The sequence below is a fragment of the Pseudorasbora parva genome, chromosome 16, assembly GCF_024679245.1.
Source record: "Pseudorasbora parva isolate DD20220531a chromosome 16, ASM2467924v1, whole genome shotgun sequence".
Classification (NCBI taxonomy): Eukaryota; Metazoa; Chordata; class Actinopteri; order Cypriniformes; family Gobionidae; genus Pseudorasbora; species Pseudorasbora parva.
Genome location: NC_090187.1, coordinates 3,442,567 through 3,514,655, shown reverse-complemented (window position 1 = coordinate 3,514,655; position 72,089 = coordinate 3,442,567). Strand labels below are relative to the sequence as shown.

At 38.6% G+C, this 72,089-nt stretch overlaps 2 protein-coding genes across 5 annotated transcripts; one reads left to right on the top strand and one right to left on the bottom strand.

Annotated features, from left to right (window-relative positions):
* The first annotated feature begins 21,645 nt into the window (after positions 1-21,645).
* fli1 (Fli-1 proto-oncogene, ETS transcription factor) lies at positions 21,646-59,369 on the top strand. Of its 3 annotated transcripts, none has more exons than XM_067419288.1 (10): positions 21,646-21,800; positions 23,971-24,058; positions 33,421-33,632; positions 33,845-33,996; positions 34,492-34,695; positions 47,263-47,331; positions 55,672-55,731; positions 56,111-56,173; positions 56,414-56,461; positions 57,084-59,369. In XM_067419288.1, exons 2-10 carry the CDS (start codon positions 24,014-24,016, stop codon positions 57,611-57,613), a joined length of 1,383 nt encoding a protein of 460 aa, XP_067275389.1. In that variant the 5' UTR covers positions 21,646-21,800; positions 23,971-24,013; the 3' UTR covers positions 57,614-59,369. The 3 variants fall into 3 exon arrangements, with proteins under 3 accessions (XP_067275389.1, XP_067275388.1, XP_067275390.1); XM_067419287.1 differs by having other exon boundaries at positions 23,971-24,085; XM_067419289.1 differs by lacking the exons at positions 21,646-21,800; positions 23,971-24,058 and adding an exon at positions 27,836-28,138.
* A 1,483-nt stretch (positions 59,370-60,852) lies between these two features.
* Positions 60,853-69,773, bottom strand: LOC137043269 (ATP-sensitive inward rectifier potassium channel 1-like). Of its 2 annotated transcripts, XM_067419464.1 has the most exons (3): positions 69,652-69,773; positions 64,303-64,392; positions 60,853-62,487 (listed from the first exon to the last, which is right to left on the bottom strand). In XM_067419464.1, exon 3 carries the CDS (start codon positions 62,476-62,478, stop codon positions 61,357-61,359), a length of 1,122 nt encoding a protein of 373 aa, XP_067275565.1. In that variant the 5' UTR covers positions 62,479-62,487; positions 64,303-64,392; positions 69,652-69,773; the 3' UTR covers positions 60,853-61,356. The 2 variants fall into 2 exon arrangements, with proteins under 2 accessions (XP_067275565.1, XP_067275564.1); XM_067419463.1 differs by lacking the exon at positions 69,652-69,773 and having other exon boundaries at positions 64,303-64,499.
* Positions 69,774-72,089: the final 2,316 nt, after the last annotated feature.

The following is a 72,089-nucleotide window of genomic DNA, read 5'->3' as shown; positions in this document are numbered from 1 at the left end:
CCTCCTACTTCTTATGTAAATTTCGAGAATCAAAAACACCACAGAAAAAAAGTGCTTCTCAACATAAACCCAACCGTGACGCAAGCGTTGTTTTTAATTAGTTTAGTAAGTGTTTAATATATATATATTTTTTATTTGGTTATCTGATAGTAGGATCTTTAGTTGTTCAAGCTTTTAAGTAATCAGATGAGGCATGGACGGACGGACGGACAGATGATAGATAGATAGATAGATAGATAGATATATAGATAGATAGATAGATAGATAGATAGATAGATAGATAGATAGATAGATAGATAGATAGATAGATAGATAGATAGATAGATAGATAGATAGATAGATAGATAGATAGATAGATAGATAGATAGATAGATAGATAGATAGATAGATAGATAGAGATATAGATAGATAGATAGATAGATAGATAGATAGATAGATACATAGATAGATAGATAGAAAAGATAGATAGATAGATAGATGATAGATAGATAGATAGATAGATAGATAGATAGATAGATAGATAGATAGATAGATAGATAGATAGATAGATAGATAGATAGATAGATAGATAGATAGATAGATAGATAGATAGATAGATAGATAGATAGATAGATAGATAGATAGATAGTTTTTGTGAGGACCATGGAAATCATTTCAGGAAATTGTTAAGGCCGCTTTTTTTTTTTTCTCATGCCTTTATCACTTTTTTCCCATTCCATTGTTGCCATTCTCACGCTCTCTCTGTACGTCTCTCGCTCTCGTTCTCTTTCTCTCCGGTCACGCTATACATTAAACAGAGCACTTTTCCCTCGCCACCAGCTCTAAACGTTCATCACTCACTGCGTCTGACTGCTTTACTGCTCGTGTCCGTTCTGCTGTCGTCACGGAGCATGCAAAGCTCTGTTTAAAACCCAGACTCACAGATCTGTGACCCAGCGTCCTGCACACTGAATCACCCCTCGCGCTAAACTGCTGGATAATTGGGTTTTAAAGTGTTACAAAAGAAGGGAAAGCTGGTGTACGCTGTCATGAAAGCTCATCAATCAGAGTCTATTTATCCATCCTGACTGGGGATTCATAATCATTTTTGCTTGCACACCTCACAGGTGATATTAATGAGCTTTTATTACGATCATCCCGATTACTGCAGGTTCCTTCCAGCGATTGGAGAGGGGGAAGAGAGAAAGTCATCCCACTCATCTCTCGCAGGAGATCTCTCCTCTCTTTGATTCACTGCCCGGCTCTTTTCCTAAAGAAACTGTCCCACAGATGTTGCTCCAGCGACTACAAAGAAGGAGGTCTTTATGAAGACCAAATCTATTTTAGGCAACTCTGTTTCCGAGAGGTACGGGATATCTTTTCTGCTGAAGCCTTGTTTTTATTACTTTCTGAGGTATTTTTAGATAAAAGCCATGGATATGATGACAAAAGAGAGCGCATAATGCTTCATGACAGTATCATCTCTTGATCACCCAAACCCAAGGATAGAGCGCAAAACAAAAAAAGCTCTACAACTGGAGCTCATGAGAAATGCTAGTAAAGACAATGCATGTTTGGACCGAATGTGGATCTTTACTAATGCTGACAGGAAGTTGAGAGCAATGGTGCCAATAATGGAGCCGCGTTCTTAAAAAGTATCTTTAGCCCTTAATATTATCTTTAATTTAGTCCCTAATCTTTTTTTTACGAGGCCTGCTAAGTCATACAAACATCCCCAGTATTCAATGCCTTGGAAAATGTAGCTTTCTCCAGATGTTTCAAGTTTCTCGAAGGTTCTAGTGTTGAAGGTTCAACACAAAGGCCAAAGGACTTCTGCCCCTATAGCTGGGCTTCTCAATGGGCCACGCTCACCTCCGCCACGCTCCCTGCTCAGGACACTTGTGCCGGAACTCATTCTAAGGAGCTTTGTTTGTCCGAGGCAACCTGGGAGCAGGGAGTGTCACTCGGCCGCTCTTGACCACAATCGGATACAGTTTTGCTCCATGGAGGTGTGAACCTTGGCCAACAGTGAGGAAAGGTCATAGTGAATGAAGAACCATACATGAGCTGTGTACAGTGTTAAGGACACATGTGTTGCTGCATTTCATTAAAGTGCGTAGTCTTATATTTACAGAGATAACTTTTTTGTGTGAGTGTTATAAGTATCATTTGTAGTTACTTTTCTATGTATAAATGTAACAGTTATGTGAAGAAGGAGGCAGAAGCCTCATCAAACTTTAATAAATGTTTAACACATAATGTTTAATAAATTAGCATTAATTTATTAAATGAACAAACTGAAAGTAAAAAGCACACACATTCTAAAACAACATAGAGCCAAAAAAAAAAGTATATATATATATATATATATATATATATATATATATATATATATATATATATATATATATATATATATATATATATATATATATATATATATATATATATATATATATATATATAATTTACATACTTAAAGTCCCTGTAAAGGCAATTCTATGAATAAATTCTAAACACATTATAAATGTTAGAAATATATTGCTAAAACACATTGCAAAGACTGTGGACTGTGTAGCACTGAATTGTGGAGTTAGACCGTTAAACAGTTTTTCACCATTGCTGTGCTCCGGATTTTCTAGGCGGGCCTAAAACGGTGGCTCAATGACGCACTGGAGCCTCCGAGCCTATCTCCCACTTTCATCCTCCCGTCCCGCCGACAGCTGGTGCAGACATCATCTGCAATAACGTTACGTGCCCACCAATGAGTGTAAGTTTCCTTGTGTGCGTGTGTTATAATTACAGCAGGTAACGTTATATTAGTCCACAGTAACTAAATCCTACAACGCTCTAACGTGATTTTGTTTTGTTTACATCAATATGATTCCTTAGACAAGTGATTTCAACTATTATATCTGTAAACCTGTATATATTATATCTGTAATATCTGTATTATATCTTTTAGTTTGATATGTAACTATAAAAGGGTATTCTCACAAAAATGCGTATAAATAGTACAAGTGTGCAATGTCATGGAATGTATACGCCAAAACTCATTTTGGCGTGTCTATGGCACGCTGTTTTTCGCGTGCATATGATACGCATTTTATGGCGTATTATACATACGAGCCCCCCACCCCACCACCCTAAACCTACCCAAGCGCGTGTCATATATACGCCATAAAGTGCGTATCATATGCACAGCAAAATGAGTTTTGGCGTATACATTCCACGACATTGCACACTCGTACTATTTATACGCATTTATGTGTGATCGGGTTGGACTATAAAGTGGCAAAATGCACTTTATTCTATGTTATTTATCGCTAGCCTAACTTTATTTGGCTACGTTTATGCTAGTTACATAACTAGCTAAATTGCATAAAATGGAGAGGAAAAAAGCACGAACCATTCTGTTGCAGATCGAGGGGGACGATGTTGGTTATCGAATATGTCAATGTCCTCTAACGCCGGTTTCACACTCCACGCGCAAGCAGTGCGTTGGCAGGGCAGAAGCAGAGCGGGAGCCACGCACTGTTGTGCATTCACACCGGCATCGTTCGTCTCGTGCAGATGAACCATGGCTCGTTCTCCTCCGACACTGTCATTCTCGTGCTTTGATTTATGATGGGAAGGATATGTTGTAAAATGCGACCGTTTTCCCCTCTGTCCCAAAAACGCATGCATATAACATGATGTATAGGTAGTTTACATGATAAAAGTAACCTTAATATGCCTCTGGGTTAAATAATTTGTGTGATTATTAATGGTGAGTATTATTAGTAAACGGTGTAAATGCTCTAATCTGTTAACATGGGCGCCGGAAAAACACGCTATGCTTACGCCCTGCTAACGCGTGCAGTGTGAAACCGGCCTTAGTTTGTTTCTGGCTCTGGAGCATAGACCGTAAAAAAATACAGGAGGCTCAAACATGTATGGCATTTGAGTGAGGCGGAGGTAGCTTTCCCGCGAGTGCGCGTGGTTTCGGCGCGGCTAGCGGACACGCCCCCAGCGTTTGAGAGCAGTGACAGAGGTGTGACAAACTCAGATCACATACTTAATTTTGACTTTACAGGGTCTTTAAATGCTTTTAAACCGCTTAAGCGAAATAAGATAGAAAAGAGCACTCAACCCCCCGGGTTTCGCGGACAAGTCCCAGACTAAAATACATGTTTGAGCTGTTTTAACTGAAAGTAACTTGCTCTGGCATGTCTTAAAGTATGTCATTGTAACTAAGGCAATGTGCCATTGTTTAGTTTAAAGGTGCAAAGCAGTAATGTTTTTTTGTTTTTTTTTAAGGGACATTTTTTAACCCTTGTGTGTAAAAAAAAAAAAAGTTACACATAGTCCAAAAACGGTCATAAAAATGTTAAGCTGCACACACTTAAGTTTGGTCTCATTTTAACAAAGAAGACCTTTGGCAGATTGTTAAACAACGAAAAAGTTTTAGGGCCCAATCATACACTCACCAGGCACGACACAAATGTTTTCTGCTATTTCAGCCCAACGCAGTTCTCATGTTCATGTCCAGCTCGTTGTGTTTAAATATCAAATGCACTGACGCATCTGTTCCCCCATCAGAGAGTGTGTGTGTGTGTGTGTGTGTGTGTGTGTGTGTGTGTGTGTGTGTGTGTGTGTGTGTGTGTGTGTGTGTGTGTGTGTGTGTGTGTGTGTGTAGCAGCATTGTTGAAGTGTTGGTATTAACTGAAAACGACTGCCCATTGACCAACACAAACCTGCTCTAAAGTCAATAGTGCAGTATTGTTTGTGTTATTTAAAGGGCACTTTATTAATATGAACCTATCGATGGGTGCAAAATGTGTGTACACTGTTTGTGTGCATAAATATAAAAATGCCTATATGTCATAATTTATGGTCATTGCATGTATCAGAATTAGCCTATACCTCACTTTGAGGTTGAGGTTGAGGTTGAGGTTGTATATGTATGTCTATTTTGTGAATGTATATTCTGTGTACAGCGAACTTGAGCATGGGAAAGGCGCTATATAAATAAAACCTATTATGACTATTATTATTATTATTATTATTATTATTATTTTTATTATTATTATTATTATTATTAGTAGTAGTAGTAGTAGTAGTAGTAGTAGTAGTAGTAGTAGTAGTAGTAGTAGTAGAAGTAGTAGTAGTAGTAGTAGTAGTAGTAGTAGTATTACCTATTTGCAGTAATGACGAGCAACCAGGTGTCACTGGATGAGCAGACCCATTTCCTCACTAGCCAGAGAAGTGTTCAGTTTTTCCACTTGCACATTCCACCATGTAAATAGTGAATCCGCCAGCGAGCGGATGATTGGTTTATTGTACATTACGCCCTCATGACTCATTAAGAGACTAGGGACAACCCTTTTGGAGCATGCGCTGGTGCTTTTTTCTGTCATTAAGCTAGCAAAAGTGGATTCAGACAAGCCCTAAGTGCACCTGTGTCATGCCCTTAGGATCATGAGCTTAGACCAGTAAAATAGGCCTCATAGAGGTTTAAGTTTATGAAAATTATTTTATATAAAATATATAGTGTATGCATTATTATTCACATTAATTATGAAACCTAGTAGGTCTTAGTAGTTCTCTTGGAGGTATGAGGAAAAAGTCTAGAAGAATTACTGATTACCACATTCAACTGAGCTCTCCTAATTTCTTTTTCTTCAGAGTTACCTGTTAGATTGCTTGAGTGTTAATAGTGTGTTAATCATTGTTCCTGTGTAGTTATTCATTAATGACAGAACAGTATTCTAAAGTGTTACAAATAATCCTTATTTCTATGGAAAGTCCCCATAAAACATAAAAATCCAACACGTGTGTGTGTGTGTGTGTGTGTGTGTGTGTGTGTGTGTGTGTGTGTGTGTGTGTGTGTGTGTGTGTGTGTGTGTGTGTGTGTGTGTGTGTGTGTGTGCACAGGTGTTTCACCTCAGAGCGTCTCTTTGTGGAGATGGATCACAGCAGAGTTTACTGTGTGCCAGTGGAGCAGATTGTCTGTTGGAAAGGAAAAATAAAAGACTAAAAATAAGGGCAATCCAAACGATGGAGCAAAAAATAATTCTCAGTCTTGATAAGATATTGGGATCAGTCCAAAACAAACAAGCCTCGACATCCAACAGTACAGAACTTCTCTTCATTAGAGGCCCAAAATCTGACATTTAAAACACACACACACACACACACACACACACACACACACACACACACACACACACACACACACACACACACACACACACACACACACACACACACACACACACACACACACACACACACACACACACACACACACACACACACACACACACACACATGCTGTAATTAGGAGGGAAAAGTTGTGTGGATCACAGTTTTCTGCTGTTACTCCTCTTTTCACAAGAAGAGGTGCCAAACACAGATTAATATCTGTGTGTGTTTGTGCAGCTTTTGGGAGAAATGTCCTTACAATGGCCTGTTTCGTGTGTGTACTGATGGGCTATGGTAAGAGTTGAGTGACTCCAGCTGTCATGGTCTCTGTTTATAGCACAGCTTTTACGGCAAATTAGAAAGCCACCAAAAGGATAAGAGACAAACTGTTCCAAAGAGTCCAAAACAGATTTACACTGGTTTTAACCATTAACTCAGCTTCACAACAAAGTTTATTAAATGGTCCGATTTTGGATTGGATATCACAATTGGCATAATATATATATCCTCACAAATACAATTTTCGGGGAACTTTCCTCTTGTTATTGCGTTAATTCTATCCTGTCCTGAATGTGTCATTAGTTTCGTCCCTCAAATCTGATTGGTCAAGCATCAGTGTTCCAAGCATGAGACCGAACGACAAGCGTCATAATCTGAAAACCCCGCCCAAAAACAAACCAACCATTGACTTTGTATTGCGTGAAGCGGCCGCCATGCCATTTCTGACTTAATAACAAAAAAACTGAACAATGTCTAAAAGCTGCTGTCTGACAAGGTGTACAACCCCCCATAAAAATAAAAAAAAGCAATTAAGAACACAGAAGTGGATACAGGCAATTGCACAACATATTACACTGAGAACTACACTCACTGGAGGGGAACATAATCAGAGAAAGGAAATAATAATATATAAAACCAACATTGTTTACTACACATGTAGGCATAATGAGTGTCAGGATCCAACAATCGACCCATTCTCTACTGATGCTTCACGTCTTATTACCTGCATCCACGTTTGTGTCCTTAAACGCTTGTTTTGGGGGGGTTGACAGCTTATAAAAACTGAGGTCTGTGTTTTTTAGCTTGTTTGTTGTACACTTTGTCACATTGCTGCTTTTAGACATTGTTCTGTTTTGTTTTTGTAAGTCAGAAATGACAAGGAGGCCACTTCACGCAATACAAAGTCAGTGTAGTGTTGGATCTAGTTTTGCGTTCAAGACAGACTGTTATGTTGTTCTTGAACATGAAAACTATAATGATAGCCATGCTGAATGATCACTCCAAGCTGAATTTTTAATAAAAATGACTGTTTCGATTGACGGATACCTTGAGCCCTAGCTTACACCTTTCTATGGAAGCCCGTTTCCGCCACAGTTGACTTAAAAAAATGTGATTCTTTAAAATGTGATTCTTTAAAATTTGATTCTTCAAAATTTGATTCTTTAAGTCAAAATAATGAGAAACTTTCTCGAAATATTGACTTAACATCTCAAAATATTGAAGTCATTATTACAAGAAAGTTTCTCATTATTTCGACTTAAAGAATCATATTTCTTTTTTTTACTTAACTGTGGTGGAAACGGGCTTCCATACCTTTCAGCCCTCCAAAACTCTTACACAAAACGTTTTTGCAGGTTCTGCAGGTTAGTGTTATGCCAGTAGGTGGTGACAATTTACTGACTTCATTATTGAATCGTTGACTCATTTGTTCAAACGATTTGTCCCAATTTGTCCACTATTCCCTGAAAATATGTCCTCTTTTTGTCAAGACAAAGTACATACATTTTAGTGTGTAGCAGAAGAGTAGACAAACTTTGGGACATACCAAATTATGTCATAAAATAGCATCTTTAACGGTTGAATTTTATTTACTGTTTGTTAGTTCTGAAACCAATCCTCCTCCAAAACAATACGGGGTGGGCAATATAACCATTATAGTGTGCACAGATCAACACTTTGAAGTCTAAAAGAAATAATAGACCATCCTGGGACTTCTTTTCAACGTACTATGCTTTGGGACACACATATTTTAATCTTCTGAGGATGGATTGTAGGGACAATTTAAGATGACTTATAAGAGTGAGTCTTTGAATAAATCAATTGATTTGCTCAAAAACATTCACAAATAAAACACCACTACTGTATGTTTCTACCTAAGTAAGTCATCGTTGATGTAGTCAGTGAATCTTTTCGAATTACTGATGGAGATTTGGATTGCCTACATATTTTGAACTAGAAATTGCAGATCTTAACAGTAATAGTAATAAAGTAGTTCCATGAATACACAACAGTGTATGGACATTAATTGTGTACATCGGTTTAATTATTGTATACAGTGGCGTAACTTTGTTTTAAAAAGTGGGTGGGACAGTCTCACCAAAATGCATATAAATAGTACGAGTGTGCAATCTCATGGAATGTATACATCAAAATGAGCTTTGGCATGCAAATGGTACGCAGTTTTTCGCGTGCATATGGTACGCACTTTATTGCGGGGTGGGGTAGCACTGCTAATACAACGTTATAACAGATGTAAAATATGTACAATAACAATTGCAGAATTTTTTTTATTAAGATGTCCAAAAAATCAATTAAATAGTTCATTTATTGATAGAGATCTCATTTAATCTAAACATAATATATTGCCAAGATTTTTCACGTGAATAAAGGCATAGATTTGCACACTTTTAATCCCTGGTCTATTATCTTTAACGTTTGTATTTTATCAAGTTAGTCTGGTACAAGTTAGTCTGGTAAACTTGTCAGAAGTTCTCGTTTCTAATCTGCCCTCGTGTTTTTTTTCTCATCAAAACCGAATATCAACAGTGATTGTACCTCAAGAGCAGGGACAGTTTTAGTGCGTTTTGTTTCGTGATTTCACCGGAACAAAAAGAAAGTCTTTGTATCTGCGTTAAGCGTTAGATTAAAGCGCTCGTCATTGTGAGGACTGCACGAGCCACGAGAGAAATCTGCTCCACTGATAACAGCGGATACGATTATTAGGAACACCATACTAATATTGTGTTTGACCCCCTTTGGCCTTCAGAACGCCAGTTTCACCTTAATTCTACGTGGCATTGATTCCATAAGGTGCTGAAAGCATTCTTTAGAAATGTTGGCCCATAATGATAGGATAGTATCTTGCAGTTGATGGAGATTTGTGGGATGCACATCCAGGGCACGAAGCTCCCGTTCCACCACATCCCAAAGATGCTCTATTGGGTTGAGATCTGGTGACTGTGGGGCCATTTTAGTACAGTCAACTCGTTGTCATGTTCAAGAAACCAATTTGAAATGATTGGAGCTTTCTGACATGGTGCATTATCCTGCTGGTAGTAGCCATCAGAGGATGGGTACATGGTGGTCATAAAGGGATGGACATGGTCAGAAACAATGCTCAGGCCGTGGCATTTAAACGATGCTCAAGTGGCACTAACGGGCCTAACGTGTGCCAAGGAAACATCCCCCACACCATTACACCACGCATGATGGATCCATGTTCTCATTCTGTGTACACCACATTCTGACTACCATCTAAATGTCTCAACAGAAATCGAGAATTTTTAAATTCAACAGAAATTCTGTCCAATTTTGGTGAGCTTGTGCAAATTGTAGCCTCTTTTTCCTATTTGTAGTGGAGATGAGTGGTACCCGGTGGGGTCTTCTGCTGCTGTAGCCCATCCGCCTCAAGGTTGTGTGTGTTGTGGCTTCACAAATGCTTTGCTGCATACCTCGGTTGTAACGAGTGGTTATTTCAGTCAAAGTTGCTCTTCTATCAGCTTGAATCAGTCGGCCCATTCTCCTCTGACCTCGAACATCAACAAGGCATTTTCTCCCACAGGACTGCTGCATACTGGATGTTTTTCCCTTTTCACACCGTTCTCTGTAAACCCCAGAAATGGTTGTGCGTGAAAATCCCAGTAACTGAGCAGATTGTGAAATACTCAGACCGGCCCGTCTGGCACTAACAACCATGCCACGCTCAAAATTGCTTAAATCACCTTTCTTTCCCATTCTGACATTCAGTTTGGAGTTCAGGAGATTCTCTTGACCAGCACCACACCCCTAAATGCATTGAAGCAACTGCCATGTGATTGGTTGATTAGATAATTGCATTAATGAGAAATGAAACAGGTGCTCCTAATAATCCTGTAGGTGAGTGTATATATATAGTTAGGATATAACCTTGTTTAATAATCATCTTAGTCCTAAATTTGGTACCTGGTCCATTTAGTACATCCATCAAGACAGTTCCCACAATGCCTTTCAGGTGTTCCAGCTTATGTGAGGATGTAAGCAGGACGTCATAACCTGCAGACCATCTTGAGGCTGTATTTGCCGTTTCCTGATAGAAATTGATGGCTGACCGTGGGGAGATGGAGAAGATCTGGGTGCAGCTGAAGGGGGTTAGATTACAGCCACATAAATAATCAGCCCACGTTCCCATCAAACTTCACTCGAAAATGGAAGAACTCCCAGATTCTCACAACACACACACACACACACACACACACACACACACACACACACACACACACACACACACACACACACACACTAATGCTACAGCCACCCAGACAACATTATGACCACACACACACATAAACTAGACTACCCCAACCACAAAACAATAGGAGTATTTTTAGACGTGGCTTAAGGAAGTAGCGTCTATCCTGTAGTCTGATACTCAGTGAGGAAACGAATCGAGCTCTACTTCTTTTTCTCTCCCTCTCTCTTTTTTCTTCACTGGTGATTAAAACCCTTCTTTGCTCTTATCAGCGTTCTTGTGAATGTGGTGTGTTCCTGTCCTATATTTAATCTGGGCTCAGATCAGCGCCCACACAGTCAAAATATGCAGGACAAGCCTTTCGTCCCAAAGACTCGATCCTTCACCTCTGCCCACATGATCTGCCTCTGCCCGCCTGCGTACGCTCATTTATTTTAAACTAATAGGATGAAATTACATGATAATTGTAGAAGATTGCAGCAGGGACGTCATGCATAGAGGTTTTAGTAAACTGTAACTAAATCTGAAAGCCATTGATCGCTGTGTATTGTTGTTCAGCTGTGACATTTTGTCATTCATTTTTTCAGTTTAAAGAATGTTATTTTTGTTGTCATTATGTTCAAATACTCCCCGTTTAATATGCAGAAACAATGAGACTGATGCTAACAGACACATTTTATTGCAGAGGATTAAAGTTCTCTCAGTCTATATTGTAGCGTAACAAACTTAAGATGTAGGAATGAAGATACAGGTGTGTATGTGAGGGAATGTGTGTCAGTGCGGAGACACGTTTGCATGTGTTTGTGTGGGTGCAGAGTGCTTGTCTTTGCCTCTAGATGTATTTTTGTGAATTTTGCATGTACATGTCTGTGTGTTTGTGCTTATGAGTTCCACTCCCTCAATTGCAGAGCTTGTCAAGTGTGTGAGTCAGAGCTCGTGAAAAACACAGCAGGCAACTAAATGTAACAGTGTCAAACGTGACCTAGTACATGGCATCTCTATGAGCAGACTTTTAAATAACAATCAGAAAAAAGGTCAGTATTGTGTCTTTTATTATTATTTCTAATGGATGTTACAATAAAGTGTTTAATATAGGTTTAAGAAATTAATTGTATCAGAGCCACAACAATTTCACAATTTGGTCAAAAACATCTCACATTTTAATTCACGGTGAGTCTAAGAAAATGTTCAGTTTTAGAAAAGCAAATGTTGCCATGTGTATAAAATCAATACATCCAGCTCGAATGAAGAGTAAGACATTAGACGTTGGTCTCGTCCATAGCTCAACTCTGCCCTCTATCAGTAAATGGGGAGTATTACATTCCCTAATGTCTTCTGGAGACTCTAGCTTTGAGATACACATGGAAGACAAAGAATAGCTCAAGCTTAATACTGAACAATATTTCAAACCCGGTAAGGGTTAAGAATATGTACATATGTTTAACAGACATGCAGCACCATTCATGTTCAGATATTAATCTGGTGTGTGTGTGTGGGGGGGGGGGGGGGGGGGGCACGACGACATGGGGACAAAATGTCCCGCTGATGGCAATATATCCCAAATCCTTGTCTTTTTTGAGGGTGTTTTTTGGTCCCCATTAGGAAATTAGCATAGAAATCAGACTAAATTATGTTTTTTTAAGATTTAAAAGTGCAGAAAGTTTTTATGATGCATAAGTTTAGGGAAAAAATACAGCTTGCACAGTATAAAAATCATTATGTCTATAGAATGTCCCCGTATGAAAACAAAACGTTTGTGTGTGTGTGTGTGTGTGTGTGTGCGTGCGTGCGTGCGTGCGTGCGTGCGTGCGTGCGTGCGTGCGTGTGTGTGTGTGTGTGTGTGTGTGTGTGTGTGTGTGTGTGTGTGTGTGTATGTGTGTGTGTGTGTGTGTGTGTGTGTGTCTTTGGCACTTAACCACAGCAAATGTTCTGTCTCTTTAAGGATGAGGAAGAATGTTGTGGTTTTTGCCAGGGCGTTCAGAGCAGTGCCCCTGCAGTCAGTCACACATGCACAATTTTAGGCTAACTCCCTGTCTCTCCCTTGGAAGTTTGCTTTCCAACTTCATCCTTGGAGACAATGGCATCCAATGTCATGGTGTTCTTCTGATCATTTAGTTTTTATGGTATTTCTCAAACTAAATAATCAGCAAACACCCTTATTTAATGGAACATTTTGTGTGTGGCTAGGTCTGTTTCCCGTTTCATACGTTTGTTTGTTGCCCCAGGACACATGAGAGAAGGAGGGGTTCACTTTGTGCCTCCCAAGAAGGCCTATTTGGGTATACAAACACATTAGGCTTACAAAGTGCCTTGCAAAATTGATAGTAGATTATTGAAGTGAAAGCTGAAAGTCTAGCAGCTAGAAGGATATGGACAATTGTAAGCAGTTGCAGTGTCCTGATGTATAATTGCATCCATCCCTGACATTGTTGATTAAGTAAATTCACTATATATATATATATATGCAAAATTTGTGTGAAAAGTAGATTTGAATGTCTAAGTATGTCCTCCTGATGACAGCAGTAGAATCACATTTGGTTAGTGACTTAAATGGTGCCGAATGTTTTTTCTTTTTCTTTTTCATTTTTCAATTTCTTGCCTCAAAACTAGCTCAAAGAACCCCCTAGTGGACAAAAACCACCACAGCACGTTTCACTGAGACAAGGGATCAATAGTATCCTGCTTTATTGGATCCAGATTTGACCGTCGGAGCCACAGATGAATGAGTTTTGTAGTCTGGTGAGCGGCTCATGTCGAGTTCAGGCTGTCAGACACGTCTGGTGGGGGTTTTGGGGAGCGGAGGGGGGCCCTCGAGCAAATGCCTGAGAAAAAGAGCATGGCACGGTAAACCTGAGAGTCCTGTCCCACTTCCCCGGGAACAACACGCTCTCTCACAGGGCAGGGCTGTGGACAGAAATGAGAGGTGACAGCGTATTCATTTCAGTTGCTGCTTTCTTTAAGGGCCCGCTAAAAGCCTGTTGAATGATGAGTGGTCAGAGGATTTATTGAAGAGAGATGACTTTAAATTTTCTTAGACGAGGTGTGCAGTCATATGCGTTGACTTGCTGTATTTTTTATTTTTTTCATCCACATGGGCTCAGTTTCACCCGGATTGTATTTAAGATTAATGCCCTAGAGTTTCATAGATGGTCAATGAATTAAATGAGAACACATATAATTAATATTTGTGACTTGGTGCTGGGTCTGGGTAAAAAAAAAAAAAAAAAAAAAGGGTTTCAGGTGAATACAATCATTATTTGAACAAACTTTATGTTGAGTGGCTGCATGAAAACCTTCACAGCGCATCTCGTCCTGCTGAACTGAATCCCGCAGGTTATTTCGTTTTTTTACGTGCGGTAAAGCAGGGTCCTCAGACTTTGGGGGCCAGGGGCCCCATTCATTTGGGTGCGAGTAAGTCTGATTTATTGGCATAAATGTCCCCATCTGTAAATATGCACTTTTCAATAATACAGCATTTTCCAGAAAATATGTTTACAAACATTATAAGCATGTATGTATGCCCCACTTGGGAACAAAACAAGAGTGAAAAATATAGGTTGTCTATAAAAGAAACAAAAAAAGATCCTAATAGTGCCATTAATTACAAACAACATTTATTTTACAGCCTAAACTAATTTATTTTAAGCGAAACTGAAACTGGCGTTGGGCTCCTCTCTTATTCTGCAACAATCCAAGTGTTTCCATATTCACATGTATTTGGATGCTAAACTATTATTTATTATGTAAATAAGGGTTTATACTTCACTCTTGTCGTAATATCCATTAATTGTCTAATTGCATCCTTCACATGCGTAAAAATGTGAATCAGCAACAGATCATTTAAACTGAGCCGAATAGCTTTTTTACTATATTTGAATGACTGCATTTTTAGTTTGATGATGAATAGGCTGTGATATCAATTTAGAGATGCGGACTTATACGGTATTTGTGCGAATGTGAGCCGCTGGCACGATCATTTTGAGTTTTTGCTTATAGCAGCCGAAACAACTTAAAATATTATTCCGCATAAACAGACATATACATAAGACAAAGTAAGTAAGTAAGTAACCTTTATTTATATAGCACCTTTCACAGATACAATCACAAAGTGCTTTACAAAGTATATAAAGTTTAACAGTTTAAAACACCACAAAAAAAGCCTAATTCACATCTTCCACGCAAGTTGACAAATTCCAAAATTGGCTTATCTGGGCCTTCCTAGTTATATCCAGCATGGTTGATGATGAAAAAAAATGTGCTGTTAATGTGCCTGAAAACATTCCTCATCGCGCTGATAAAAACGCAACTTTTTATTTGTGTGAGTGACGCGAAACATGGGTAATCTAGAGCGAGTAACGCGGTGAATATTGCTTTTGGTGTGCACGTGCTATAAGTCGCAGCACGTTTTAGATGACAAAAAAGATGGCCTACTTTACTTGTCCAGGTGTTTTTTATTATGTTTTATTCTGTGACCACACTATCAACAATGCTTGTGCAATCGCTTTAAGAGAGCTGTAGACTAGATCTATCCACACTCACGGTCGAAGGAGTGTAATTTGAAGGGCGCCTTGCTTGATGCGTTCGGCTCTATGAATATGCGAATCATTCACGTCTGAACTACATGTAGCCTATACAGTGGGCTTAACACACCCATGTGTCGTAAAACAGGACTATGCAATTAAAATAGTGTGTACATAAAAAAATTCAAAGAAACGTAGTTCAGGTAGTAGAAAAAGGTAACTTACATGTTTAAATGTCTATGACTAGCCTGACAAGCCAGACCCACATCAAGATGTTTGGTCTGGAAACTCACCATTGACGGCTCAATCCGAGGGCAGGATAAACGGCTGTCTTTTAAACTCCCTCTGCACGCGATAGGACAGCGCTACAACCAACCAGAGCAACGTTTAACCAGACAGATTAAACTTTCGCCGTATCTGGTCGGCAAAACTCTGAACACATCTTCCCTTTTTAAGAATGACATCAGTGCCGTTCTTTGTTCTTTTCTCAGAGAAAAGCTTAACTCCAAGTCTTCCAGAGTCGCGGTCAAAGCTGATTCGAAAGACCGCCGTTCGCCAGTTTCTGTGTTTACTAGAAGCACGAAAACGCAACTCGGCCGTCATTATGGCCCCGCCCACCGGCTCTATACACGATGTGATTGGCCCGACCAGAGTTTGGCGTTTACAGCTCAGAAGGGTATTGAGAGTTTCTAGACGACACTCGCGGCAGATTAGATTTGCTGCCGCTAGGGTGCGTCTAGATTTCTAGGCTAGTCTATGACACAATATTGTGTATAATTTACAGCCTTAAGGAGAGAGAATTTCTGAAATATTCCTGAAAGTCCTTAGATGGCATATTCAGAATGAGATCTCTCTTAGTTTATAGTTTTCTATTATATCTGTCAAGTTACCTTTATTTATATAGCGCTTTTTACAATGCAGATTGTTTCAAAGCAGCTTCACGGTGATAATATATTGCAACAGAATTGAATAAAAAGCAATATAATTAAATATTTAGTGTCCCTACTGAGCAAGCCAAAGCGTAAGGCATCAAGGACAAAGACAGATCTGTGCAATCTTGATGTCTAAACTATAATCCTTCTGTATGAAAAACAACCTGATCGAGATCCGATTAAACCAGATGTGTGACTTTAGAGCAAGGTCATCTATTTCTTCATTTGGATGGAGCGAAGAGCCGTGATGACTGGCGTCTTATTAGGAAGCTCAGCACTTTCACTGCCACCGGTAAGGCCTTACCTTTATAAATGCTCTCGTATAAACCAACCACAGTGGTTTAATTTCCCTTTGCAAATTCTAATGACACGTATGAGTGGTCTGCTGTTTGCATAAAGATACATTTCCAGATCCGGTTTCACCTGTCTGTGAAATTCATATTGCAAACCATGAATCTAGAGAGTTCACACTCAACACGTGAAATCCATGCGAGGCTTTGTGAATAAGCACAGGAAAAAACGGACAGCCTTCTCCAGGTGTACATAACTATTTGTAGTTTTATGAGGGCTAAGGGAGTAGAAAATAAGATTAAGTCACACTATTTCGCAGAACTTCTTCCAGTCTACAGTGCTGAAATGACTGACATGTAAGTGCGAATGAGTCTGATTGTGCTTCAGTCTGGTGGAGTTCAGTAAAGCCCTTGGGTTTATCCTGTTGCGTGTGGGCCTTGACGGGGTTAGCGTGAAAAGAGCTGCCCTGCCTTCACTGGTGCCGGCATCTCATTTACCCGTCCCCCATGAGAACATAAAGAGATGTGGAAAATGAGCTATCTTCATCTCTGCTGCTCTCTTGCTCCTCCAGTTAAATAAATAAGACATTACACTGGAGGACCCAAGCCTTCATTACTACATACTCGATGTAATCAGACACGTCTGTATGTTTCTGCATATTCCTAAATAGACAGATATTAGAGAGGTCCCAGGAGGTGGAGTTGGACCTTTGAGATAAGTCTCCACTGTAGAGCCACGGGGGCTGATCGTAGATGGGATGCAGGAATTCGTCTCATGAGAGACAGTTACATTTTTAACCATTTTATGGACATTGAATCCTTAACCGTGAATTGCTAAAAACATCAGTCGGTCCTGAATATCAACACCAAGTGATGCATCCAATATAAACTGTCATGTTCAGGCTTAAAATGTAACACATGGTTTGGGTCATTTAAAGGTATGTTTACTTGACAATAAGTGCGTTTACATGCACATTCTTAAAGGGGTACTTCAGCGCTGGGAAGATGAATCTGTATTTAAACTGGGTCATCAATGTAGTAGAAATGTGAAATTATTTTAGAATTTGGTGCCTTCTAGACTGAGAAAAGACAGAAAATGTATTTTTGCCTCATGGGGATGAAAGACTACAATTCCCAGAATGCTTCACTGCCCTGTGAGGCCATTCCCAAAGCCACCGCTACTGGATTACTGTGACTGAGTTGGAGAAAACACTACAATTAAAAACTGAACATGTGTGTTCAATATAATGAGTGAGTGACCGCGCGAGTCTCACAGCACTGAGCACTAACTGCAGGAGTGAGATAAATGAGCTGATGAGCTCTCGTGATGAGAGCTGAGGTCATCGCCACTACACTCGCGGCATACATTCACAACGCGACTTCAGTCTGGAGCGTTTCAGTTCATGCCTTTGCAAGCTGACTTACATTGCTCACCATAGCTCCGTTTAAATGAGTGCCTGTAGCTGAGCTGAGCTGTGAGTGTGATCTCCATCTCCCATACGCGGGTTCAAAACATGCGGAAATGGCTCCCTCTGCTGGCTGTAGTCTTCAGCCTTTGGCCAAACATTCCTCCTATGATACAAATATCGTCAATTTGCGTCATAGGAGGAATTTTTCCAGAAATAAAATGCATAAATCTCTTGTCTCAGGGGGATATGAGGGGGGAAAGCACATTTATTTGAATATACTCCAGGGTTTCTACTGATACAAAGCCATATGCTAATCGCTGAAGTAACCCTTTAAATTGATTGTGCTTATTAAGCTGACAATACAAGTAGTAGACGCGGTAACTTGTTTTCTTTTATCGGAGTAAGGTCATAAATGGCTAAAGCGTAAACCGGTCGACACGTAGTTTTTTGCCTCTTTTCCAGATTTTGCACAGCTTATTGAAGTGTGCATGTGTGATATGTGACAGGGACACTTCCTTAATGCAGTTCCTTAGGCCTATTCCACATATACGCAGGTAGTTTTATCTCCTATGTTTAAAAAAAATCTCTGCCAAAATGAAAAACCAACAGGTGGCGATATGACCCTAACCGTCAAACAACCCTAATGTCAGACAAAGGAGATAAAAGCGCGCACACTGATGTCACAAGACAAAATATCCGGTTTCACCAGCTACACGACAACACTGCAACCGGAGTTTCTGAAAATCTTCACCCTGGCAGGACTTTTCAAAAAGGTGACCGGATACCGCGTTTGTGTGTGGACGAACGGCCAAACTCATAGAAAAAGCTGAAAATACCTGTGTTGGTGTGGACAGGGCCTTAAGCACATTCAGACAGAGCGAGAGACACTTTCAAGACCCGGAAAATGTGTTCTCATCTCGTGCAGCAGAAGTAGAAGTGGTTCAGCCAAAACGCTGCATCTGTAACTGTGTCATCAGCTTACTGGTGTGCAAAACAAAATGTTTTTCCTTTGCCTTTTTAAAAGTTTTATGAACAGACGACATCGTTATCAAAGGATGCTCGTTCACACAGTTCCACGAAAATGACTAAAATCGCTGTATTCTGCTGCCGGGCCAGTAGATGGCGATGTTCATTTTGTAAAGAAACACGCGTAATACACATGCACAGGACCGTTTTCACCTTTTTGAAGTTTACACAGAGACGATAACAGTTCGGGCTCCCAAAATGCAATTGTTGAGAATATAAACGGCCAAACTGCATTAAACGTTTCCTGTTTTCCCCATTAAGTCTGCCAAGAGAGGACATAAGCAATTTCTATTGAGAACAGTTTTTATGAATAATGCTTGAATATCTTTGTATTCTCATTCACTTTGAATTTGTATTCCTGTATTACTGAACTTGTTATGATTACAGTAACAGCTCTAGAGCAACAAGACAAAGGAGAGAAAAACAACATTTTTCTGAGAACTAAACTAGAACTGTTTATTGTTCTTCACTCCTGTCAAAAGTTATTTGAGCGGAAGTGCGTCATCCAGCCACTGATGTAGAATTCCAGGAGTTACTCAAACAGGATACATTGAGAAAATAAATGAATAAATAAATAATACAAATGTAAAAAAATAATAATAATAATAATATAGCTAAAGGTGTGTAAAGTAAAAAAGTGTCTATGTTGGTTAAAGATTGCAAGAATTGTGCATGCAGTGAATGACTGTCAGAAACTGCACTGACGGTTTCCTTCAGATATGTTTCCCGTCTGGCTAAGGTGGCAATTTCCTGCTATTGTTCAAAAGAATGTATGTGATCTTATGAGAATGTGGCGTGCTATTCCGAATACTGTTTATCTCAGAGTTTACACGGGTTTACCTAAATCAGTCAGATACATTTTTTTTGTTTATTTTTGTTTTTTGTATCATTAGTTGTCTCATTTGTATGTCGATACATTGAATTATTATATTTCACAAATCCATTAGCAACGACACATATATTGCAATCTTATGCATCTTATTGTAACGCTAAAGTGACGTGGTTACACATCAGAATTATGCACAATTACAAGTAACTAACCATAAAAAAACCCATAACTGTAACTCTACTGGCATGTAGTAAATTAATATTACTCAGGACGTATATAAATACAGCGTAACTATGTCTTTACTTTAAGGTGTCTTTATTACAATGCAATTATACATTTAATTATAGAGTCATAATAATTAACTATGTACAGTGCTTATTATAGGGTTATGCTGTGGTTAAGTTTACTTGCATGTAATTATGAAAACTTATAGTAATTACTCTATTTAACATGTGTATTAATGACACTGTAAAATAAAGTGTTACCAAATAATTGTTCACCATGGTTTGCTATGGTGAAGGTTAGTTGCATGAAAATATGCATCATTTATAGTTAGTAACTACATGTAACGTGTAACAATGAGACAAATCAAGTGTTACTAAATAAAGTGTTTGGGTTTGGTTTGGTTGAGGATTAGTTGCATATAATTTTGCATAATTTAAAGCCTTTTAACTAATTACTGTAGTAACCACATGTAACATGGGTAACAATGACGCTGTACAATAAAGTGCTAGGGTTTGGTTTAGGATTAGTTGCATGAAAGTATGCATCATTTATAGTTAGTAACTACATGTAACGTGTAACAATGAGACAAATCAAGTGTTACTAAATAAAGTGTTTGGGTTTGGTTTGGTTGAGGATTAGTTGCATATAATTTTGCATAATTTATAGCCTAGTAACTAATTACTGTAGTAACCACATGTAACATGGGTAACAATGACGCTGTACAATAAAGTGCTAGGGTTTGGTTTAGGATTAGTTGCATGAAAGTATGCATCATTTATAGTTAGTAACTGCATGTAACAATGACACAAATAAAGTGTTATTGATAATAATCACAAGCAGGTCCACAATATATGTTGTTAATTTGGTGTGAACTCATCAGTAGCTTACTTGTGCAGAAATCGATCCCTAACTAAGTTGAGTGTCATCAAGCTCTTAAATCAACAGTTGTTTTGTTTTTTATGGTCAGGGCTGATGTGAGAACCGCCTTCACTTCAGATCAATGAGGAGTTTGGTTCCCTGCTGATCTCCAGGCGTCATGCGTCAGCAGATTCCCCACTGTAAACCTGCCGCTGGGTCTTCGAGGGAGTTTTCGGGTGAGGAAATGGAGTCAGTGAAGGGAACAGGGTCAACCTAACAGGAAAGAGACGCGTGGATGGGACATGATCCTCACGAGACAGCGAGACTTCACTCACATCACATAAACTTAAACATATCGCAATAGCCAAAGCATTCTATTTAATACTAAAAGCAAAGGGATGTACTAATATTTTTGTTTATTTATTTTTATTTTAACATGTTGTCTAACTGTATGTAGAATTTTAGATTTTAATCTCAATTAGACTTCCTGGTAAAATAAAGGTAAATAAATAAATAAATAAATAAATAAATAAATAAATAAATAAATAAATATGTTATTTATATGCATTTTTATAAATGCATTTTCAAAATCTATTGCACAAACTAAATAAAGCTGCATTTATTCACGTCTGTGTTCATTTTGAAATGGCGCGAATGGACGAAATAGAATCAGCAGCGAATGAGTGGCATTTGGAAAGTTGTTTTTAAATGTTTAGTGTCTGCAGAAGATATTCGGATGTCCCCCGTCAGCTTCACGCTCCCCCACCCCTCTCCTTCTTCTCTTTTATGGTCTTGTGCTCATTTCAGTCAGATTTGCCTTATTTCACGGTTCAGTGGATGCGCAGGGGTGAGCTCGTGCTCTCTCATTGGTCAGCGAGCCGCCTCTCTCCCATCTCTCTTTCCCCATTCATACATCCCTCCTCTCCTCCGCAACATTTCTCACACTTATCCATGACAAACACTTTCTCATAGACGGGACTAATTATTAAAGACTGGAAAAGAGCTCTAAATTTCCGAGTGACAGACAGAGACGAGACAGGTGAGTTTGTATTTGAGGTTAAGTTGAGTGCTAGGCTGTGTGTTCTTTATTCGGTTAGTTTGACCCGCAGTAAGTTTGTGTCGCTCTGCAACGGTAGGCTATTTCCCGGCATACAAACACATGCACGTGGAACTACTTTCAGTGGCGAATGATTTGCGTTCCTTGTGCATTTTGGTATGTCGCTTCTTTGCTCTATTCCAATGTGTTGACAGTCGAGAGAGATGCCATTTGATGGATAACACGCACACTAGGTAAGGCGCTTCGGATGTAACACTAGACGCTCTTCGGAGGAGAGACGATGCAGTTACTTAACAGTCCTGTTGAGCCTCCAGTCACTTAATTGGCCACAGATGCGGAATTCTATGCTCTTTTACCGTTTAGAAATTGGATGCATTTGGGAAAGTTTATGAGGCGAGCCCAGCTCTCGCCCGCAGGAGCCCGAGGTCTGACGCTGCGAATATAAATCGAGCGAATTATAAGACTCCTGATTTATTCATTACGGTCAGTATATGCTCTCAGGTATCGAAATGTCAACATCTCGTCCCTTATCGCGATGGCTGGTTAATTCCCATCATCTGAATTGTTGTTCGGTTATTGTTGCATTATTTGATCTAATGTAAAAACCCGTAGCCTGTGGTAATGCACAAATTCATTGCACCACTCAAGTTTAATGAAATAAATTACATCTAGAACTAAAAACACAAGTTGAATTTTCGCCTACATTTTTTTAAACCTGCAGACATAAATAAACCACACCCTTTCAGTCATTTTAAATTCAATTACTGATGATGAAGGAAGTCTCGTTGACACGCTGAACAATATATACAGAAATGACTGTAATGAGTTTAGTGCATTGAAACAAAGCTGATAGTGTACAAAATTAATGAATATAAAATAATGACTGGTTGACAAGAAAGGCCCTTTGGTGTTCTGCTATAAAACCTCAACACTTAGGCTACCACTGAAACTTAAAAGTGTCTTTAATATCGGCTACAGATGCAAAGTCATCACCCTGGTATTCTTGCAGAATCCTATCCTCTGAAGAAGGATTACTTTAAGACAGACAGTGTGAACATTTTCGCGAAATAAAGTTTCCATTATTTCTCTTGCTGTGTTTCGATATGGCCATCAGTTATGCTCATTGTGTTGCTGAACTGCTGTGGAATGTTAAATAATGCGATGCCAGTCTGCTCGGTAATTGCACGCCGAGGGAAAGGCAAAAGAAACCGTCCCCGAGGTGCCCTTTCACCCGAGACTCTGTAAGCTACACTTATTAAAACCAAAAGTGTTTCAATATGTGGCTGCTCTGGAAGTGAAGGGGTTGGGCCTAGATTTTGCACAAATTGACTTATCTTATATAAACACATTCAAAAACAAACGAGGAAAGCGAAAAAGAAAAAAAGAAAGAAAGAAAAAAACAATAGCCTATAGGTTAAACGGATACAACCCTGACGATGCAAAATTATTGCATTATTATTATTATTATTATTATTATTATTATTATTATTATTATTATTATTATCATCATCAATGTTGCCTTTACTTCAACGATAGCCAAAATAGCTTCATGTAACAGAAGCTTGTGCAGTTAATTAAAAAAAAATATATCGAACCTCTGGAGGGATGAAAGGTAGCCTATAGGCTACAATTCTTAAAGGAATAAATGCAGCTCTGTTTAACTGTGCTCCGCTCATGAACCAGATCTGACCTCTCTGTTTAGATGGCTGGATGTGGTTTAACGGGGTGGAGAGCAAGGTGCCCATTCTATACACAATTTATACCATTTATACACGATGCAGGTATACAGAAACTGCAGCTTTATCTATGAAGATATCACTGTAGACATTTACTTCTGAGACGCAAACCAATTCTGAAAGGAAATGACATAAGGAGGAGAATTCGTTTAATTAAGATACATACAATATTTTTTGTACAGATTAAATGACTAAAACGAATTAATTCGTTTCAAACACCAAGTTACATGTTAAAGATAATTTGCTTGGGGTGAAGATCAGAATTAAGGAACAAATGGTCTCTTTTGTCTAATTATTTATTTATTTTTTTATTGTTGATGTTATTATTATATAGTCTTTGTATTGTTAATTTGTTAGTTTTGCACTGGACAAACTCGAGTTTCCTCTAAGATGACGCGTGGACTTGTTTTTTGAAGGGGCCGTGAAGTGAGCATCACACATTTCCGGGCTCTCTGTCCAATGAAGATGTTTCAGACCGTCCCCGACACTTCGTCTTACGTCAAGGTAAGACATCATCGTCACTACGAGCAGGTAATGTTGGAGGAAACAGACTGGAACTTCTAAATTGCCTTTTTCCTCTTCCAAGTTACGCTGATGACTGATGTAAATGGCATGTAAAACGTGGTTTTCCGGATTCAACCCTCATCATATTTGACGTGAAATGAATAAAGATGCAATACGAAGATGTTTAGTTTGACGACTGGATTCATTTGTTTGCAACACATTTGTCTATTTTAGATCCTGACCATTGAACGAAGGGACAGGCCATCTCACAAATGTTACTCATATTGTGCATTATTGTATTTGACGTGGTGCCCTTTTTTCTTCTCTTGACATGCACTTGAAGAATGTAAACATTGCAAATGGCAGACATCTGTTTTTGCATGAACTAGGTTCGACCAAGCAGGGAAGTTTCCATTTAAAATTCAACCTCGAGCTGTTTAAGGAATCTCTGATGGGTTTGGGTCCACTCACTGTGTAAGCCATTGAACACACATTCAGACTCCAGCCCACGCTTTCTGGTGCAAACATGGTTAAATACCTCTGTATTAACACTGTTCATTGTTCTAGAGGCTGAAAGGTAGGCTACATTGGCATATTCGGATGGTTATTTATGGCAAAGTGCCACAGCAGTAACTTTAATGTATCAGAAGGCTTAGTGCACAGTATACAGACAGAGCCATGAAAATGAAGTATTGTGCCTGCTAAAGTCATTCATTATATCTTTACAATCAGCATACTTTCCAGAACCGAGTTGTTATGTTATGGAGACTTATTGCCCCCCTGCATAAGGGAGCTTTTCATGCAGACGCTATAGTTTGTGTTCCTCCACAGAGGGGCTGCGTTTCACAGTCCCACGAACAGTCCTCGATTTGTTTCGAGACATTAGCAGCGCAGGAATGTGGAGGAAAAACCTTCTCTTTGAAATCCAGCTTTCTCTCCACAGACTGAATAATAAATAGTGCACTGCACGGCAGAGGAGTTGGGTTATAGCCTACCGCAAACAGCAATACAATTGAGCAATTGAAATATATTTTTAGTTTTTATTTTGCATTAATTCATATTTTTCGACAAGTATACATCTATAAGATTCTTCTCCAAAAAACAAGTTTTTGTCTTGGTCAAATATTTAACAGGTATGTTCCAGAAATGTCATCACAAATATGGCCTCTCCTCCCCCCGCCTTTAATTCGCAAGCGGCAGATAAACGGTCATATTTGAATGTTTTTGCCGCCGGGGAGAATTTGAGCGGGAAAGGGATTTACCTCAGCACGCCTCAAGAAAGACAAGTTTCAGAGAAATATTCAGCTTCATTCAGGCGAAGCCACGGGTTAAGGTTTTTGTTTGGTTAAGGCCGGGCGAGACTGGGGCTTTCCAATAAAAATAAATCTCAAATTAATTATGGCCTAGAGCAGGAGGCCAGACAGTTCGGTGTTGTGTGCCGCAGTCTCTATTTTTTCGACGTGCGTGTCATTCTCTGCGCGTGAGAGGAAAGGGGCTCGTGACGGCCTCGCGCAACCTGAGAAGCACCGTGCCTCGCAATTATTAGGCTGTTTCTCTAATATTTGTCGCAAAACCTTATAGATAGATAGATAGATAGATAGATAGATAGATAGATAGATAGATAGATAGATAGATAGATAGATAGATAGATAGATAGATAGATAGATAGATAGATAGATACGCTACTTGTATATCAGCTTTTAGTTATGTAATTGTATGGTCGAAAATCCGTCACCACCAGAGGAAGCCTCTGGTCTCAGTCTTACACCGACACTTCAGGGTTTTTCCAGTAGCATTGGGCCACTGGCTTCCCACAGGTCGTGGTTGGGAGAAATGCCTGGCTGTCAAGCTCCAGCGTCGAGCCAGATGTTCTGTGGCTCACTACATAAACCAACATGCATTTGTTTATTGGCCTTCCAAAATGTTTGTTACCGCTGGACTCATAATGACCTGGGCAAGTGCCACGCGGGAAAAAGAGACTGATTTACTAGGTTTAATGATGCACCTCAATAAATAAATAAATATATATTTTTTTGGACTTGTTATTATTGCATCTTGAAAGTTGAAACCACGCTTAATCTGGAAACAACCATGCTTTAGATAAGCAGATGATGTCTGAAAGGTGGATTTCAGTTGACAGAGCAAGGATAATAGGCTATACAAAATGTTTGCTCACCAAAAATGCAGTTCGTACATTTGAATGAAACGATTGTGTTCACTATTTATCTGATGTATAGTTTAGCTTCGAGTAAAGAGACGTCTCATTTATAATAATCGAAATGGAGACCATAAAACATAATTATACTGTCATTAGTGACCCCTCTCCGCCAGATCTCCGTCTCGTTGCGCTCAGAGATAATGGTGTTTTAATTAAAAGAATTGTGGAGTCTAAGCGGCCCCTCTAGGGAAACATATGTTTCAGCGATCAAGTCCCACGCTCTGTGAAAATGATGTCCACCCTCCTATTGCAACGCGCATACACACGTCCCAAAACCTGATATAATGATCAAAATCTGCATTAATCAAACATATAGCCTATGTTGTAGGTGCGACTAAAACCCAATTCCTCTCCTTCTGCTGCTTGTCTTTGTCTATATCCCCCACTCAATCAAGAATGCAGAACACATAAATCGATAAATTAATGCCAACGCCGTTTATTTGAATAAAAGAAAAATCAGCTTTGTTTTGTGCACTAGAGAGAGGCACAGACTCGAAATGGTTAAACAAGGTGTCTCCGTTAATTACTGTGCAGGCCTCAGGCAGGAGAAGCCTTGACCCCTAGCAGGATCCAGATGTGGCACTCTCGAGGGGGCCTCGATCTCCCCCCTCCAGACCCCCAGTCGCAAACAGCGCAAGTCAGCCGGCGCATTACTCTCCCCTAGGCATGGCCCTCTCGGTCAGGGGGTCCCGGGATCCGGGGGTCTGGCTGCGTGTATAGAGTGTGCTCGGTAATAGAGCTCACCGTAAAAAAAAAAAAAAATAAAATAAAAAAAAACGGGGGGTGGAGATTCACTCTCGCATTTAGAGCACTAGCTAGGCTATTATTAAGGAATATAATGGTTAATATTACTATGTAATATTTATGCAAATTAGATGTTTGACACCCACCCACTGGATATCGTGGTAAATAATGTGTAGTCTCATTTTTTTTCGAAGTTTACGAAAGTAAATATTTACTGTATGAATATTGTCTAGAATCGATACTGTTCCTCTCATTGTTGCACATGAAGACAGGAAAAATGCGAGGCCATGTGCTATTGATTTTGAGAAATGTTGAACAGCAAGCGCACGAGAGCGATCAGCCTCTCTATATGCTCCATACAGCCTGGAAAAAATGCTATTCATGTGCATTCAGAGGTGCGCACACGTGTGGAGCAGACAGACTCGACGCTGCGGGCTTCGGCTTTATTCATGGGAACCCATTTTAGCGGCGAAAGAAGTTCGGGCAGACTCACATTCTTCACCATAGGTATAGATCAGATTCGCGTTTTCCTTTATAGCGGAATACTGATATCATTACGTGATTGGGCTATGCATTCGATTTCGACGAACATGCATGAGAATAACCATCTGCATTAATGCAAAAAAAAAAAAAAAAAAAAAAAAAAAATCTAGTTATTTGTATTTTAATATTTCTATCAGCTTTTCGGAGTTTCATTATTTTGTTTGACATACAGTGTTTCTAGCTAATAGTCTGTTTTAATGTTGGAAAAAGCGCGACATGTAAAGAGCTGGCGGGCATTCTGTAAATATTTCCAGGCAAAAACATGTACAAAGGAAAGAAACACTATTGTTTTGGTGTCTTATCTTCTCGGGACAAATATCCTGCTTTGGGTGCCGTAATGAAGGCAGGGCCAGTGACACACACACACATAGGCTACACACACACACACACATACACGGCTTCCTTCTCAAGCGCTGTGACTTCACTTCCCAAATTTAGAGGAAAAAAACCATCCGGCGAAACTGTCTCTGTCTCTCCGCCACATATCGGGGGCTGGAATTAATTCAGACGCGTGTCATGTTTGGAATATTGTCGGGCTCCACTGAAAATTGCGCAAAATGGACGGAACTATTAAGGTAAGAGTGGAGGAGAGGGATCTTTCTGATGGGCAGAGTTTGAGAGCGTGTACTTCTGCCTGTCTGGGACTTTTCTGTCGCTCCGACTTGCGCTTTTCCTCTTCTCTCTCTCTCTCTCTCTCTCCAAGTTTCCTTTTCCTTTTCGTCGAAACTTTGTTGAAAGTTGGGGACTGTAGTGGAGGATACGGGCGTTCAGACGCACAATTGGACGCTCGTAAAAACGCACGGGCTGTTTGTGATGGAGTAAAGATGTTTCGCCAAGTAGAAGAAAAGAATCATAGCCTACGTTTCGTTTTGAAGATTGCGAATGTCCGGTGCTCGACGAGGCTGCTTTGAGTTTTCAGTATATCGCGGCGCGCGCGTGTGTGAATGCAGTGCTGTGGTTTATATAAATCATAAAGCTTTAGGCTGGAGATGTGGCTGCGCAATTGGAGTGGCACCGTGCCGAGGTTTTCCAGCCATTCATATAGTTCAAAAGCCGAGCCCACCCACAATAAAATATTACTCCACGGTCTTTCCCTTCTTCTGATAACGGACAATAATTGCTATATTGTAAACTTGAATGGGTTGTTTTTTCACAACTAAAAAAAAACTAAAAACTAAAAAAAAAACGTAAAAAAAAAAAAACTTGCGCTCTACTTCGAATAATTAGTTGTGTGTGGTCTACGCCGCTACTCTCTGCATGTTCGATATTTAGAGTCATCTAGAATAGACGTTTAAATTGATAACTATATATGTATATATATTTTAAAAGTATACTCGCTATAGCCAATCTCATATTTAAAAAAACAATTATCAATATTTAATCAAATATGTCTGAGCATCAAATAGTGTAATGGTCACTGAATGATTGTTGACTCTTGTCTGGAGGGGAGGGCTGCACATTCAAACACTCCTTTTTTTGCGGTCATATAAGTGGTTTTGGGTGTGGTATATGTTTGGGGCCGTACACATCATGCTTGTGTTAGATTGTATCGTGTTAAATAGTGTTTCGATTGCACTGGGGTGACTGGGGATAGAAAAAGGGTGATTTTAATACAGCCTTTCTAAAATAAAATTAAAGCATAAAATACTTGTAAAATGTATAGAGTATTAAGAAAAAAATGAAGTATCTGTTATTATATGATCAGTGCTGTCACTTCCTGGTAAAATTGTATATTATTATTATTATTATTACGATTTCAACATATAATAATGTATATGTACTTGTGCATGTCTTTAGAAATAAGCCTAATTTGAAAGTAGTTTTAAAGCACATGCTAGTTTATTTTTATTTTATTTATTTTTCATTAGTATCTTATCCTCATCAAGCCTGAATTCATTTGAACAAAAATACAGAAATAACAGTAATATTGGGAAATATTATTACCATCTAATATGATTGTTTTCAATTTTAATATACTTTAAAATATAATTTATTCTTGTGATCATAGCTGAATTTTCAGCATCATTACTCCAGTCTTCACTGTCACACGATCCTTCAGAAATCATTGCATATGTATTTATATTGCATATATATATATATATATATATATATATATATATATATATATATATATATATATATATATATATATATATATATATATATATATATATATATATATATACATTCAAACAAACAAAGTATTCAAACATTTGTAGTCAATGACAGTAGCCATAACACTAACTCTAAACGTTCGATTTTGAAGTAGTACAAGGTGTTTAAAATACAACTAATATAAAGTGTAACCCGAAATTATCTTAAAATATCAGTCATCAATTATTTGTTTTTTATAATGGCACAAAAATATGTGATTCCTTTGGAATTTGTCTCTCTTGATTGATTTTTAACTGTACACTTTAGTCGACAATGAGGTGGGGGTCTCAATCCACGGGTATTTCCTGTTCCACACAATCTGGTTTCCTGTCAGGTTTCCTTTTCCTCCTTAAACAAAAGACAGGAATGGCCTCTGTATAAAATAGCTCTGTGCTTTTAACGGGGTCTGCACATCCCGACCTAATGACGCATCCTCTGTGGGACAATCCTTGATGATCGTGGCTGTTGTATTTCTACATGAAAATGTCCAAAATAGCTGTTTCTAGGGATAATTTCTAATATATGACTGTTGGCGCACCTCACCATAAATCTACAGCACCGAACCAGGGTAACCCTGTGGTTCTGGATGGTTTAAGCGAGCCATGCAGACACGGTCAATTTATAGCTCAAGGAAATTGGCACCTTTGTGAGCGTTTAAACCTCATTGTAACAAGAAGCTTGCACTTGTGCACTGACCATCGATTTCATAGATGAAGGAATTTTGCCTTTTGACAAGCCTGTCTGTACGTATATACGAGCGTGAGTGTGGAATTAGATTTTCCTATTTTTACAACCCTCTGTAATCTTGGGAAAGACTGACTGCCAATCATGAATTATATGGTGGAGGCTGATATGTCTGCGTGTAAGTAACGTGTAACAGTCATAATAGCAGCTCTGGCCTTATCTGGCACCATGAAGGCATTCCTTAACTCTGCCATACTTATCGTGCCCCAGGCCTGGTGCTGTGGGTCGCCCCGATACTGTCCGCGGGACACTGATCAAATTAATGACGACTGTCACCAAAGTTCAAAAACCCAAAGAGGGAAAATGAGTAAATGCTAATAGAGTATCCCAAGATCCCTTTGCCATAGGGTGAATGAGCTGGTAAATACAAGTATTAGAGTATTTATTGTTAAATCCACACATTTGGGGAGGAAGAGGAAACATATTTTTTATCAAACAGCCTTGAAAATCACCCTCAAAGTCTACAATGATTTTCCTCTTTTAGAGTTTTGTGTCTGTTTTATAAAATTTAGTTATTTTTATTTTTTTATGGTTAATTTTTACATTTACTAAGCATAAAGTGAATATTAAGAGTTTCACAGGTGTGTTTAAGTGAAATAAGAGCGGGAAATCTATGCCACTGATCCTGAAAGTTTTGACTGAAAAGTGAATGGAGACGATCGCATGCACATGTAGACGGACGCGTCTCTCTCCGGAGGAGCCTGTCTGCTGCGTTTGTTTTCTTTAATAAAACTACATCACCCCAGCTGAGTGCCTGCAACGAGAGCAAATGTACAAGTGACCTTGCCTCTGTTCTGTCATGAACAAGAAAACTTTCACTTATTGAGTCACATTGTGAAATTCTTCTCGAAAACGGAAGGTTTAAAAGTCAAAGGGATAGTTCACTCAAAAATGAAACTCTGAGATATTTTGAAGACATCACAAGTAACCAAAGAGTTGATGGGCCCCATTGACTTCCATAGTATTTTTTTTTCTTCCATACTATGGAAATAAATGCGGTCCATCATCTGTCTGGTTACCAACATTCCTCAAAATATCTTCTTTTGTGTTCAGCAGCACAAAGAAACGAGGGCAAGTAAATGATGACATGATTTTTGTTTTTTTGGGTGAACTATCCATTTAAGTTGAATGACATTTTAATGGTTGTGTTATGAGAGTGATGACCGATGACTGAATTGTATTTATATTGTTGATATTGTTGTTATTGTTATTATTTTTTCTATTCCACATGACACATAAAACTGTAAAGTCAACACAAAATCAAAATGTACTACCCTGTTTACTTCCATCATTGACACCCCCCCCCAAATAAATAAATAAATAAATAAATAAATAAATAAATAAATAAATAAATAAATAAATAAATAAATAAATAAATAAATAAATAAATAAATAAATAAATAAATAAATAAAAAAATTGATTGACACCCCATCTGAGGTGGACAGATAGCTACATCTAAAAATTTTAAGTTAAGAAATTAAATTCGGAGTAAGCAGAACTGGCAGATTTGTATTTGGTACTCATGCATTTTAATTGCTCTTAACTTAAAATATTTGAGTAAGCTAATTCATACATTTACCTTTAAATCTCAACTTTATTTCTACTTAAGTAGCTTTAACTAGCTAATTTGGTCAATATTATTTGCTAACTGGTAACACGATGATTTTATAGCTATACCATGAGCATAGCATAACAATTGTTGAATTAGAAGGACAATATAGAACATTTAACATATGTGACCCTGGACCACAAGGTCATAAGAGTCTTTTTTTTTTTTTTTTTTTTTTTTACAATTGAGATGTATACATCAAAGCTGAATAAATAAGCTTTTCATTGATGTATGGTTTGTTTGGACAATATTCGGCCAAGACACAACTATTTGGAAATCTGGAATCTGAGGGTGCAAAAAAAACAAAAAAAATAAACTAAATATTGAGAAATTCTCCTTTAAAATTGTCCAAATGAAGTCTCTAGCAATGCATATTACTATTAATAATACCTTTTTGATTTGTTTACAGTAGAAATTTGAGAAAATATGGAATGTTTACTTAATATCCTAATGAATTTTGACATTAAAGAATAATGGATAGTTTTGACCCATGCGATTGTATTGTCTATTATCACAGATATACCCGTGAGACGCAGGACTGGTTTTATTCTCCAGGGTTACAAATCTGTTCTCAAAGCAAGATCAAAACATAAAACACTACCAAATCTCCCACTTAACTTTAATCTTGCACAAATATCATAACACTACAATCATTTCAGCGTTCACTCTCCCTTTCGCGAGTCATGGCAAAGCATGCTGGGAAATACAAATCCAAGCCCAGTTTCAGTAAAATTTACAAAATTCAAAACAATGAAACAAGTATTTAAAATGTGTCAGTTTTGTGAACTCAAAAGACAAAGAAAGTCTAAATACTCATAAAAGCTAATTTGATTGAACTCATTTGTTGAATTTAAGTTTAGCCAACTCAAACCAATTCATTATTTTGCACATTAGGATTTACAGTGATTTCAGTGTACACAATGAGTTGGTGCACATTAGACCAAGACAAATATTTTATTAAATCATGAAATTAAAAAAATCCCCCTTCTTTTAACTCTTCCCTTCAAACACTTGACTTCATGCTGGTATGTAATTCCTACTAGTCACAATCTCATCAATGCCCAGGGGCCATATTTCGTATCGAATATCCCGTTTCACATTTTATGCCAAAACTATTTTCATTTCGACTTCAAGCCGTTTTTCACAAATCCGTGATGGTTATATGAAAGCAATCAACAGCACTGCTTCATTTGGACTCAGCATCTGTGGTTCTAATGCCCTTCAGCGAGAAACAATTTAGGCATTTGTGTTGCTTTATTCTGATTACACGATGAACTGAAAGTCATTTGTCATTTGCTGTGTGCTTTAATGAGAAACAGTGATATAGTCTGCGCTCTGCAATCCTGCAGGAGGCGCTGTCAGTGGTGAGTGAAGACCAGTCTCTGTTTGAGCCTCCATACGCTGCTGCTGCTCCCTTACCCAAGACGGACATGACTGCGTCCGGCGCACAGGATTACGGTCAGACCCACAAGATCAACCCTATTCCTCCTCAGCAGGAGTGGATCAACCAGCCTGTGCGAGTTCATGTCAAACGAGAATATGACCACATCAATGGATCCAGGTACAAGAACCTCAGTTGTTGAGACCATTATTCTGCATGTGTGAGAGTTGTTCAGTCTGAGACGTAAGCCTCTCTCTCTCTCTCTCTCTCTCTCTCTCTCTCTCTCTCTCTCTCTCTCTCTCTCTCTCTCTCTCTCTCTCTCTCTCTCTCTCTCTCTCTCTCTCTCTCTCTCTCTCTCTCTCTCTCTCTCTCTCTATCTCTCACCCTGACAGAGAGTCCCCGGTGGACTGTAGTGTGGGTAAATGCAATAAAATGGTGGGTGGGACTGACACATCTCAGATGAACTATACTGGCTACATGGATGAGAAGTGTGCTCCGCCTCCAAACATGACAACCAATGAGAGGAGAGTTATCGTCCCAGCAGGTAGGCATAGTTCGTCTCGTCATGATACACAACATGTTGAACGCTAGGGGCACAACATTAATACGATACTAATAAGATATTAATAAGACATTGATAAGATATTAAAATAAAATAGTTCAATAATAAATGTCCAATTCTATTAAAGGTGTATAAGCTGCACCAAAATGAAATAAACCAAACCAGCAGTGGCCCTGCATTATTATTATGTTCTTGTTTGATTGTGATATATTTTCATCATAATCCTAATGATTGCCCTATCCAGAGAACATGAGATAATAATGCATGACCTTTTGAATGTTTGGACATTATTTTTGCATTTCTGTTTCGTGCCTCTAATGTTGCAGAAGATACTTTCTCTGAGATCTGTTAAGATCTGTTCTTTAGTACTGACTTTAAAACGGTTGTGGTGATATTGAACTGTTTTTAACACATAGCCAATGAAAGCTATATCTAAACCGTGAGTCTCCATCTCATGTGTGGCTTTCTTTTGTGCAGACCCTTCTCTCTGGTCTCCAGACCATGTGCGGCAATGGTTAGACTGGGCCATTAAAGAGTATGGTCTTCAAGAGATCGACACGGCCATGTTCCACAACACAGATGGAAAAGAGCTTTGCAAGATGAGCAAAGAGGACTTCCTGAGACTTACCAACGTTTATAACACGGAGGTCCTGCTCTCACATCTCAATTACCTCAGGGAAAGTAAGTCCGCCCCCTTTATTGTATGCGATTGAGATTGGCTGGTTTGGGTCTTTCGCTTTTGCTGCCACTCTCTTAGTTGGTTCGTGCCTACAAAGGATTATTTTTGATTTCTTGATTTATGATCTCAGAATATATTGCATCATTTTTTTCAATCATAATATTTTAGTATTTTTGTTACACTCAGAAAAAAAACTACTGTACAGTTGTAGTGTTTCAAAAGGTACTAATATGTACACTTTAGGTAATAATATGTGCTTTTGCACGAGTAACTAGCCACTAGCGAACGACATGTTCCTGGTTGCATTTGCACAGCCATTAGGAACTGTGAAGTGGCGGACATCCTGCCGCTCTGATTGTTGTGTGGGACTTTTATTTTGACAGCACTAAGAACACCAGAGCCCATCATGCTCCCATTCTCCATCGTCATTGGTATATGATCATTTTAACTGTCATATCGAATATGTTATTAGACAGCTAAACAAAAAGTAAATGGTATATGAAAAAGCATTACAGCATTTTCCATGTGGTTGATGCCCAGTGTCTCAAGCTGAGCAGAAATGCATAATCATGTTTTGCTTGGTCCCTTCAAAGCAGTGTTAATTTTGACAGCAAATTTTGATTTAGTTTTAGTCATAGACCTTAACTAAAATGCCATTTAGTTTTAGTCATATTTTAGTCACCTGACATTTTTTTTAGTTTTATCTAGTTTTAGTCTAGTTTTAGATTAAATATCATATGATTTTAGTCAACTAATTCTACAGTAGCTGACTAAACATCAGCAGAAGTATAGTTAAATTGTAATGCTTTAATTGAACATGTAAGCAGTTCATAAATGACTGATACTTGAATGCCTGTCCAAACTGACATTTTGACATAAATAATTTGACTGTCCAAGCACATAAAAAAACACGAAAGAGCTTAAAGCACTTTTTTAATATATATATATATATATATATATATATATATATATATATATATATATATATATATATATATATATATATATATATATATATCATTTTTTATTATAATAAGTTTTAGTTAGTATATTGAGTTAAGCTAAAGCTTCATTTTTTTTCAGTTAACATTTCAAGTAATTACGTTTTTATTTTTTTTTATGGTTTTAGTTAACTATTATAACCCTGAAATTAAATACAGTTTATTGTAACCATTGTAACCAAATATTACAATTGTTATTGTAACCAAAAACCTATATACATGCATGCCTTTTAATTATAAAAAAGCTTGAAATACACAGTGACTCTTATTTTGAAATGCTTTATTATTGCAGTTGCAGCTGCTCATTCAAGTTCTGATGAGGGACATAAACTATGCATTGTTACAATCGACTAAAACATATTTCTATATAAACATCGTAAAGAAAACACTGTCATTATTCCTCAGCATTAGTTCATAAACATTACCTGTCATAAATGTGTTTTTTCGATAATTGGGCCGCTCTGAAGCGCTGTGGCGTGAGCCTGTTGAAGCACAACAGCTCTGTATTTTCCCGCCGTTAGGTCTGCACGTGACAATTCAAAATCTGTTACACAGGACACCAGTTCTGACTGGATCTCTTTCCTAATCGTCCCTCCCTAACATTTTTGTTGCATTTTTATTCTTTGACGAAAATGACAGTAGATTTCCATCATATTTTTTGTCATCAAAAACATTTTATTTAGTTATCTTCTTGGTTTTGTCAGAGAAAAAAAAAAGGTTGTTGATGAAAATTATTTTTCAACTAAATGAACACTGCTTCAAAGTTGCGCTGGATTTTGTTCTTATAGTGTAAATGTTGAGAAGTGCTGGACCTCCGCGTCAGTAATATATACTATACTGTAGGCATCAAACTGTGTGTGTTTACATGGCTTAATAATAATGGCCAATCAACGTACACTTATTACACAGTTCCTATTGTGCTCAGTCAGACCCTACTAATATTATTATTCCTAATATTGTTCCCAGTTCCTCTGCTATGAAAAAAAACCTAACATGTATATTTTAAGGTACTTATATTCACATTTTAGGAGTAAATAAGGTACAAAAAGTGTATCTCTTGAAGCCCATTGACATCTTTTTGCAATTTATTTCTGAGAGTGTATGATAAGAAATAACTAATCTCATACTAGTTGCAATGGCTTGACTATATGGCAGATTGCATTAATGACTTCAAAACAAAACCAGATTAATTGCAATTTCATTGAGCATCAACCCAAAGGCTTTTAGAGCTGTGTTTATATTTTATTTATGACTATTTATGAGGTGCCGAGCAACTGACCAATAAATTGTTCCCAAACTAGTTTGAAAAGCTTGTATTAATTGTACCACAACAGTAAAATGTTTGGAAGTAATTGTAACTGTTTAATGTATGACTATCCATGCGAGAGATGGAGCCAAAGTGGTCTAGTTTATTCCACATGGTCGCTGCCATTGTTTTTGCCACGCCGTGACACAGCCACTCGAACCACACTGAGATCAAGTTTACAACAATATTTTATGAGATACGTTTTAATAGTTTGCACATTACGCTTGTTTTTATTCCACTTGGACGGTTTAGTGGGGAGAGCTCCTGTCTCGCTCCACCTGCATGAATTTTACTGGACGCGTTCGCTTTGGCAGAGTCTCAATGATTATGAATTTCAGCAACCATCCCATCCAGAGCATCTCCCCCTGAGTGCTTTCGGCCTCAGACTTAGAGAGATGAAGCCCAGGTGCATGGCCTCAGGAGACTGGCCAGCGAGGCCCCTGCATGCACGCTGTTGCACGGGAAAGTTTATCCCTAATTTACAACAGAGGCATCTTGCCCCGTTTCTCTTCCAAGGGATTTCTTATGTTATTTCCCTGCATGTTTTGGCAAGAATCCCGTGGCTTTGGCGAAAACTAGGTCCACTCATCCACTCGAATACTTCAGTGCCATCTATAAGCGAGATGTCGGGAGGACACGCTGCATCTGTGCACGGATCGTGGCTTTGTTTGCTCGAGAACTGCATTGGTAAACAGAAGCTGCGCGTTTTCTGAAGGGTGGAATTTAGATGCAATTTGCCGGGATGGTGAGAGCAGCTGGCCCATCCAAACATTATGACAGCAGCTCGCCTCTGAGGTGGGTGGAGTCCCAACAGGGCTGAGTGGTTAAAACGGTCCTCCTTAAAAAATAGTGATGGATTCTGCTGTGAGGTAATGGGAACTTTATTCCGTGGGTGTCAACGGTTTTTTGTACTGGTGGCCAGGCAGTGGGCCTGCATACAGACTCGGAGTATAACAGAGAGCCATTGTGAGTTGTAGGGCAGAGCCCGGCCTGTCTGCGAGCTGTCAGGTGTTTTTTTTAAGAGGACTCGGTTTTGGAGTTTTCATTAGGGACGATTGCCCCGGGACTGAGCCAGAGCTTACGCGCCGGGCATTGTGGATCTGCCTTCTGCTCTTTCTTTGATTTAGCCTGTGTGTTTTGGAAACAGAAGAAAAAGTTCGTAATCCTCCACTCCACCATGTGTATTGCCTTGGAAGGCGTCCCGAGCGAAAATCAAATAATAATAATAAGAGAGATGGTCTTGTCCCATCTACCGGAGGCTACTCGCTCTCCGCCAAAACACATTTGTGTTCCTTTTACCTGATTGTGACTCTTAAAGGGTTTGTTCACCCCCAAAAATGACAATTCTGTCATCATTTACATTCCTAACCGGTTTTTCCTCTTTTCTGGAACACAAAAAGAGATATTTTGAAAAATGTTTTTCCATACAACATGCCAGTGGGTCAAAACAAAGGGAATAATAATTTACAAAAATATATTATCCAGTCAAAAATATCTCCTTTCGTGTTCCAGAGAAGAACAACAACAACTCAAACAAAATCTGATTTTCATGGTAAATGATCAAATGAAGCTGTGGTTGCTTTACTGTAAAAACACACATTACTAGGATATTGTCTGTTTGTTAGAGAGTATAAAGCACATATTAAAGGTGCACTATGTAGTATTTTTGCAGTAAAATATCCAAAAACCACTAGGCCGGTGTTATATATTTTGTTCAGTTGAGTACCTACAATATCCCAGAAGTTTCCAACTATTTGTAAATTGTGAGAAAAATGCTATTTTAACTAAGGACAGGGACGTTGCAGCATAGCGTTTGAAGGAGTCGCCTGTCAATCGCGTCATATCTGCGCTACCCTCGGTTTCGGCTTTTATTCTGCAGGAGCGCTTTACTCTTAGCAGTGTGAACAAGTGAACGCTCGGAGTAACATCATAACATCATTTTCAACACACTTAAATGTGTCTAATATGATAAACAGAGCTGCTTTATCTTATAATCATAACTGGAGGAGCGGATCAGTGCAGGCGCCCTGGAAATGTGTCTCGCCCCGTCATAATAAAAGTCCCGGTGTTTGCGAGGCGGGTATTTGTTTAACAATAGCTCCAGCGGCCGTGCTCAGCTCCACAACACTCGGTCCTGCTCTGCTTTAGACTACAGTAACGTTAATAACCGCATGCATGAACGCGATTTCTGCCCGAGTCCTATTTTCCCCCGGCTGTGATGAGAAGACCATATCTACCAAGATGCTGCGCTCACACTTTATGTCATCAAACTACGCATTTGTTTTGAATAGGCGCCCTCCAGTGGACGGAAAGTTGCATAGTGCACCTTTAATGCCTTATTCAGCATGACCGTATTTTACATATCTTAATCACCCCAATACCTAACCTAAAAACCACCGCACTAACTATTAAAATGCAGTAATTAGGAGTTTATAGAGGCAAAAATCATAGTCAATAGTGAGAATTGGACCGTAATCTAATGTGTGACCCAAACGCTTTGTAAAAGGCTAAACACATCAATCAAAACTAGCGCTTGTGTTTCATTTTAAAATCATTGCCATTTAAATCTGACCTTCAGCCAATGATCATGTGTCATTCTACTTCCAAAAACGGCACGTTTAACACTGCCTCACTAGATATATTACAGTTAGAGTAAGGGAACGTACTGTCCACCAATGAACAGGTTTTTACAGCATCGTTTTTTACCATTAACAGGACGATCATTTTGTTGAAAGAGTAACAGATTACAATGTTTATTTGTGGGTGAACTGTCCCTTTAAGAGGACCATGTGTTATGTAGTTTACATGTAGGAATGTGTGTACATGTATGTAGGACCATATGTTTAGCTTTCTCTTGAGCCCCCGGGGTTCAGGGTTTGAAACCAAAGATGATCTTTTTCCTCTTGTAACACAAACAAACACAATCACAGCCCTCCGCAATAAAGGTTCAGCTCACACACTCGGTCTGGAACCGCAAACACACACACACTCTTCGGCCTGCTGCATGTTTACGGCCCCCGCTGTTCGCAAATCATTTCATACACACATGTGTACATGCTGTGGTGTTTACGTAGAGTCTGATTAACATTCCTCCGTGTCACAGCGGAGCAGGGCAGGACGGGCACCGCCTCAGGCCAAACTGCAGGCAAACGCTGACTCATTCAGTACACAAACACACACACACACACACACACACACACAAACACACACACACACACACACACATGCATGCATCATAACCAGCCGAAGATGCAGAGCTGGTGAATATGTGGACTGATGCTGAAGCTCAAAGGTGCTGCTATCTGTAGGAGGTTTTGTTTTGACTTTGCAGTTGGTCAGTTATTCAGATTTTATTAGCGATTGCCGCCCACTCACCAATGTGCTTTCAATTTGGCTGCAATTTGAGAATTTGTTGGAATTTCATTGCAGGAGGGGAGCGGTGCTGAACTGCTGCCTTTAGCTCAACTTACACACTGTACAGACTGGAAAGGTGTGTGTGTGTGTGTGTGTGTGTGTGTGTGTGTGTGTGTGTGTGTGTGTGTGTGTGTGTGTGTGTGTGTGTGTGTGTGTGTGTGTGTGTGTGTGTGTGTGTGTGTGTGTGTCTGCGTGTGTGTGTGTGTGTGTGTGTGTGTGTGTGTGTGTGTGTGTGTGTGTGTGTGTGTGTGTGTGTGTGTGTGTGTGTGTGTGTGTGTGTGTGTGCATGTGTTAAAACACTCTTAAAATATAAAAGTTTAATTTTCTGGTAGTTGTATCGGAAGCTTCGTCTTCTCACTATAAGGCTCAAATAGCAGTAGTTAGCACAATCTTTTCTTTTAATCATTTCTTTAAAAAAGAAGCAATTAGTTATGTTGTTTAAAGTGCCCCTATTATGGATTTTTGAAAATTACCTTTCATGTAATGTGTCACATAGCTCTATGTTAGATTTAAGTTTTTGATCTGAAAGTGCACCGAATATAAAGTTATTGTCTCTCAAAAGTTAGAGTCGACTCTGAGTCAACTAAACGAATCGTTTTTTAAACGAATCCCAAGCCATTTGTTTGTGACGTCAAGATGAAATATTAGCGTATTGTCAGCCTTGCTAGGCGTTCTGATTCATTCCCCACACGTGCACCTGAAATAAATTTGTCAATTAAATTGTCTGTGACACGTTACACTGAAGTAACAAATGGTAAGATTAATCAGACAGCACTTCACTTCTCAAAAAATCGTACTCCGATTCTGCATGTTCAATCGGCCTGAAGAGTGCCATGAACTACACTGACACTTATCACTGAGAGAGCTCCGTCTCCAGTCGTGTCCATTCACTTTCTGGTTCATCAGCAACTCTGGCCGTTTCCTCGTTGGACTCTGGCTTGAATTGGTAAAGCTAGAATGATGCCGTGTCTGTTCATACACTGTAAAATGTTCAACACTTGACAAGCCGTAATCCAGTAATGGTGTTAGACGTTCCACATGAGCTGCACGCAGTAGACCAATCACAACTGACTGGGTCATCTGACAACTTCTTGATATTCAGAGAACTGAATGCTTAATTCAAACTCTAACGCAATTCATAAATTAATATTTTTTCCCCTCCAATTCTTACTACTAACTATTTGCTTATTATCATGCATATTAATATCTAGCTGTTTATTAGTATATATAAAGCACATATGAATGCCTTATTCTGCTTGATCATATTCTACATCCCTTAATCACCCAATACCTAAACTTATCAACTACCACACTAACTATTAATAAGCAGTATTTGAGGTAAAAGTCATAGTCATCATCACTTAACTTTAAGAGTGACCCACAAGGTTTGCAAAATGCTAAACACAGTTGTTTACTTTAGACAATAAAAATAGAGTACAGAGTATCAGCTTCACAATATTAACATTCAATAAATCAGCTCTAACACACCGATCGTGTCATTATTCAGCTTAAGTCAGTTCAGCGTTCATTCCGTTCAATAACTGTAACGTTTATCATGCAGTGTGTAGTTTGGCGTATATATGACTAATCATTTAATCCATGGTTTGTGGGTAGAGTTACTTTGCAAAAACTATTTGCAATGAACTTAAATTTGAATGTAAAGAAGATCTAAAATTCATATGAATTCAAAGAAATTCATGTCACTTATTTTTGCCTAGAAAAGCTACATTTGTTATTGTTTTGTTTTTTAAAGTTCTAAGAATAAGTTTACAGATCACACACACACACACACACACACACACACACACACACACATCCGCGCACATACACACACACACACACACACACACACACACACACACACACACACACACACACACACACAGCCGTTTGATTCAGTGCTGCAGGTCTGGCTGAAGTTATGAGACAGAGTGGTCACAGTGATAATTCAGAGTGGGACATTCAGAGACCGTTGATGGTTTAACAGACCATAAACATATGAACAGCCTATTCTCTCTCTCTCTCTCTCTCTCTCTCTCTCTCTCTCTCTCTCTCTCTCTCTCTCTCTCTCTCTCTCTCTCTCTCTCTCTCTCTCTCTCTCTCTCTCTCTCTCTCTCTCTCTCTCTCTCTCTCTCTCTCTCTCTCTCTCTCCTCCCTCCCACAAGCTTTTATTGATCTGTCCTCCATTTGCGGTGGATTATCACTTATGTTGGAAGTTTCATCACCTTCCTAAGTACAGGGATTATGTATCTTGTAGTGGATCTACATTTCTACTGTTTACAGCTTGTGGAAGATTGACTCATGCCTTATAAAGCAGCTCAAACGTCCAGGATTAAACCTGAGCGCTTCTGTTGTCACACATCGGCTGTTCTTCTGTTCTCTGTGCTGACGAGTCGCTGTTTTATACTTATGTAATGAACACTAATGAGGTGATCCAGACCTGCAACAGACCTGAAACAATGCCTTCAAAACTCATTCAGATCATACATTTGATTTCAATTTGAATTGAGGTAGAAAATGGGATAAAGTGCAATACAAATAGTGTATGAAAGTTTACAGACAGAGAATGACCGATAAACAGACAGACGGACGGATGGATGGGACAATATATTGGATGGATGGATGGATGGATGGATGGATGGATGGATGGATGGATGGATGGATGGATGGATGGATGGATGGATGGATGGATGGATGGATGGATGGATGGATGGATGGATGGGTGGAACAATATATTGGATGGATGGATGGATGGATGGATGGATGGATGGAACAATATATTGGATGAATGGATGGATGGATGGATGGATGGATGGATGGATGGATGGATGGATGGATGGATGGATGGATGGATGGATGGATGGATGGATGGATGGATGGATGGATGGATGGATGGATGGATGGATGGATGGATGGATGGATGGATGGATTCCATTGTATCTAAATAGTTTTATGGTAAATATACAAAAAACCTTAATCATTTCCATAATAGTTGACTTTTTGTCAATTATAGAAACCCTTTAAATCAGCAGAACGACTAAAGATGCCCTGAAATGAAGGAAGTTTGTGATTTAGCAGAATCCCAACACATTCTCATCAGCAGAGCATCAACAAGCGAAGCACCGCCCGTCGACTCAAACAGAGCTGCTTAACAAAGATGTTGTAGTACAGAATGTTTGCCTTTATTTTGCCTGCTGGTTATCCGATAAAAGTTTCTCTCTCTTTCTTCAGTGGATTTGTGGGGGGTTATTTTTGTATGGGAACAGCAGTCTTTGATTGCCATGTGGGGATCTCACCCCACACAAAGACTGCCCTGTTCTGCGGCCCCAACAGCAGCGCTTAGGGGGGTTTAGGGGCCTGGAGGTTAAAATATGTGTTCAATGCGCTCTCCTCCCCCATAAAACATACTTACACACACTCACACGTACATTAAAACATCCTGCTATCTTCTCTGAGCTGATCAAAGAACACAGAAAACGACAAACATCACCACTTCCTTTTCTTCATTCAGAAAAAAAACAACAAATCCCTCTTTCTGCATCTGCTGAAATCCCACCGCTATAACCATCAGCCCTCCGTCCATAGTGGGAAGACTCGTGTTTTGCCAGCGCAATTTTCCTTCTGTTTTCCTTTGCGCTGATTTATGAGTTAAAGCAGCTAAAATTAAGAGAGCGCTTCAGGGACGGCTCGCTGGAAACACTCTCAGACTGCACATGAATGCCTCTCTGTGCAAAGTGGAGATTGTGTTTGGATTGTGATGACAAATCTGAGGGAGCTTGTGTGAAGAGAAATGAAAGTTGAGAATCAGTGATGAATGTGTGATGCTTGATTATGTGACTTGTTATATAATATGAAATTAGATGACTTGATACTATGTAATTACATAGTTATTACACGTTTATACACCTTAGTTGAAACGAACACCCATTTTATTTCATCACTAAGATGTGATCTTCATGGCCACTTTACTTTAAAGGTGTCATGAACGGGCTTTTTTTTTTTATACTGTTGTCTGAGACCAACTAATGACGTTTGTGTGGTTTTTACATTCAAAAACATCATAACTAATAAGTAATAGGCAATTTTCTACACTGGTTGTGAGGCTCTCTCCCAAACACTGGGTTATGATGGGCGTGCCGCAGACGTAAACGCCCACAGCTAGGATTGGAGAAGATTTGCATATTTAATGAGCTTTAGCTCCCCTGTCCAATCACATGACGGAGAGGAGAGATTGAAGGAGAAGTGGCAACCAGAATGATTCTCTCGACCACAGGGCTCGTAAACGTTTTTATCAAACAAACACAATGATTTATTTCTCATCCACCTGCGATTTATTGGACTATTATTTTTATATTACACATAGCCAGCATGATCGGTCGATATAAGTGCGAACCGCATACACACACACACACACACACACACACACACACACACACACACACACACACACACACACACACACACACCGCCCTTCAAATGTCAATTTGAGAGAGAATAGCAGAACAAGAATATTATGATTGATCGGCCTGCTGGGCTTTGCGAGCCCTCACCCATATGTGTCTGAGTCCAGCGTGTAAAGGTTTGCTCTGTTAGACACGGACACGCAAGCAAAACGATCTATAACAATGCAGTACTATCACATATCAAAACACGTTTTACTTACATAAAGTGTGTTGAACCATTCCTGTCGGATCCAAATCCAGCATTGAACGGAGATTAGTTTACAAACGATCCCGCAGTGAACTGAAGTGAACACCACTGTCTTCCCCACGTGAGCTGGAGCTTCATTAAAAATAAACTTCAACCACTCATTCCTAATATTAGGATCAGAAGGAGGCTTATGCAACGACTGTGTTCTTCCACAACCCCAGAATATCTTAATCTTCCTCGGCATGTTTATTGTTGTTGACCAGATAGCACAAGCCCTCCATGAGCTACTGGATTAGATGTGTTGGTGGGCGGGGCTACTGGATTAGATGTGTTGGTGGGCGGGGCTACTGGATTAGATGTGTTGGTGGGCGGGGCTACTGGATTAGATGAGTCGGTGGGCGGGGCTATGTGTGTTTTTCGTTGCCCACTGACGTCAGGATGAAGCACACATTCGTTTTCTTGGCCTGGTGCCTATAAAAGCTTTTCTTTGACTAACAAGGAAGTTTTCAGCTTTGAAATTTAGAGAATATTCTTATATTGCTATGACCTTTTATATATCAAAAGCTCAAGGGAAAGCTGATTTCTTGAGGGTGAGGTGGTTACATTGAACTTAAATAAGTACTGAGTAATATTAATTAACTACATGTACTTACTGTAGTTACAGTTAGGGTTTGGTTTAATGTAAATTATGCATAATTTACTGTTATTAACCCTCTGGTGCTCTTCGCATGTTGGTCAGAAATGACCGGTAAAAAATATTTTAATTTAAAAAAAAATTCTCTATTTTAGTTCAATATTTTTTTTAATTAATATTTTGTATTGTATTAGGACTTTATGGTGCAAAATTATATTAAACTGTTGTGAGTCTTGAATAATTTAGAGCACAGACTTAGTTCGATCTTTTTTCAGAGAAGACAATTGGCAGAAAAACTGATCTTAAAAAGGTTACAGAATTTTTGACCATGAGGAATACAAGTGTGACTTTAAAAAAGAAAGACCATTTAACCTTTTTCAAATCATGTCCATTAAATGTTGTGTGTTCACACAGCAAGTGCCAAAACCTTTAACAAGTTTCGTACACTTTCAATGAAGTCAAGAAGTCAAAAAAAAAAAGAAAAAGAAAAAAAAAAACGTGTCAAAAATGACAGACGAGTATAGTAAGGACATGGATGGATGGGTGGGTGGGTGGATGGATGGATGGATGGATGGGTGGGTGGGTGGATGGATGGATGGATGGATGGATGGATGGATGGATGGATGGATGGATGGATGGATGGATGGATGGATGGATGGATGGATGGATGGATGGATGGATGGATGGAATGATATATTGGATGGAATGATATATTGGATGGAATGAAATATTGGATGGATGGATGGATGGATGGATGGATGGATGGATGGATGGATGGATGGATGGATGGATGGATGGGTGGATGGATGGATGGAATGATATATTGGATGGAATGATATATTGGATGGATGGATGGATGGATGGATGGATGGAATGATATATTGGATGGAATGATATATTGGATGGATGGATGGATGGATGGATGGATGGATGGATGGATGGATGGGTGGATGGGTGGATGGATGGATGGACGGGTTATGGGTGGATGGATGGATGGGTTATGGGTGGGAGGATGGATGGATGGGTTATGGGTGGATGGATGGATGGATGGATGGATGGATGGATGGATGGATGGATGGATGGATGGATGGATGGATGGATGGATGGATGGATGGATGGATGAAAAAATTGGATGTAGTATACATGTATACATGTCAAGTTAAAATAAACATATTACGAATGATAAAGTTACGCAAAAGCAAACATAAATAAAATATAATAAAATCCAATAACTATGTTTAGTATTTTTAGAGAATGTATATTGAATAAATTGAATAATTAATAAATATTTAAGAACAGAATAGTTTATATTATCAAATTGAGTTTATTATATAATTTTATGATATATATATAAAATTATATAATAAATCATAAAACTATATAATAAACTCAATTTGATAATATATATATATTGTGTTAATTATTATACTTATATTATATTTTATTTTTAAACATATTACAGATACAAATATAAATACATGTTTAATTCTTGTCAGATATCTGATTTCTAACCTCCCTGAATGACATCTTTACCATTTTAACACATTATGTTTGTGTGTTGCAGGCAGCTCATCAATATCATACAACACACCATCTCATCCTGACCAGTCTCCTCGCTTGGCTGCCAAAGACGGTACGTCTCGTGATCGTCCTCAAAATAACTCTTTGTCCAGCTCCGACAATCATTTTCATTTGTCCTGAATATACAGTCATTGCAATAATAGCATTTTCAGCTGAAATCCTCATGGTACCGTCCACGGGTTAGTAATTCTGAAGCACTAAAGGCACATTAGCTGAACAATGCATATGGATGCGACAGGAGGAAGTCTTATCATTTGATCAGAATAATGGCGGTAGAGAGTGTTTAGTTGGCCCCTGTCCCGTCTCTGGCTGTGAATGAGAGCAGGGCTCCGGGTCGAGGCGAGCCCCCAGCAGGTGCTGTCTTTGTGTGGCATCAGGCATTCAGTTCCCACCTGAACGTGGACAGCAGAGGGCTCTCAGAGCACAGAGACCATTAGCAAGACAAAAGCCACGTGCCACACTGGACTAAACCTGCAGGGCCGAGAGACTCAGAGAAAGGGAAGAGACAGGTGTCTCTGCGAACAACAGCTGATCTGAGCTCAAACGTCTACAAATTGTGTTAATGGAAGACACGTGTACCGCAATAACGGTGATTTAGAGGCGTATTGTGCATGAGGTCTTGATCTAAACCGGTTTTATAGCATTGAAAAGGTGTTTTACATCATAAACACATGCACTGCAATAACAGTTTTCAGTCTACTGAAGTATTAGTATCAATATCTGTTGCCTGTGATAATAGAAACAGTCTGCCATAGTGTACCGATGTAAAATCAGACGGTCAGGTATTCATTAATTTGCTTCTTTCGCCCGTATGGTGTGAATGCTTTTTAGTTTGCAGGATTAGTTCTCTGTTCGCATTAACAGCTACACATAAAACGGATCAACTCAGAGGTTGCTAATTCATGTCTTTTTTAAACAGAAACAGTATGAAGGTTTTCATGCAGCGTCGGGATTTGGATATTTACGGATTGTTTTTGTAATGTCTTCTGGGATGTTGAAATAATTTCATGCTCCCTCCATTTTGAAATATATAAATGCATCGTCACCCCAGTTTCTTTTTTAGAGGTTTATTTTAAATGTTTGTTTTAAATGTTTATTTATTTATTTATTTATTTATTTATTTATTTATTTATTTATTTATTTATTTATTTATTTATTTATTTATTTATTTATTTATTTATTTATTTATTTATTTATTTATTTATTTATTTGGTCCAGTTCTCACTATTAACTAGTTGCTTATTATCATGCATATTAATAGAATATTTGTTGTTTATTAATACTTATAAAGCACATATTACCACCTTACAACCTTACTAACTATTAATAAACATTAATTGGGAGTTTATTGTGGCAAAAGTCATACTTAATAGTGATAATTGGACCCTAATCTAAAGTGTAAGAATTTATATATTTATTTTATTTTATTTTATTTTATTTTATTTTATTTTATTTTATTTTATTTTATTTTATTTTATTTTATTTTATTTTATTTTATTTTATTTTATTTTATTTTATTTTATTTTTTATTAAATCCCCGCTGTTGAATCCGCAGCAGTATTAGCTGCACTCCAAGATTTATCTCAGCAATGTTGGTTAATATCTAACACATGACACCAATTGATCAATATTCATATGCAAAGCTAAAATTGAGTCCCCCAAAGTTTTCAGATTGTTAACTCACAGACTTACATTACCCCAGAGATGATAGACAGCGATTGCTGTGACTCATTTGTGTAATTTACTTGTGTACTTTCCAATGATAACACAAGATACGCATCCAAATTAAATCAGCCTCTCAAAATCATCAAGGAAATCGGTTTCTATAAACCATTTAAGTAAATGTTTGACAGTCTCTCTGGAGAACGCACCACTTTATGGGCCATTCCCACTTCAGAAAGCACAAGGCTGTAATAACAATGATAGTCCGGAGCTCCTGAGAGGAGTGCTATCTGGGTAAGACCAGAGGACCAGCGATCCTGATAAAAGCCAGAAGTCAGACCACCTGTTCTGGACCACGATCCAACAGACACTTATTAGGGTCATTAGTACAGTGAGCTTGAAGATAAGATAATGCTGAGAAGGCTGTAAGACCTTTGACCCTCTTCTCACAGCTGTCAATCATAGTGGAGCACTGAGCGCAATGCTTCATGAGAAAACTTGAGCATCCTTTGTATGATGAATTTACTTTAGTTAGCGATCTAATCAAAGGCATAAAAATGCCAACACTCCTCAAGAAAGCGGCCGTTTAACAGGTCGCCATTTATCAGCAGAAGATTGAACTTTTGATAGCAAGACTTATGGCCTGGATTTATTTTCACTTACCCTTTCATCTTAGGCCATTAATTCCAGGCCAATTTCTCACGGGTAGTTAAAGATTAATACAGATTAATACTCCACTTAGAACATTAAATACCATATTATACTGATCTTAACAACTGATCTTCTGTTTAGTATCCCAAATGGCTCTGTTTCAACACCCAGTGTGCATCATAAGTGCACTGAATGGTCATGTTGCCTTCTAAGACCCCTTCTTTTGGCCACATTTTAAGGTAGTTTGTAATTTTATATATCCATTATAATATATAAAACTGAACATAGAAATGATGGATGGATGGATGGATGGATGGATGGATGGATGGATGGATGGATGGATGGATGGATGGATGGATGGATGGATGGATGGATGGATGGATGGATGGACCACCCAAAAGATAGATAGATAGATAGATAGATAGATAGATAGATAGATAGATAGATAGATAGATAGATAGATAGATAGATAGATAGATAGATAGATAGATAGATAGATAGATAGATAGATAGATAGATAGATAGATAGATAGATAGATAGATAGATAGGCAGATAGGCAGGCAGGCAGGCAGGCAGGCAGATAGATAGATATTGAGAGAGAGAGAGAGAGAGAGAGAGAGAGAGAGAGAGAGAGAGAGAGAGAGAGAGAGAGAGAGAGAGAGAGAGAGAGAGAGAGAGAGAGAGAGAGAGAGAGAGGGCATCTCACCAGACTTTCGAACAGAGCTCATAAGTCACACTGCATTCTTTCGCTCTGTTTTAATGCACGAGCTCGTCCCGTTTAAACGGCCACATGGACAAAAAGTAGAATCTCACTATAGACGCTGGTTTGGTTAAAAATGCCCATATAAACTTTTTTTTTTCTGCGCTGTTTTAAAACTGAGCTAGTCTAGACGGCTGTCTGGGCGAGAATCTTGTTTTGACTGGGAGAGCAGAAGCCTGGTCTCTGGAGGAGACGCCACACCCAAACACAGCTCCACAGCTCCACACACACTCACAGCACTGCTGGCTTGAGACGGGCTAGAGCTGGGCCTTGTGTTGAAGTGCTTTGCCTTTTACTCATGGGGGAGAATAGCGCACGGTCCTAATGCACGCATTAGTGAGAGTGAAGCAAATCGAAATTTATGGCCCCCGAATCAGGACAGGAGACATTTTCAAAAGCGCCCGATTCGTTCTATCCATATCCCAGATGCAATCTGTCCGTCTCTCGTTTCGCCGTGGAGTTCTGATGTGATCTTGAGGAGATCTGGTGGTCGAATCCGTCAGTGTTTGCTCCTCCACGAGTTCCTCGGCTCCATCAGACAGTAGCCACGGCCACCGCCGCTGTTTTCTTTGCAAATTCCGATGATGTGTACAGTCTGCTCTCCTTCTCTCTTTCTGTCTTTCTCTGTTCTCCCCATCGGTTTGTGACCCCTCTTCTCCTCCTGGCTGCTGTGTTTTTTCGTGGTGGAGGGGGGTGAAAAAACGAGGGGAAAAAAGGCCAGTAAAACAAAGAGAGGTTGTGTGAGCAGACTCGGCAGGCAGGAAACGTAACTCTCTCAGGACTCTCTCTCTCTTTCTCTCTTTCTCTTTTTCTCTTCTCTCCGGCCCTGCTCCAGATCAGATCTGACAGACACTGAGAGAGTGAAGGATGGAAGATCGTTAGAGGGAAAGAGTGAGTGTTTGAGGACAAAGAATGATAGAAAGCTTAAAATAGAGGAACATTAAATGAAAAGCAACTTTTCCCAGATATTACACGGAGTCAGTGTCTAGATGTGTTGTGCAGTTCATGCCGATTCAATATTTATAGCGCAAAATATGCATCTGGTGTGTCTTGAAGGAAGGATTCATCCAAACAAAGTTTTAATGAATTTAGAAATGTAATTTTGGCTGTAAAAAAATATTAAGTTTAATCAACTTAAATATCCAAGTTGTCACAATACAACTTCAAGTTGACTAAACTTAAAATCAAGACAACACAAAAACATACTTTTTTAAGTTAACAATTTTTTTTAAATATTATATATATATATATATATATATATATATATATATATATATATATATATATATATATATATATGCACGACTGCTTTTATGATGTTGTTATACATGTTCATTTATTAACATTAGTCAATTCATTAGCAATCATGAGCTTGCAATGAGGAATATATTTTAAGCATTTATTAATCTTTGCTAATGTTAGTAAAAAAAAATCTCATGTTTTGTTTGATAGTATATTACTAAATGTTGACATTAATAACTAAGATTAATGAATCCTGTAGAAGAATTGTTCGTTTTTAGTATGGGAGCATTTGGATTGCAAATATTGATTTAAAATGTAATATGCAAAATGGCATTGCAATTTGTAAATAAAAAGTGCAAGGTTATGGGCATTTTAATTCATAATTTTGATTTAAAAATGTAATCTACATTTGCCATTTCCTACTCTAGTATGTAATTTGCATGTCACTTTATAAGTTGTAAAATGAAAATGAAAATATATAATGTTATTTAAATGTTTTTTTTTTTTCTTAAATACAGTTAGACACTTCAGGGTTGTATTTTCATTAAATATTATTGCAATGAATATAGAAAAATTGTATATGTATTTGAAAAGCCATTCAGTGTCTTAACTGTAAATGCATTTAAGTAAAAAAATTACAGTTTTCATGTTGAACATATCTAATCAGTTCGGTAATCATTTTTTCATTTGAATTTTGTAACTTATAAAGTGTAAAAATTACATGTTAAAACTAGTATATGAAACGGAAAATTTCCAACGTGTTATTATTGCATTTACGTTTATAATTTTGCCCCAAACGTTGCACATATTGGTACGAAAATGTACATTTAAATGAAGAAATGCTTTGCCATTTTACATATGCAGTGCCATTTAATTTGCATATTACATTTCAAATTGAATTTTGCTACCCAAATGCTTCTATATATTAAGTAACTAATGTAAAAAAAAAAAAAACTTCCAGTTCCAGTATTTTTACTTTTGATATTGTCATTATAAAACTTGAAACGTGTTTTGTTGAAATTTCTGTATGGAATTTTCCTAAAAGTTTAAAGAGAAATTTCTTTTTTTTTTCTCATGAGTGATTTATTTCCTTATTTTATTTATTTTACGGCAGATGTGTGTTGTGTTTTTAATGAGCATGTCATTGTCTCAGTGAAGTTCTGCTGTGGATTTCACGATAACCAGGAGCAATGAAAGTCTTGCTCTTTCCCCCTAAAGAAGATGCTTTTAGAGATTAGCGTCTTCCTTTTTCTTGGATTCTGCTTTTGCTGAAAAACGTTGGCTGGAGATCCTGTTTTGCTTTTGAAACGTGGGCCATGTACTTTTATCAGCACTTTCCAAAGCAAACATTTTTCTTTGTCTTCAGAGGTTAATGTCTCGTAGTTCCACCCAAAGCTTGGACGAGCTCTCAAACGCAGTGGCCAGAAGAGGGCGGTGTTTCATCACAGCTGAACGCAAACGTTGTGAGCCCTGTTCAGGTGGAGTTGAGGACTAAAGCTTGAGCCATCAGGACAGTCGTACCACAACGGTTATTTTCAAAGACATAATTCCGGTATACTAGCATCAGGCCAACATTTGTTCTCTGTTTCTGGCAGTTTCATCCATATGGTCATACACAGAGCCTCTGTAAGCCCTAGAGGAAGCACTCGCTCTGGAACCAAGGCCAAAAAGTCCATCTAGGGCATATAGAAACTTGATTAGTGCCAGTCATTGGTTCATTTCCGTTCGGGAAAAGGGGATCACTGCACTGCTGCAAGGCATGATGGGAATGTATTAAGAGTATGTTTGAGAATGAAGGAGAATCTGGCTATTTTCTTAGGAGGCTGCCATGAGAATACAAATCTGTTTCCTGGGGTCACCCTTACAGTGAAAACACATGCTTCTATTAAACGTGTTCAATATTTTGGTCACACTTTAGATTACGGTCCAATTCTCACTATTAACTATGACTTTTTGATTAATAAACTCCTAATTACTGCCTATTAACACACTGTAAAAAAATTTTTTTTGTTTTTTGTTGGTTTAACTTTAAAAAGTAAGTAACCTGGTTGCTTTAAAATTTTGAGTTTATTGAAATTAAAAATTTGAGTTGATACAATGAAGGACATTTGTTTAATAAATAGAAACTTAAAATATTATTGTTTCTGAACCACATAAAAAACCTGATAAATCATGAAAATAGCACTATGTGGCATGTTTCACTGCGTCATCTCAAATAAAACACACACAATTACCCAATATGCGTACAAAATCTTTTAATAATATTTTAATAAAGGTTGTTGAATGTCAAAAAAATGTAATTGTATTAACTTAAAATTTTAAGGTTACCAGGTAACTTTTTTTCTAAATATTTTTTTACAGTGTAGTGAGTTGTTAAGTTTAGCTATTAAGTAGGATTAAGGGAAGTAGAATAAGGTCATGCAGAATAAGGCATTAATATGTGCTTTATATATACCAATAAACAGCCAATAGCCTAGTAATATGCATGATAATAAGCAACTAGTTAAAGCCACAATATGTAATTTTTCACCACTAGAGGTCGCTTATTCAAAACAAAGGCGCAGATTGATGACAACTGGATCTTTCGCAGAGCTTCTGCTTCTTCTGCACATGTGTGTGTGGGGTAACGCAGCACTGTTTATCATAGTACACACATTCGAGTGTGTTATCGTGATGTTAGAATGCTACTGAGACGCGTGTTCACACTGCAGTGAGAAAGATAATATTAGACATGGTAAAACATGGTGCTCTAAAACACCAGATTTAACACCAGAGTGTTGAGCTGAAGAACAATCATTAGTTTCTCTTCATGAATGACATAAACAGTTGCTCACATGTCTAATAAAAAATCATATATATATAAAGTGATATATATATATATATATATATATATATATATATATATATATATATATATATATATATATATATATATATATATATATATATATATATATATATATATATATATATATATATATATATATATAAGTTAATGTTTAGGGGTAAGGGTTAGTACATAGTTATTACCCAGTTAGTGGTATGTTCATGAGAATCAGGACTGTAAAATAAAGTGTTACCAAAAGACGTAGTTAATAGTGAGAACTGTAACCTACTCTAAAGTGTGACCAGATAAACTGATCGTTTAGTTTTAGGGACTGATAATAACCCTTCTCTGTACTGCAGTGGAATTGCATAATAAGTAATAAGCACAGTAAAGTCTCCACAGTGCAGAAGTGTGTGAAGATCCAGGATCTTTCACTGCAGTTGAGTGTGTCAGTCTGGGAAATTCCCGGTGCTCTCTATAGCCAGTCCATCCCTATCAGAACAAATATGATTTATATGTAATGCCTTCAGAATAAATGCAGACTGTAAGGAAAGGCCAGGGGAAAGAGTGCAGCAATGATTCACATGTGAGAGAAAATATGATGGATAAATGAAAATAATTGAGTTTAAGTTTTAAATGAATCAACGTATTAAAAATATGCATGCACTTAATCACCACACACATTTACAAGTCTTTCAAGTTGTGCTAATAAAACATGTAATGGGAGGAAACATTTCATGTTAGAACATAAAGCACATCAATGATGCCTGAGAGACTGATATAACTTATTGATTTGGCTGAAAAATCACAGTCCATGTACCTAAGTGCTCAAAATGTGTGTGTAATGTGTGGCTCTCTGAGAAAACAGAGACGCGCGGATGATCATGATGTTCTCACACCCAAACAGATTCTGACTGCAGTCCTGACAGCGTTATTATTGGCTTCTCAGTGTCTCTGTGTGCTTGCATGAGTGTGTGTGAGTTTGCCAGATAAAAAACAAACAGTTCTAGCACAATCATCGTCTCATACACACACACGCACACACACACACACAGTTTGAGCTTCTTAAAAGCAAATACGAACAAAGAGGCTCCTCGGGCAAGGACATTGAGTGGGATATAAACCGATGTAATCAATCTGAATAAAATTTTGCAGGAACATTAAAACATTTTCCAAAGCCGCACCGAGCTTTTGGAAAAGCAAGAGCAGGTTAGAAAAATACCTTTAAATTCTTCTGTCTTTTCTCCAGATGCGTCTTATGATGCTGTACGGAGGGCAGGCTGGTCAAACAACATGCACAGCGGCAAAGGTGAGTGTCAGAAGTCAACCTTGATTCATTGACTCGTGCTTTTATAGGCGGCTCGTTCTTGATGTGTGCTTTAACCTGGACAGGACAGTCAGCAGATGGCCAGGCTTTAGTTCAGGGACACAGGGAGCTGCTGAAGAGGCCCATTAAGTGCTTAGCAGTTCGGCCAGATATTCGGCCCGTGTTTTCTTTGGACCGAGACTTGTGCGTCTGCTCACCCAGACAAATGTGCTGAACTTTTCTTTTCCTCTCTCTCTCTCTCTCTCTCTCTCTCTCTCTCTCTCTCTCTCTCTCTCTCTCTCTCTCTCTCTCTCTCTCTCTCTCTCTCTCTCTCTCTCTCTCTCTCTCTCTCTCTCTCTCTCTCTCTCTCTCCATTTCTCAGGCTCTCCTACAGTGGTTTCTCAGAACGTGTCCAAGAGCACTGAGCAGGCTCGGCCTCAGCCAGGTAAGCAGGAACGCTCTGCCATGAACACATTCATGTTTATTTTCATATTTATATTTCATGTTTATGCATCTGGCAGATGGCAGCCTAAATGTGCATTTGGAGTATAAATTCAGTTTCTGGGAATTGAACTCATTGTTGATAGTGCTATTCTTCTTCAGTTCATCTACTGGATCTCCAATGAAACTGTTGTCAACCGTCCAGTTCAAAGGTCAAATCTGATTCATTTCTCTCTTCTTTCAGACCCTTACCAGATATTAGGACCCACTAGCAGCCGACTTGCCAACCCAGGTAACAATAGGAAAACTCACAGTTTTTATATTGTATTTTTAGAAAAACAGTTCAATTCAGAAAAAGTCCACACATTGCATTGGTAATGTGTGTTGGTAACCACAGTCATACGTCATTTCATGACATCAGACGTAACACAACACTGTAATTATTTTTACGCCAACTAGAGGGCGCATGACTTTAAAATGTAAATATAGGTCGTAATAAGCTTAACTTGGAAATAAAGAAATACATTAAAATGTATTAATAAATAAAATAACAAACTGACACTGCAATAAAATAACTAAGAAATATACAGTATACATATAAAAATGAATATAAATGGCGAAATCAAAACATAACACAAAACAAAACGATTAAAAACGTAACTAAAATGTACATTTTAATATAAAAAATATATAATGTTAAAGGCTATAATAGTAAATCAGTGACTAAAACTAAAACAACACAGAATTATTATTGTTACTCAAGTTATTACATATTAATAATCTTTACATATTAATAATCTTTGTTTTATTAAAAACTTGGAAAAATCTTTCTTTCCAGTGTCAAATATATATATATATATAGGGCTGTATAATTTGCACCTCTGGTAAAATGCTCCGTACATGTCTCCGTCCAGGTTCGGGTCAGATCCAGCTGTGGCAGTTCTTGCTGGAGCTTCTCTCTGACAGCGCCAATGCCGGCTGCATCACCTGGGAGGGAACCAACGGAGAGTTCAAGATGACGGACCCCGACGAAGTAGCGCGTCGCTGGGGTGAGCGCAAGAGTAAGCCCAACATGAACTACGACAAGCTGAGCCGCGCCCTGCGCTACTACTACGACAAAAACATCATGACCAAAGTGCACGGCAAACGTTACGCCTACAAGTTTGACTTCCACGGCATCGCTCAGGCCTTGCAGCCCCACCCGACCGAGTCCACCATGTACAAGTACCCGACCGACCTGCCCTATGTGCCGAGTTACCACGCCCACCAGCAGAAGGTCAACTTCGTTTCGCCCCATCCTCCGTCCATGCCCGTCACGTCCTCCAATTTCTTCGGGCCCACCACCCCATACTGGAGCTCTCCGACGGGTGGGCTTTATCCCAATCCCGGCGTGCCACGCCACACCAATTCCCACGTGCCTTCTCACCTAGGCAGTTACTACTAAAGCCCCTCACCTCTCGCCCGCTCCCCGTACGCCAAAACTTGAACTGCACTCGGAGTGAAGACAAACAAGGAACCTGGAAAGGGAGGGATTTTGGCCGGAAAGTTTGTACAAGGAAGCAGAGGTTGGAAGACGATGGAAAAGAAAGAGAAAGTAAAGACAAAATGGACCAAAAATGGCTGATCCTCTTCTAAATGGAGTACTACTTATTCAAAGGACTTGGGTTGGTGTTTGTTATGGAGAGTTTGCGCATGTTTCTCGTGCCTTTCCACTCCCGAAAGCTGCACAGATGGGCCAGAGTCCCTTTCTATACCAAATAAAGACCACCTCTATTATGTATAAGTCGGCAAGCGAACGAACGGCCGACCGAAAAAACGAATCACTGTAAACTCACCCTGTGTGTTAATGCAATTGTGAACCGAGTGTTTATATTTTTGGACCTAGTCCCTGCTTCCCTTTTGGATTTTATCAAAAACACACCTCGGTTACATGAATTTATCTTTTGTAAGTTGTGACTGAAACTCTCTTTTCTAAAGCAAATCTGGCAACTGGAAAAAATGTTGGCTTTCAGCCGCCATGTCTCCTCCTTCGCTGGAGGACGTGGCGTCTGATTGTTTATTAGGAGCTTCTCAGGCTAGCTGGCTCAAGCTAAACTCACTTACTCATCTTTAGCACTCTTCTATGCTGACGACCAAGACCAACCAATCGTTGATGTGAAAGCTTTGTCGAATGGACCGAAACCTGCTTTACATTCCTGATGTCCTCTCATCGGCCGGTGAAAACCTACTCGATTTCATCTCAAAACAGCAAATGTGTTTAATCCACATGAGATTTGTTTGCATTCCTACAGTATATGTCTTAAAAATCCTAGATTCTCGGATCGCTGAATGTGGGCATCATGCAAAGTACCTCTTTGAAAGAAAAGTAAATCTAAATAACAGTTAAAACAGCAGCACGAGACGTTGAAACCAGAGATTCGCGAACGCTGTGCGTTTGTCAGACCTATTTGCTAGTATTTCTTTTTTTTTTTTTTTTTTTTTTTTTGATCAAAGGTCAACTAGGCATTAAAAGCATCTTACTGTATAAATTATGCAGAGCTATTTTCATATGTGACAGTGTTAAGAATCATACGTTAATACGAGTTGACCTCGGTCAAAATGCAAACTTTTTTATCAGTTAATGAAGGTAGTTTGTACTACGTAGGTGTTTTGTATCTGTACATATGGGCAATAAGTTTATGAATGTTTTCTTGTATTTGTCAGAAAATGCATTTTCTAAAGTTCTTGGTGTGATACCATGACAATAAGAAAGTTATTTTGATATGTAGTTGATATTTTTATTCACTCAAAGCAAATGCCTTACCAAACAAGCTTGGAGACAATCTGTTTTCCAAAGTGCCATAATAAACCCTCAATGCCAAATCGTATTCCTGGCAAACGTATGTGCCTAAAAAAGTGTTAGTTTCACACAAGCGTGTGTGTTTTGTAGCATTAAGACAAAAGATGATCGGAAGTGCCCAACTGTTCATCTCTGGATCACTCTCAGATAGGAAGGAATTGTGCTATTTTATATATGCAAGTATTTGGATATTAAATTTATTGCTATATAAATATATATATATGAAATATTGCAATTAATCTTTTTTGTTAATTTTGTTGTTTCTGCAATTTATTAAGTATTACCTTTTGTAAAAGGGTCTGTTGAATAGGTAAAATGTGACAAAAATAAATGTTTTTACATTAAAAATCTCTCCTTATAACTTGTTTTGTGTGTCATTTGACCAATGCATCAGTTGGAGAAAAAAAAAAAAAAATATTATAAGGTGATGTAGTTACACATTACTACATGTACTTACTATAGTAATAACAGTATTGTATAATTACAAGTAACTAACCCTAAACGTAACCCTAACCGTAACTCTAAGAACATTAATTAACATCACTAATTACTTATTTAGTACAATGTAACTACATTGAAATAAAGGGTAACACTAACACTTAATTTTAAGGTGTCATGTTACAGTGTGATTATATATTTAAGTACTGAGTAATATTGTTGAACTAAATGTACAATAAGGTTAGGGTAGCATTAGAGTTTAGTTTAGGGTTACTGTTATTACATATGTAACAAGGACACTGTAAAATAAACTGTTTCCAAGACATATTGGCTTACACTGAATTTATATGATTACATAAAAAAGTCATCTTTATATCAACTGTATTTAATTAAATATTAAATAACCCTGCTGCTTTAAATTTTTAAGTACAATTAACTTGATTGCAAGTACAAAAACAAAGTACAGTTAACTTCAGATGTTTCAGCCATTTCAACTTAAATTACATTAAACTGACTTAAAACATGAGTTAAATCTTGTAAAGTTTTGCTTAGCTTATTTCGATTAGTTATTGGTCATATCATTTTTTTACAGTAGGACATCAACATAAGAGCTGTTCATGGATCAATCTTATGGTCGAGACTAGATGATATTTCATCTATACTGGGTGATCATAAAGCGCCATGAGCACATCCGAGGAGCATGATGAGCCATCATAGTGAGTATTAACAATGTTTTATTAACAAAGTTTGGGAGAAACACGTGGGGAGCCCTATATACATAGCCTATGTTCCTCAGTTATTCTGTGACCCCGACTCCTCACTCTCAGCCGGTTCCTATCCCAGCCACGGATACTCTGGGTTCAGACCAAATCCTGAGCTCGGAGCCTCCCCTCGGACAACACGCCAAATGCTCATAATCTATTACTCTATCTTATACTCAATGATGCAATATCAGTGCTAAAGGATTGTAAACACTGATGGATAGTCTAAGGTCAGATACATTAAGTGTTTGGCAGTGAAAGCTCTTCAGGGTATTATCTTCATCCCACGTCTAATATATTTTAAAAGCTCTTTATTATTTGATGTGTCATGAAGTGAGTCAGCGGGTCACAGCTTCCTCCCGCACCTCCCTTTCTTACGCACAACTCTGTGTGACAACGCTGTGTCACTTACTGCTTTGTTTGGCTGTGCGTGATGAGATTTATATCATGTTAATCCAACACTGTGGATATAAAACCAAGAGTCAGTCAAGTCGACTGTATGTTAACTATAGCTTTGTCTTGTACGCCCCCATGTGGTCAGTTTTAGATTGAGTGAATTAACTCACTGAGTGAGTTTTAGATTTGAATGAATTAACACACCAATTCCAATATTTTTTTTAATCGTAAAAAAAGTATATTTACAAAGTACAAATGACATTTACAAATGCAATAACACAATATTAACAGTATCAACTCATTTACAAAGGAAGAAATCCACCCAAAGGGATTCAGAGTGTAAAAGCATGTGCTGGTTCATTGGTATATGAAATCAGTTCATCTTAGACTTTAATATTCAGGAGCGGAGTAATAAAGTCAATCTGGTATTAATGAGCTTGCAGTTGGTACTCTCACTCCCGGCACAATGACCCTGTAACAGAACAGCTCAAGGAACATTCACTTTTATTTTTCCAAAATGACAAAAATATTGCTTTCTTGATGCAGTTTTCTATGCTTGTCGCTATAAAATAAGCGATAAAATAATCATAAGAAATGGACTGCAATATAGGCACTCTCTCAAATACATAATTTTGCAGTTTTTCTAATATAGGGGGAGATAAAAACACTCGTCTTGCTTCTTTTGTGTCCAGTGTTTCCAGTATAGTGCATTTGACCTCGCATTGCTTACAGTTCAGTTCAGGTCAGTCAGTTTTACATTTTGGTGCTGTTGTTGGGCGGCTCAATTTCAATCACCTCGAAGCCCTGGTTATCGATGCCGTTTATGGAGTGGTGATGATGTCCTGCCTCATTGTGGTAGCAGTATGCGCAATGAGCGGTCGGCACGGGCACCATTTTGGTGAAGTTGGAAAAGTCCACGCGGTATTTCCCCTCTTTGCTCCGGGAGATGATAGGGAGGAAGTCGTATCCCCACATGATCTCCTGTGGGATGTATGAAGTCCTGACCTGGCAGGAGGAGCTGGTGGACTCGGCCGTGCCATCGAGAAACACTACGAGCTCAAACTCCTGCTGATGCAGAGTGTCCACGGCCATCTCGAAGAACGGGCTGGTTTTATCGATGACGTGATACAGGGTTAAAGGGCACACGAAAAACAGGTTGTCCTTGCCGGCGTCCACCATGAACTCGATGCTGACCTGGTCCATGATGATGGTCTCGCCTTCGGGGGTCACTGTGGTCCTCAAGAGCTTGCCGTAAATCTGACTGCCAATCATCAGGGTTTTGCGCAGGTTGGCCACTCGGATCTGAAGGCAAAGAGTGCCTTTTTTAGGGCAGATAACCGCGGATTCGCTGAACGTTATGGTCTTGGCTCTCTTCTTTGGCAGGGAGATTTTTGTCATGACCACTCCGCACCAGAAGCAGTTGATTATGGCACCCATAAGACTCTGAATTATTATCAGAGCCACGGCTCCCGAGCAGGCGTTGGTCACGTACACATTGCCGTAGCCGATGGTGGTCTGGGTCTCCAGTGAGAAGAGGAAAGCGTAAGTCATGTCGGTGACACTAAAGACGCATGGCGTGTGATTGGCGGATGGATTCTGCCACGCCAGATCACCGTTGTCTCTGGCGATCCAGTACCAGAGGAGGCCGAAGATGAACCAGCTGAGGGTGAAGGATGCCACGAAGTGCAAGATGACGAAACGCCACCGGGTCTCAACGAAGGTGGTCCATATGTCGAGGACATAGGCGAAGCGGTTTCTGTGCATCACGTTGCCAAACTCGATGTTGCAGCGGCCATCTTTGGTGACCAGGCGATATTTGCGAACCCTCCGCTCTGACATGTACTCTTTCAACATCTCTCTCACGGAGCGAGTCATTTTGAGCGTCTGAGGGAAGAGAATGAAGCGACATTTGTTAGTAAAACCAAACCAAGACAGCAAAACGGTAGCTTCAGTGTAAAACTCTCCAGTCATTTGGTTGCTACAGCGTTTCAAAAAGGACAGAGAACGTGTTGTCCAACAGACTGGAGTATTTGGGGATAAACACTGGCTATTGTTATGCATGAGATGAGATCGGTCTACGTACTGGACGTGCAAATCACATGAGGATATGTCATATTTTGCAATCAGTAAACAATTCTTTTGAATCGGAGCCAATTCAAATAGCATTCCTAATAACACCTTTCAGTTGCAATGTCTTTCACATTTTGTGTTTTTTTTTTCTTTCTCCAGGACATTATGGCCTGGTTTTACAAACAAGACGTAAGTTCACAAACAGGGCTTAGGTTGATATTTAAATAGTGCTTTCAGTAAATACAGCTCAAACATTCATTTTCACATTTGTTCATTCATCATATCCATCCTGGGACTATATGCTTAAGCCTTGACTGTGAAACCGGGGGTATGAGAGTTCATTTGAAACTAGTTATCATTTCCCAAGCCATGCATGAGTGAGTGTGTTAATATTAATTAGCCGAAAGCCAATCTCTGAACTCTATGCAGAATGACATTAACACTGATGACGTAACAAGTGTTTTGACTTCATACCATAGGAATTTGAAAGCAACCACACGGAAATAAGTCTCAAGTAATTGATTATGGCTGCTATACGTTTATATAGATAAACGTTTTTTTGAGGGGAATACATATTCACTATTAATCATGCCTCAGTCAGCTCATAATTTATGCTTATTAATAGTTAGTAAGGTGTTTGTATCGTTTAACAATTTATTTTTATTTTTTTCCTTTGGTAGGCTTAAGGGATGTAGAAAATGGGCTCATACTTTTATTTTTACTGTGTCCTAGTTACATTTATTACATGTACTTACCATAGTAATAACAGTATATATATATATATAATTACACTGTAACAATGACACCTTAAAATAAAGTGTAACACAATATGGTTATGCAGAATAAATCATTATTATGTGCTTTATAAGTACTAATAAACAGCCGATATGCAATATAATAAGCAACTAGTTAAAAGTGAGAATTGTTTCAATTTTTTTTTTTTTCAAAGTCACTGATTTCCAATTATTTCTGTTTAAAAGGCACGCTTGCAAACATAGTTAAGTCGGCGTTCAAAGATCGTCTTAAAATATGACTACAATTAAAAAAGATATGGTCTTTATGAACTCTGCATACAAGTGCTAGCTCATGCCCTTTTGTCTGACACCTGACTGTGTGAGTCAGGCCTCTGGTTTCGCTGCAGGCTTTGATTCACGATCATTTTACTCCACTTGACACATTCTGAACATTTCTTTGTACTTAATTACAACAGTACATAAAAGCGTTGATAAATGCAGGCGTCGCATGGCAGCGTGTTTGGGGCAGTTAGCTGCGGGTAATCTCCGCTTATCTGTCGTTTATGAGCGACGGAGCGCTGCTCGCTTTGCTCCAGATCCATTTGTTCCATCTCTGGAGTGTGCTTAATGTTTAATGCAGAGTCTATTAGAATACACATCATCTCTGTCCTGAAGCTCAATTACAGAACAGAATAGCAAGTGTTCATCCCAGCCAGAGGAACCCGCAGTTCCCATCCACCACCAGTCATCTGCTGTACAGATTTATTAATTTAATGTTCCCAAAATACCATGAGGAATATCGGCGCTGATGAGTGAACCAGACCGCACATCAGATGAGCAGAGATTTGCATTGCACACATCCAGACACACGTACTGTAAGAAAGATTCAGCTTACCTGCTAGAGAAGACTGATGAGGTGCGGATCACTGACTTCTTCAGTCGCTCACCGGCTCACTTGCTCGTCGTCCACTCTTTTAAATGTGAGCTAAAGCAGGAAATTGGAAATGAACATGTGTGTGTTACTCATTAATAAGCTGTGTCCCTCCTCAACTGTTTCACACTCCGCTACTCTCTCTTTCTCTCTCTCTTTCCGTCCAGGTGTCGGTGTCAACTCATGCCCAACTCTTCCCTTTTCTAGTCTTCCCTCCTACTCACAATCATCCCGTGTTTATGTATACACAAATTGACGAATGTACACACACACATGCTTTACACAAGGGGAGCACACAGGGTGTGTTTACTCTCACACACTCACGACGGAAGTGCGCATCAACAAACGAACCCACTCCCGCACGTTTGAAAGGAATGCGCTGGTACCCCCACAAAATCTTGTTCATTTTTGCTTTGCCATAAATATACGTCAGCAGCGATGGACATGTTACATTAAGCGGTGCATGCCGTGATTAATCGGGCTTCTGGGAATGTTTCGGGTCACCAGCAGCCTGCAAATCACAAAGGTCACAGGTCACGCTTTGATGCAACTAATGAGGATTTGATTGATCTATAGATGAGTTTGTGGTAACACATTTTTCTTTATTTGGACAGACACCAAAAGTGTGAAATTTACAAAAAATATTATGAAGGCTCAAAATTCAGACACAATCCCATAACAAGAGTCTCGTTTGTTAGTAACTGATGTAGAAACATAGTTTGTAACATGCATTTCAGTGTATGTGTCCTAGAAAATATGAAATATTAATGAGATCACATTTGTGTTGTACATAATTCTGATCTGATTCAAAGAACAAATGCTAATCATTCTAATGGAGTTCAGTCAGGACTCTCAGATATTAACTCGTTCTTCAGAAATGTGAGAAGACGTATCAGAGATGTGATAGGGAAGATGATGAGGCCCAGGACTGTGTAAGTTTACAGACTGACTGGCGTTTGAGACGAGCTTTTCTGAAGGAATCTCTCATCTTCCCTTCTCTGATCTTTTGTTCTTTGGACAGTGAATGAAAAATGACAGTGGTTTCAACCTGAGATCTCAAAGCATTTCCTTTTCCACAGAGACTGATTCTACAAGTCTGCTGACATTGATACAGTCCTTTTCATTCAAATGAGCGACTGATGTTGAAAATCACTTTCCGGAAGTCCTCGCTTGTTGTTTTTTAACGATTAAATCATATGATTAAGAATTTATCATAAGTTACACACTATATTATACAAAAGTTAGTTCCTGACATCAAATGTGACCTTGGAGCACTTCACCAGTCCTGCGTCTCACGGGTATATCTGTGGCAATAGCCAACAATACACTGTATGGGTCAAAACTATACATTTTTCTCTTATGCCAAAAATCATTAGGATATTAAGTAAAGAATAGGTTCCATTAAGATGTTTTGTACATTTCCAACCGTAAAATATATCAAAAATGTATTATTTGTAGTAATGACTTCAAAGGTGATTTTCTCAATATTTTGTATTTTTTGGCACCCTCAGATTCCAGATTTTCAAATAGTTGTATCTCGATTGAATATTGTCCACTCATCAATGGAAAGCTTATTTATTCAGCTTTCGGGAGATGTATAAATCTCAATTTTTAAAAAATGGACCCTTATGATGTTTGGTGGTCCAGGGTCACAAATAGGAAGTTTTTCCTCCATTGTTAAAAGACAACATTTTACAACGATTCTACCATTCAACTGTTACACTTTATTTTAAGGTGTCATTGTTATAGTGTAATTATATATTTAAGTACTGATTAATATTAATTAACAACATGCACTTACTATAGGGTTATGGTAGGATTAGGGTTAGTTGCGTGTAATTATGTATCATTTTACTGTAATTTCTATGGTAAGTACATGCAACATATGAAACAATGACCCTTTATTATTATTCTTATAATTTTTTAAAAAGTATTCCCAACTATTTAAATGAACTGTTATATTACAGTTGTCTTGCTATCACCAGTCCAAGCTTAATTTAAGATTGAACACTGGTCTGCTCTGTATTTTCTACTGCACGAGAGGCGTGATCAACAAGCATTGTTCGAATAACATTGTAGGCAATTGGATAGTCCTTCAACCAATCAGAACTCAAGAGGCGTGATCAACAGGCCACCACCCATCGCTTCTCTATCTGTCGTCGTGTTAAACCCGCCAATAGCGCATCAGGTGGATAAGCCAGTCTGTGATTGGTTACCGCAAAAGTGTAACAGAGGCAGTAGAAATGAATGTACAGGTTTCCAGACTGAGTTGCCGGGCGAAATCAAATCGCTGGCAGATCAGGCTGGTTTTCCTTCATGACTGGATTTTAAATTGGCCTTGTATTTTCTGGATAACGGATTCAATTTGAAGCAATGGAGACTTAGAATTCAAACAGCCTTGAGCATAAACACAAAGACCTGTTTCTGAAGTATTACCATGCTGTTGTGTGGTTTTGCATCACTATTCTGTTTTGTTACAAGGATTTCTTTGGGAAAACTGTGGCTGTGACCAAATTACAAAATATTATTTAGTCTTAAAAAATTCTTCACAGTGGTTGTTTAAATCACTATTATGAGGTGCGTTTCCAACTAGCGAGTCAAGGCTGTTTCCTGATACTGTACTGTCGCAAATTTAATCGCTCAAACCAAGTGTGCCACACGAGTCCTGAAAAGTGAAGCCAAAGCTCCACGATCGCTCCCAGGTGGATGGATGCAGCATAGGTCATAAACTCCGCCCTCTACATGTAACGTAATGGGACATAGACAAACTAAACAATCAAATTACACTTCAAATACATTTTTCCAAAAATGGTTTCTGTCATTTTACGCTTTTTTTTTAATCATGCTCATGTTAGTTCAAGTGTTTGTTCCTCAAATAAATTTGGTTTTAGTTAATTGTTTGACGCTATAACAACGGGGGTGTGATGTTAAGATTGACAGCCGAGATTGACGGCTTCAGACATTTTCCTTGAACTTCGGTAGGAGATTGGAGGTTTAACTTGAATCTCTACAATTCTGTTTATTTTTTTCACAAACAGTTGTTGATTAGGCGGGAGTGTGGGCAGGATTCACGACTTCACTTCAAGATGTCGGTGCCATATTTGGACACTGGCGGCTTCACTTACATCAATGGACTAGAGTGAAGGCGCGTCGGCCATCTTTTTTTACAGTCTATGGCTCAACCCAGTTGGTTAACGATGTCACGCAGGTGGTGGAGTAATTACTTATTTTAATAATCCGTTTGAGATTGACTTAATGCCGAAATTATGGCCGATCAGAAATCATCTGATGACTAATTATTTTGCTGATTCAAAAATAGGCTTATTTTTATATATTGAGCACATGCACACTCTTCAAACTAAAAGACGTAAATGACATTTGTATCTGTAAAAGATAGATTGTACTGAATGTCAGCTTGCTTCTTTTGCTCAACTATAATTTGCTCAAAGCTCTTTTGTGAATGTCCGTTGGAGCTATGGCTTCGGGAAACACTTGTTGAACTACGCTGACTTGTTGACTTGTTGAACTACGCTGAAAACGATGGAAACCACGAGTGTAGTTGGCTAACAGTGCTTTTGGAAACGTACCTCTGAATAGTAAGAGACCGATCTTCGAGGTCAAGCCCGTATGGGGTACCCTGGTTCTCCGGTCACTCATTTGGCTATAATCTTCCTTCAGTTCAATACCTTTGTGAGCTTTGACATGCCGAAGACCAAATTTACCTCAGCAAAGCTTTCAATGGAAAATCCATAATAAGCTTTTCAATAATACCAAACCACAAAACGTTGCCTTAGGCTCCCATTCAAGATCACTGATCCAAGAAAGAAGTTTTTCCATACTGAACTTATGTGTGTATTTGCGTCAACGGCAACAGTTGTACGTTTCAAATCCATTTTAAACTACAAAACGCTATTCTATTTAGAAACTGCTGAGTCTCTATGGCCTGGATGTTTTCCTTCACAAATTATTTTGAAGTTCTTTTCTTTTCATGCATGAAAATCGGTCATCGGGACAGAGCAGAACATGCCTTCATGAAAACCTCCCAGCATATAAAATGTTACTAACAAGCGCTGAAAGGACTCTAAACTGGAAAAATGCCAGACTTTCTGAACTTTTCCCTCATTCAGTCAATTCACAGAAGCATTGCCCTCTTAGTAAAGGTGGCAAAATAAAGTTTCTCTTCACCCTTCTGTGATCATAATGATATAATCACCTGAGCCAGGTGGCTGAGGAGGTATTTCACTATTGAAGTGTGAACGTTAATGACCAACTTAGTTCCATTGAACGATCTGAATGAATCACACGCTCCAGGCGACACACCCACTCATATTTTCTGCTTTTGTTGCCTGCTTTTTTGACCAAATAGTTATTATAGCTTTCGAGCAGTTCAGTGGATAATTTTGGAGCACTCAGTCAGTGGTCGAAAATGAAAGCCAAAAGTCATAAGCATTCTTTGCTGAGCTAAAATCTATTTAATACGTTTTTTATTAAATATTTTAATAATATGTTTTGTGTATCATTTACTTCAAGTCCTGGAAGTCATTATCATTCATGGCCAATGCATCATTCGTTGTAAAGTCATGGTTTATATTGGTTCATGGTTCGCTCTAATACCAGCAATAACCTGATTTACTCCATAAACCAACCTTGACTTGACATAAGGGGATCCAAGGAAAACAAGTCATGCCTTTAACTGTCATTGAAAGAATGATACTGCCTTAGTTCATTTTGGTGTTTTGCAAGTGCACTTCACCCAAAAATTAGCATTGTCTCATCATTAACTCACCCTCAAGCTGTTCCAAATCTATATGAGTGTCTTTCTTTTGCTTAACACTAAATAAATATTTTGTAAAATGCTGGTAATCGACAGATGATAAAACCCCATTCACTTCTATAGGGAGAAAAAACTAAAATACTATGGAAGTCATTTGGGTTCATTAACTGTTTGGTTAACCATAATCTTCGAAATATCTTCTTTTGTGTTCAACAGAAAAAAATAAACTGATACAGATTTTGAACAGCTTGAGGGTGAGTAAATTATGACAATTTTTGGGTGATCTATCCCTTAAAAGTGAAAATTATCCAATAATTTACTCAACCTCAAGCCATCCAACGTGTATATTTTTGCCGAACTCGTTACTCCCTTTTACCATCCCATATCAGATACCAATAAAAGTGAAGAAAATTTGAGTAGAAATAAAGCATTTAATATGTGTTTAATAATAAAGTGTTTATTGGTTAGGGGTACACTTTTAACCCATCTGGCATTTCAGCTGAGGACAGAAAAATTTAGAGGGAAAATCCACAACTCACCTTCCTTTAGTGTGTAGAAAACATTACCCCAATCAGTCAATACAGAGTCCTTCAGCACTTCCTTCTTCGTCTAGGTTGAGCTGATTCTGCATTTCAAACCTCTTTTTGTAGTCACTCAGTTTCTGAGAGTACAAAGAGTTCATAAAATAGATACATAGTACTCTATAATGTGCCAGATCCTGTTTAGATCCTCGGTTGGCTTAATAAACTACAGCAGTCAGAGCTGGTGTCTAGCCAGCAGAAAGCTGTCAGTATAAGCAAGGCCAAGGACGGTTGGCAAACAGCGGCTGTATATTTGCCAACGGCTCCTTGTTTAATTCAACAAGGAAAGCATCTGAGAAAAAGCCTCATTTTCAGCACCGTGTCTTGCATGAAACATCCCCTCTTAAGAACATTTAAATGGCACCTGCGAGTGAAAACAATGCAATTCTAGTACTTTCTGAAAGGTGTCACTGCTGAGCAAACACACAAAATTGGTGCCTGCTAACATATTGAATAATCAGCTTTATCAAGTTTTCAGGCTTGCTTGCACATGAAACCTCTGTTATCAGATCTGAATGTAATTGTAATGTCTACAGTTACAGCTATTGTGACAAACTAATCCTCTCTTCTGTTAACATGACAAGCGCTCATGTGGGCGCTGAACACCACTTCAAGCTAAAATGAAAGAGTCCAGTGTGATTTATTATAAAACTCAGCTCAGAGGGTGAGTAAAGCGCTCTCAACTATTGAACGCTACATATATAGCCTGGCTATAAACATTCATCAGTAATGCTGTCACCTACGCTAAAGAAATCATTTTAAAGTGATAGTTCAGCCAAAAATTTTGGCTCATTTACTCACCCTCGTGTTGTTTCAGACCTGTATGAATAAACAGTGCCGGTGACCATTGTATAAACAGAAAAACAAAGTGATACAATAATTGATATAAAAAAGTATATCTCCCACAGAATAGTCATGACTTTCATTCATGTTCCACTGAAGAATGCAACTCACAGGTTTGGAAAGAGATGAGGGTGAGCCATGGTTATCATTGTTAACTAATTCTAAAACCATAAAACACACACACACACACACACACACACACACACACACACACACACACACACACACACACACACACACACACACACACACACACATGTATACACTTACCTAAAGGATTATTAGGAACACCTGTTCAATTTATCATTAATGCAATTATCTAATCGACCAATCACATGGCAGTTGCTTCAATGCATTTAGGGGTGTGGTCCTGGTCAAGACAATCTCCTGAACTCCAAACTGAATGTCAGAATGGGAGAGAAAGGTGATTTAAGCAATTTTGAGCGTGCCATGGTTGTTGGTGCCAGACGGGCCGGTCTGAGTATTTCACAATCTGCTCAGTTACTGGGATTTTCACGCACAACCATTTCTAGGGTTTACAAAGAATGGTTTGAAAAGGGAAAAACATCCAGTATGTGGCAGTCCTGTGGGCAAGAATGCCTTGTTGATGCTCGAGGTCAGAGGAGAATGGGCCGACTGATTCAAGCTGATAGAAGAGCAACTTTGACTGAAATAACCACTCGTTACAACCGAGGTATGCAGCAAAGCATTTGTGAAGCCACAACACGCACAACCTTGAGGCCGATGGGCTACAACAGCAGAAGACCCCACCGGGTACCACTCATCTCCACTACAAATAGGAAAAAGAGGCGACAATTTGCACAAGCTCAACAAAATTGGACAGACTGGAAAAATGTGGCCTCCTCTGATGAGTCTCTATTTCTGTTGAGACATTCAGATGGTAGAGTCAGAATTTGGCGTAAACAGAATGAGAACATGGATCCATCATGCCTTGTTACCACTGTGCAGGCTGGTGGTGGTGGTGTAATGGTGTGGGGGATGTTTTCTTGGCACACTTTAGACCCCTTTGTGCCAATTGGGCATTGTTTAAATGCCACGGCCTACCTGAGCATTGTTTCTGACCATGTCCATCCCTTTATGACCACCATGTACCCATTCTCTGATGGCTACTTCCAGCAGGATAATGCACTATGTCACAAAGCTCAAATCATTTCAAATTGGTTTCTTGAACATGACAATGAGTTGACTGTACTAAAATGGCCGCCACAGTCACCAGATCTCAACCCAATAGAGCATCTTTGGGATGTGGTGGAACGGGAGCTTCGTGCCCTGGATGTGCATCCCACAAATCTCCATCAACTGCAAGATGCTCTCCTATCAATATATATATATATATATATATATATATATATATATATATATATATAATTAACGTTGTGTTAATGTATCTTAAAATGTAATATATTATTCTGAAAAGTGTATATCTGAAGCTAAACAAAATCATTACATTTTTCCTCAGGTTTTGCTTGCGCTGGTTTTCTCTGGTGCTTGCGGTGGCTTCAGATAAATGACCACGAAGATGAGGGAGGATC

Excerpts from the sequence above, each read along its gene's own strand:
- fli1 (XM_067419287.1), top strand. The coding sequence starts at position 24,014 with ATGAAGATGTTTCAGACCGTCCCCGACACTTCGTCTTACGTCAAGGTA. Across the intron at positions 47,332-55,671 it reads TCGCTTGGCTGCCAAAGACG|ATGCGTCTTATGATGCTGTA; the intron begins GTACGTCTCGTG and ends TCTTTTCTCCAG. Across the intron at positions 56,174-56,413 it reads GCAGGCTCGGCCTCAGCCAG|ACCCTTACCAGATATTAGGA; the intron begins GTAAGCAGGAAC and ends CTCTTCTTTCAG.
- LOC137043269 (XM_067419464.1), bottom strand. The coding sequence starts at position 62,478 with ATGACTCGCTCCGTGAGAGAGATGTTGAAAGAGTACATGTCAGAGCGG.